Raw genomic sequence first — 72,089 nt, forward strand, 5'->3', positions numbered from 1 at the left:
GCGCATAATAAGGAGGCATTTCCTTGTGTGCGGCCATGGACCCAGCTGTCAGCCTCTCCACGTACGGTCCATGTCTGATGGATGTCATTCGTTGACCACGTTGACCACGGCGCGCCGAGAGCACCAGGGCGGTGGACGACGGCGAGGCCTAGGAAGGGAACGACACAGAGCCGGGGAAGACTCGGCAGTGGTTGCCATGTGGTGGGGAGTACGAGGGTTTACTAGTCTAGTTGCCGTCGCCGAAAAATAACATGACGTGTGGGTGAGTACAGGAATGGCCTGGCAAGCAATGGAGTAGGGTGGGGCGGTGCGGCCTGTGTGGCAGCACAACCGGTCACGGGAGGCGGGAGCAGGCAGTCCCACCGATGCTGGTTTGGGCGGCTGGAGCAAGAAGATTAGATATTGAAGAAGTAGCACGGCCGTTGGATTAATATCCAACGGTCACTTCTGCTAGAATCATTTGTGGACTAAGTTGACAAAGCCTTTCGTACACGTCAACCTAGTAGACCCCAAGTCAGCCTCCAAATATGTCACAAACAGCATACAGCCCGAAATTTCTAGCCAGATTCAAATTAATTTAAAAACTAAACATACCTTAATTTAAATCCAATGAAATTTTACCCGCACAAAAACAATGAAATTTAAAATATCAAAATCCTAAAGAAAAAAGTATTTTGGAACTAATTGCCAGTTTGCTCTATTTTTTCATTTTACAGCCCATTTAATATTACTTATAGCCTATTTTTTATTACTTATAGCCCATTTTCTGGGCAAAATGCATCCCTCCTCGTCTTGAAAGATTTCTGGCCTAGCAGGGCGTAGAAAAACAAGTAGGCCTACATTGGTTATTCTGCAAAAAACAAAATAGTTGGGCTAGCCATTTTCAGGAAGGAAAAAAACAAACTGGGCTAGTCATGTGCTAGACGGGCCACAGCTCCCGAACAACCCAGTTGATACCCTTCTCCGTCCCGAAAAAACAAAATTACTGTGCACGCTGCTGGGTCCCGCTGTCATCCTCACCATGTACAGTCATCTCCTTATTCCTCTCGGTTGTTGACCATATTGACAACACCGGAGGGCGGCACCGCGGCGAGCAAACCAAGGCGGAGGACGATGGTGAGGACTCGGACGGGAACGAACAGGAGCCGGGGAAGATGCACAGAGTTTTAGGTTGCGATGTGGCCATGATGCGTGCCCGGCAGCACAGCCAGCCGTGGGAGGCTGGAGCAGGCGGTCCCGCCGGCGCTGGTTTGGCTTTGGCGACTGGAGGAAAAAGAGAATGAAGAAACACGACAGACGTTGAATGTCAATCCAACGGTCAAGGTTGGCACAATCGTTTGTTAACTAAGCTGACACCAAGTAGCATAATTTTTTATATATAGGAAGAAAAGAAAATCTGGGCTCGTTCGCCTAATAACATTCCCAAAACTACGACCGTTCGATCTTGCGTCGCAACTAAAACTGCGAGGAAAATACATTCGTCTATCGTCCTCCTCCCAGGGAACTCGCCACATAAGTGACTAGCACCCTTGGTTTTCAACCGAGAGGTTTGGGTTCGAGTCCCAGGAAATCTCAATTTTGTCCTCCTTCCTTCGTCGCAAAAAAGAAAGAAAGAAAGAAAATCAAAGACTTGAGAAGGCGTACAGAACAAGCTAGTGTACCCGTAAAGAGACATTGCTGAGTTTTATGAAAAAGAGAGACGTGCTCCTGTAGCTGGTTCGAATCCAAACCTAGACTATGACTATATATGGTGCTATGCTACTCTGCAAGTAATGAAACTGACATATCCAACGTTCGCTTCTCTTCTTCTCTACTTACTCTGCCTAGCATCAGAAGCTCTGGCCGCAGCAACCATGTCCGCTGGCTGCTCGTCCACCGGCTCTTCAGCAGGCAGCAACCAGATATGCACCAAGTCTCCACCCGTACCATCACCTGTGTGTCTCATCACACCCACGCCGGCACACGCACCACAGCTGGCTGCTCATCGCAGCCCACTGCCATTGGTGTGGTGCCACTGCTGCAAATCACACAGAGTCATCCGTCGCGTCTCAACCACAATCCTCAACCCTGGGCGAGTCTTCTACAAATGCCCGAATCACGGGGTAATAATATGTTTAAGTGTTGTTCTGCTGCTTTTAGTTGCTGATATTTTTAATAGTTTGGTTGATGATATTCCAATTTGATTCGTGCAGAAAAGGGAAGATTCGTGTGATTTGTATTTCTGGGAAATTGCTGATGTGGGGGAACACAACTACGCTGATTATTTGGTTAGCCGAGGAATCCCAATACCAGCAGGTTGGGGTGTTGGACAAGTAACTAAAGGAACGGCAGAAGAGGAAGATGCAGAGCAAAAGGTTAAAGATAGAGTTCCTCTGATCATGGCCAAGCAACAGCTGCTGAACGGCCTTGACAGCAATGAGGAGATGAAAGAGCTTGTGAAGATAATGGGAAAAATCGATGTGCTCTGTAGGATGATTGTCTCTATTTGCAGTGTATGTAGCACTCGTGATGTATTCAATGGCTATGACATGAGCACTTTGCTGAAACTACTAATGAATGAAACATGTGTAGCAGGTTGGGCGTAGTGTTGTGAACATATAATGATTTCTATTAACAGAAATCGGGGGTATCCCCTTTTGCTCATAAATAAATAAATAGCATAGGCCCTTTTGGTAATAAATAAATAAATTAGCAGAGGCCCTGTCGGGTCAGCTTTGTTCCCATTCGAAGACGTCGAGCAAATTGCAGTCCAACAACAAACTATGTCATCAAATTTAAGTTTCACAGCCAAATATGAGTACAACTAAACAACAATGCCATCATATTTTAGTCATCATGCAATCACCAAACACAAATGAACATACGTAACAAGTGATGTTCTCACAGCAAAATACTAAACAACACATTCATCAGGTTTCAGTTGTCATAGCAAACACAATTTCACATAGTAGATAAAACGTCTTCTGACAGGCAAATACGACAAAAGCAATCTAATCATCATCCCCAGCAGCAGCGTCAACATCTTCGCCATGTGTATCAGTCTGAATCGTAATTCCCTAGAGTGTCATCTTCTTCTTCATCCTTAATGTCCTCGAACGTTGGCTTCTTCTTGATCAACTCTTGTATGTCCACAGCATGACAGGCAATATTTTCGCCAGCGTCATTGATGTGATGATTCTCAAAGATATTAGGAACATCTTTGGAATCTTGTACATCAGGAGCAGTGTAAGCATCATCTTGTTGTGCAACTTCATTAAACGAATTCCTCTTCTCAAACCTTTGCAATACTCTTCAGTCATCTCTACGTGCAAATGTGTCTTCCAGAAAAATATCTGTGTTGCTTGATTTGCCAAAATAAAAGGCTCGTTGGTCTGGTACGCTGCCTTGACATTGATGGATTTGAAATAATCATCAGCTCTGGGTTTTGCTATCCTAGAAAACAGGTTATACCAACGACAGCACAACAGAACCACACATCGATGATCCTCGAAACTAGAGATATACTACAGCTGAACAATGTCTGTTATGTTAGTATACATTTCAATTGTCTCTATGCCATACGTATTTGTGCTCATGATGGCACCGTTTTGTGTCTTCCTGCCTTCATCGTGTGCAAGGGTGTTGTAGCGCACATCTCCAACAATGCAAGATTCATAATGTCTTACCCGAGTATCAGGACCCATTGCTAGTGTGTAAAGGGCGTCATCAACTGCCTGCCCATCCCCCCGCATCTTCTTAACCTATGGTTACAAAATAGACAAGCTGGTCATCTTATGTACTCAATATATTAAAAAAACCGATAGTGCAATTCAAAAGCTTACATGGCTCTTGAACCATTTCGCAAATCCTGCCATAACCAGTTTGTCAATGTTTCTTGGATTTTGCGGCAGTAACTCCTTTTTGTAGATGCTGCACAACATAGTACATGGTCATATGTTTGGAACCTGGTTTTATTATGTACTTTGCAGTAAAATACAACTAATATTTTACATGGGTTCACCATAATAAGTTCTGTATATAGACCAAAACTATTTTGTTTGGTTTTGCCGCCTCCTTAATATCTTCTGTTCTGGTACTAATGTAAAAAACTCAACTTTTCAGCAAGCTATGGAAAAACGGTGGAACCGCCACCTTTTGAAGGTGGCGAGGCAACTATAACCGCAATGTCAGCTCTTGCTGCAGTGGGTCAGTACCTGTCCACTAACAGTGCCAAAAGCACGTTCCTGCGTAATATTGGGTTGGTTGTTAAGGAAATCTCGCCCAAACTGCCTCATGATCAAGATACGCAAGCTCAAAACAATGTTATATCTGCGCTCCAGACACAAGTCCGTTCCCTAACAGAGACCCTTTGTGAAACAAGGACAGACATTATTCAATGTCATCAAGATATGCATGGTTTTGAAACCAGACTATCAGACATTTCCTATGTTGTTCAGGAGCCTAGGAGAAATGAAGGCGAAGGTTATGGTGCTCCATCGGACAATACAACATGAAAACATAACAGTCAGGTCAAATGAACTGAGCTTCTGGTGGTGCACTTATCTTCCAGACTGTTAAATTTTATGCCAACCTTCCTTTTGTTTAATAGTTGTAATTTGTTTTGTTGCGATACAAAATTTGTTCTTAACGTGCAGCCACCGGCTGAAGAAAACAGCAAGCCTTTTTTGTATAGTGTAGGGTGTTCCCTATATTTGCAATGGTGGCGATCTTTGATGCCCAATGGATGTAATCTGTGCAATCGCCTTAATAATCTAGCGATAGTTTCGGGCTTATTTATTTCCTAGTCTTCGTTTTCCTTGGTTTGGTAGTGGCCGCAACAACCATGGGCCATATACGGACCGTGGTAACCATGACCCTGCTACGGGTCGTAGGATCCATGGGCCTCCTACGAGCCGTCTTTAAATGGGCCTCCAACACGGCCGTAGAATTGGTGGGCCTCAGGCTGTCGGATAAAAATGGGTCTACATGGGCCGTAAACGGGCGTAATTGGTACCGGCCGAGCACGGTAACGGGCCGTTAACAGGCCGGAGGACAGCAAAGGCTTAATTCTGTCACAGGCATAATGGGTCGTTAATGGGCCAGAATATAGGACGGGTTGGAAACGGCACAACGGGTTAACAAGCCAGGAACGGGCCGACTCTTGCCACGGGGCGAATTTGGCCCATTAGGGGAACAGTCCAGTAACGGGCCGGAAGTAATCGAGGGCCGGAAAGGAGCCCAAAAACGTATGGGCCGTCAGTAGGCCGAAAGCTAACACGGGCTGGAAATGGCCCATGTGAATCATGGGCCGTTAATGGGTACCAAGAAATTTACTGTTCATTCTGGGCTAGAGTCACTGTGGGCCTTTAAAGGGCCTAAAGAAATGAAGGCCTCATATGGGCCAAAAGACGTCGTGGGCCATACATGGGCTGAAAGTGAAATGGGCTGGTGTTATATTCGACGGCCCACATGACGTTGTTGGGCCGATTTCGGGTAGGCCATAATGGGCCATGAGTTACCAGGCCGTAAAATGGGCTATTTGCGAAGGGACCGTTAACAAGCTTTTCATGGGCCAGCCCGCCAACTTTTGACCAAGTCAAATGGGCCGGCCTTTGTAAGCTAAATGGGCCGATGGTGGGCCGCCGCACGTGTCGACATATCATAGGCGCCTATCTGACCTGCTGACGAGTTGACACGTGTTTCCTCCGGCCAATCAGAATTTTACACGTGGAAATTTCCCATTGGTCCGGGCTGTTAACGGGTTATCGGATCCAAAACTGGACCCGATAGCTTAACGGTAACCCATTACGGTGGATGCCACGTGTCGGTCACCCTTGACTAAAGCACTTCTGTGACGCGCGATTTATTGTCATGGAAGTGGACACGTCCGTGATGAAAATTTTGGTAATGTCATGGAACACTTCTACAACAGCACATGTATGACTATCTTGATTCTGTCATAAAATCATCATGGATGTACATGCATGACAGAAAACGTGACCTACTATGACAAACACGTATCATCACGGAAGTGTATTTTTTTGTAGTGCACCCTCTCCAGCTCTTCCAAGGGGAAAGATCCCATCTGCTCTTCCAAGGGGAAAGCGCCCGTCTGCGACATCAGGGAGGGCACCCTATACCCGTTCTCTTCCAAGGGGGAGGAGCCCATCTGCGACAACATGGAGCGCATCCAGGGCCCGTGCTCTTCCCACGAGAACGAGCCCATCTGTGACAAGTGAAGAAACCAATGATTTATTTTGCCATGCCTCTTCACAGGGGGAAACCCATGATTTGTTTTGTCGAGTCCCTTTTGTAGTGTAGTGAGAATATGTCCAGTTTTAATTGCTATATCTGGTCGTTTGTAGTATGCCTTGTTTATTTCAGTTGTTCACAATATGATGCTCTATATGTGCAATTATTTATTGTGCAGTACATTTCATCAATCCAGTTTTAAACATGCCGATAGGAATGCATATATTTGCTTGCTGTTAAGCCTGTCATAGCTAGCATATGCCTCTTTTAAAGTTTTTTGATTGTTCGGTTGTTTGTAGTTAGCATATGTCCAGTTTCAAATGCTATCTTTGGTTATTCGTAGTATGCCTTGTTTATTCCAGTTATTCACAACATGATGTTCTATATGTGCAAGTATGAACTGTGTAGTTCAATTTCATCAGTACCAGTTTCAACAATAATATGAATGACTACATTTGGTTGTTGCATCTTGTAGTTAACACGCCTTGCCATTTTTATTTAACAATAACCAGTGTACTTAAACCGGCACAATACCAGTTTGAATGACTATGTTTTCTTGTTGTTAAATGTTAGGCCTGTTGCAGTTAGCACACCTTTCCACTTGTTTTGCTTTACTAGCATGCTTAAACCTGCACACTGAAGCTATCTTTTGGAGATTATTTTGTCTGCCATGTATAATTTTGGTTGATGTTTAGCCTGTTGTGCTTAGCATGCTTCTCGATGTACCTACACAGGACAATTTTGGGAATGACTGTTGTTTTCTATCGAGGTTAGTTTCATCCCATGGCTTATATCTACTCACTGTTTAGGATATCGGTAGCTGGTACCATATAGGCCGGCGGCTGATAAGGGACTAATCGGTGAATCGGACTTTTAACTGAATATATCTGCAACCCATTTTTCATTAGGTTAACTAGGGACATATGTAATATATCTGAGGCTACATAGCAACATGCACTGTACTTAATGTCTAAATATGAAATCCTAGGCTACATAGCAACAAGTAAGAGTGTTACATTAATGTTCTAATGATGTCTAGATATACATAGAAGAGCAGCAGAAGCAACAACAACAACAACAACAACAACAACAACAACAACAACAACAACAACAACACAACCCTGTTTGTTTGGATACTCAACTTAGCTAGAGGTTAGAGTTAGTTTCTAGCTCATTACTAACCCTGAACTAACTCCATCCAAAGAGTTGTTTGGATGGCAGGGTTAGATTGACAATAAATGCACTAGGAGAACTAGCTCCAATTAGCACCTCTTAGGTTGGATAGTTTTTTTTGAGTGGGTTATAGATGCAACTAGCTCAAACTAGCCCTCATGTTTAGATATATTTTAGGGCTATTTGAGCCTGAACTAGCTCAAACTATCTGTAACCCATGGATACAACAATAGTTAATTAGCTGATAATTTGTAAGAATGCACTAAACTCCTTCCGGCCCATAATATAAGATGTTAGTTCATCTAATATGTGAGTATATTGGATGTTATAAGATACTCCCTCCGTTCCTAAATATTTTTCTTTTTAGAGATTTCAAATGAACTCCCACATACGGATGTATATAGACATATTATAAAAGAGTGTTATACTAAATCATTGTGCAATTGCCGTTTAGCTTCTAATATTAACTTGGTGCTTTTAGGTCCATATGTCATTGGTAAAGATCAGTGCTTCGACCCTTTCTGCGTATGGGGCAATGAGATATCGATGAACCAGCATCAAGTGAGGAAGCTGATAAAGATTGTTAGTAAAATGGGTCCAAAGATGGCAATTAAACTATTTGTTTACACTTTATCCAAGACAACAATGAACTACATGATGGTGAGTAAAAAATCTGCAGCCTTCTTTTTACTGCCCATAATGAGTTGTGTTAGACGACAATGTCTGAATCTTTTTCCTTTGTAGTGGTTGCCAAAGCAGTTTACTTAAGATTACCTCCCAAACTACATGATTGGTGGGCATGCAAAGGTTAAAGTATTTCTACCAGAACACGATGATTATCTAGATGTTTTCATGAAGATCGTGAAGGATGGGCGGTCGGCCATCACAAGGGGTTGGACTAGAGTTATGCGTGCCTTCTGCATGGAGGAGGGCACAATATGGGCATTCCGCTTCACCTTGTTCAACAACCAGAATATATTTCGCCTCTTTCTTTACCGTCTTTAATAGTACAAGTATACAAATCTGGTTCATCATTCTTTATTTGGTTCTTATGTAATTCTTGAACATATGTACCTACGAATCGAATAATGCATTGGTTGTTTGAACCTGATGGATATGACTAAAGCTATAGCATACATTCAAATTCAAATCCAAATCCAAATCCGGTACAATTTGGAAAAGCAACAATTAAATTACGGTGAAATTACGCTCTCTGGGTTGTTATGGCACACACACGGTTGGTAAAACACAAATGTTTGCGATATGCACCATAATCCGAGACGGTTCACGGAGAGGAAATGTGTGCAAGCATGCACACATTTGCCGTTTGCAAAGCGTGTGCGACATCAAACAATGTCACAAACGGTGCGGGCAAACTAAACGTTTGTGTTAGTTGCTGCTATGTCTTGAGCTTGCATTGGTTTTCCCCGAAGAGGAAGGGATGATGCAGCAGAGTAGCGTAAGTATTTCCCTCAGTTTTTGAGAACCAAGGTATCAATCCAGTAGGAGGCCACGCTCAAGTCCCTCGTACCTGCACAAAACGATAGCTACTCGCAACCAACACGATTAGGGGTTGTCAATCCCTTCACGGTCACTTACGAGAGTGAGATCTGATAGATATAATATTTTTGGTATTTTTGATATAAAGATGCAAAGTAAAAAGTAAAAGCAAAGCAAGATTAAAGTAATGGAGATTGATATGATGAGAATAGACCCGGGGGCCATAGGTTTCACTAGTGGCTTCTCTCAAGAGCATAAGTATTCTACGGTGGGTGAACAAATTACTGTTGAGCAATTGACAGAATTGAGCATAGTTATGAGAATATCTAGGCATGATCATGTATATAGGCATCACGTCTGTAACAAGTAGGCCGAAACGATTCTGCATCTACTACTATTACTCCACTCATCGACTGCTATCCAGCATGCATCTAGAGTATTAAGTTAAAAACAGAGTAACGCCTTAAGCAAGATGACATGATGTAGAGAGATAAATTCATGCAATATGAAATAAACCCCATCTTGTTATCCTCGATGGCAACGATGCAATACGTGCCTTGCTGCCCCTTCTGTCACTGGGAAAGGACACTGCAAGATCAAACCGAAAGCTAAGCACTTCTCCCATGGCAAGAACTACCAATCTAGTTGGCCAAACCAAACGGATAATTCGAAGAGACTTGCAAAGATAACCAATCATACATAAAAGAATTCAGAGAAGATTCAAATATTATTCATAGATAGACTTGATCGTAAACCCACAATTCATCGATCTCAACAAACACACCGCAGAAAGAAGATTACATCGAATAGATCTCCACAAGAGAGGGGGAGAACTTTGTATTGAGATTCAGAGAGAGAGAAGAAGCCATCTAGCTACTAACTATGGACCCGAAGGTCTGAGGTAAACTACTCACACTTCATCGGAGGGGCTAGGATGATGTAGAAGCCCTCCGTGATGATGGCCCTCTTCCGGCGGAGCTCCGGAACAGGCCCCAAGATGGGATCTCGTGGATACAGAAAGTTGCGGCGGTGGAATTAGGTTTTTGGCTCCTGTTCTGATTGTTTGGGGTACGTGTGTATATATAGGAGGAAGAAGTACGCCGGAGGAGCACCGAGGGGCCCACGAGGCAGGGGGCGCGCCCCCCACCCTCGTGACCGCCTCTTTTGTTCCTTGGAGCAGGGTTCAAGTCTCCTGGATCACGTTCGGTGAGAAAATCACGTTCCCGAAGATTTTATTCCGTTTGGACTCCGTTTGATATTCCGTTTCTTCGAAACACTGAAATAGGCAAAAACCATCAATTCTGGGCTGGGCCTCCGGTTAATAGGTTAGTCCCAAAAATAATATAAAAGTGGAAAATAAAGCCCAATATAGTCCAAAACAGTAGATAATATAGTATGGAGCAATCAAAAATTATAGATACGTTGGAGACGTATCAGTTGCCTTATCTTACACGATTCGCAACCATGAACTGTTTCTGATGAAGTATGCATCGTAAACATTGCACCACAGAATAGCGTGTGCGATAGTTGTCGTGTACGACGATGTTACAACGGTCCGACATTTCATAATCTTGTCCGACACTCGTACGACGATTAGCTAATCTTCTTAATGGTGAACCGTTTGTCATGGGTCGCGCATCATACACGTTCTATAATAGTGAACCGTTTGTGATGGGCCGCACATCATAAACGTAGCACCACAGAATACTGACTGCGATGGCAATGCGAGCAGAAACGAGTAGGAGTACTGTAGGGGCCCTATCCCCGACGGTTTCTGGGTCGTGTGGGAAGGACCCCCCTATCGCCCACACACTTGGCGACGGCTCCAAATTCCATCGCGAAAAGGGGTTAAAAACCGTTTGTTTAGGACCGACGCGTACTAGTGAGTGGCAACAATAGCAGTAACGGTAACAGTGATAGCAATGATTTTGTAGCAAGTGTAACAGTAGCAACAACAATTGTAAATTAGCAAGAACAATATGTGGAAAATTCGTAGGCATTGGATCGATGAATTCGTTGGATGATATTCATCATATAACAGTCATAACCTAGGGCGATATTAAACTAGCTCCAGTTCATAAATATAATGTAGGCATGTATTCCGTAAATAGTCATACGTGCTTATGGAAAGAACTTGCATACCATCTTTTGTCCTACCCTCCCATGGCAGCGGGGTCCATAAGAAAACTAAGGGATATTAATGCCTCCTTTTAATGAAGAACCGAAACAAAGCATTAACACATAGTGAATACATGAACTCCTCAAACTACGATCATCACCGGAAAGTATTCCGACTATTGTCACCCCGGGGTTTACGGACCATAACACGTAATAGGTGAATATGACTTGCAAGATTGGATCTAGAACATTGATATAATGGAGAAAATATGCCACTCGGGCCCTAGTGACAAGCATTAAGCATGGCAAAGTCATAACAATATCAACTAGGGATCAAGCCCTATCCAAACCAACTCGATTACATGATGAATCTCATCCAACTCCTCACCGACCAGTGAGCCTATGAGAGAATTACTCACTCCCGGTGGGGAGCATCATGGAATTGGCGATGGAGAAGGGTTGATGATGATGAAGACCGAAGATCCCCCTCTCCGGAGCCCCAAACAGGCTCCAGATCTGGCCTCCCGATAAAGAACAGGAGGTGGCGGCGGCTCCGTATCGTGAAACGCGATGAAACTTTCTCCCTGATTGTTTTCTCCAAAAATAGGATTTTATGGAGTCGTAATTAGGGTCTGCGGGGCCACCAGGTGGGCACAACCCACCTGGGCGCGCCTGGAGGGGTGGGCGCGCCCTGGTGGGTTGTGTTCGCACAAGGGCCCCCTCCGATGGTTCTTGGTTCCGGTATTTTTTTATATTTTTTGTAATAATTCTCCAAAAAGTTTAGTTTCATTCCGAGAACTTTTATTTCTACACAAAAACAACACCATGATAGTTCTGCTGAAAACAAACGTCATTCCGGGTTAGGGTTAGTTTCATTCAAATCATGTAAATTAGAGTCCCAAACAAGAGCAAAAGCGTTAGGAAAAGTAGATACGACGGAGACATATCATCCCCTGATTCCCCATGATAGATCCACCTCGTATAGGTCCTGGGCATTCTAGTGACGTTTACGTGAAACCTCGTATAAACCCGATTCATGCCAACCATGTATGGTCGCGTCAGCTTCATTCCATGAGTAATCCATCCACGATCCATTGAATGCACAACATGAAAATTGAATAGAATGCACCTAAAATTTGCTACGATGTTTTTCAGTAAACAGATCTCACCTGAAATCACCCATGGTTCACACTACCGCAATAGCGCGTGACTTCTCCCTTCAACAAGGCGTGTGGCCTCGCCATACCGTCGCAGCCACGTTCACCTCCGTGGTGGCCTCTCGACTCGTCGGGGGGGCGTGGTATGAAAGGAGGGCCCTACGCCGACATTCCCAATTCCCTTTGTTAGGAGGGAACTGGACGATCCCAATTTCAAGTTCCGGCTATTATGAAAAGAAATGCCGCTAAATCAGTTAGCCGAAAAACAATTAATTGTTATTTTTCTATTTACGTTTACAACAAAGGACCCACCTGCTAGACACCAAATAGCACATGTCAAGAGAGACGAGGAGAAGGCTGCGAGTGTGGGGCAAGGATCTGTGTAGTTGTAGTATTTGTAAAAATTCGATTTGTATTTTCTTTATCCTTTTGTAATTCTATAGCATGGCTTGCACTCTTTTACTTCTCAAGGTTTTAATGAGACAGAAGCAAATAAAACTCTATATTTATCCCAAAGAAGGCCATTTTGCTCAAAATAAAACAAGGCCAGCTTTGGCCTGATATACTGCTAGAAAGCTAGGTAGTTCTCAAAAAAAGCTAGGTTTCCTAAACAAAGAGAATCTGCGCGGCTCCAGACTAGGTAGTTCTCAAAAAAAGCTAGGTTTCCTAAACAAAGAGAATCTGCGCGGCTCCAGACGTGGTGTCTCTTCTTCCTCATTCCACAAGATCTCCTCACACCACCCGCCTCCGTCCCCCTTCCTCGACGGCTCGCTTTCGTGGCTGCCGCCCCCTATTAGCGTCGTCTCCCTCGCCCCGCTACATCGACCTCAAGCCGTTTGCTGCCGCGAGGAAGGGAGGATTTGGCCGCCGAGGAATTCGACAAGGAGCCGCTTTCTGCCCCTCTACAGCGAGCCCACGGCGGTTGCAGCCGAGAAAGCGTAGGTGAGGAAGGGAGGAGTTTGCCGCCGGCGGAGGACCGAAACGGCGCGATTGCCGGCGTTGATTCTGCTGTCCAACGGCGTGGATCCATCTTCATTTCAGATTTTCAGAGCCGGAGAGGAACTGTTTCCACCAGCCACCAGGAGTCCAGGATTCAGGAATCCGAGACCAAGCGAGAGTCCAAGGGGAAAGTACCCTTTTTTTAGGGTCCCGATAACTGCCACACGTGTGGTGTATCGGCTAGTTGTGCCACACGTCTCGTGTGGCATGGACAACAACCAGCCCACATACCTACGTGTGGGCAAAACAACTAATGCCCACACACATCTTTTTTTTCCTCCTGAACCCTCTCACACGCGTGCGTGTGGGCGAAGTTGATAACGCCCACACGCCCGTATGTTAGGCCTCGTACCCTTCTGGTCCCGCACGCGACGCGTGACGCCCACCGCGCGCCCGCAGTTGCCATGGTCTAGACCCTCGTCCATGTTCGTTTATCTGCAGTTGCCATGTCGCTGAACTACTGTTGCCATGTCGGACAACTTCAGTTGCCATGGTTGCTCAACTGCAGTTGCCATGTATGGTCTGATCTAATGTAGTTGACATGATTTCATAACTTTAGGAGTTGCCACATACTAACACTAGGCACTTGAGAGAGTTGCCATGTGCTCACAAGCATGCTAGGGCAGTTGCCATGTAAAAAGGAAGAGTTGCCATCTGCTTACGTGCATGTTAGGGCAGTTGCCATGTACGTGCACGTTGGGGCAGTTGCCATATACCATGCAAAAACACATGGCAACTCGGTAAAAAACAGTTACCATCTGCTTACGTGCACACTAGGCAGTTGTCGTGTACCCTACAAAAACACATGGCAACTCGGGTAAAAAAAAAGAGTTGCCACCTGCTTATAAAGCACACTAGAGGCAGTTGCCATGTGCGCTGCAAAAACACATGGCAACTAGCAGCTTACGTGTGGGAGAGGAGACAGGCGAGTGGGCGAGATGGCAAATGCCCACACACCAGCGCTTGTGCGTGACTGAAAACTGGTGTGTGGGTGAACTGCTAAACGCCCACACACCGGCCGCTCCGTGTGGTAAAACGGATGTGTGGGCGAACTATGTCACACACCACACACACGCCTTGTCCTACGTGGCACAAAAAATCAGCCAGATTGTGTCAAGATTCGTGCATATAATACTGGATGGTGATGGATGCGTGTGATCGAGATGGTCAACGCCCACACGTGTGGCGTTAACATTTCCGTTTTTTTATTCTTCTTTCGATTCGATTCGGACTGAGGAGCTGAAACCGTCCTTGGACAACCCCATTATTAAAGTCCAACAAGGGGCTCGGGCAACCAGCTCCGCCGGTCCGGACGGAGAAATTTGCCGGCAGAACAGAGATCGCTGGAGGATGGCCGCCGGCAACCAGCGGAAGTGCCTCTTTGTGGTGATCAAGGATAAAAAGCCTGATTATTTTGTGTGCAGCATGAACATCGAGCATATGTTCCAGTCCGGCCCCTCCAGAGGGGCTGCGGTAGAGATCCGCAGCCTCCCCAGCCCCATGGGGCAGATCCCCAAGCCCCTCGCCAACCCCGAGCGCATCGACTTCGCCCTCGCCGGCGACGGCGCCACTTTGGTGGGCGTCAGCAACCTCAAGCGCACCGTCTTGTACGACACGAGGTCAGGAGCCACGTCAACGGGGCCGGAGCTCCAGCACGACAACACCGGCGGCACCTTCGTCATCCCGCTGGGGCGCAGGCTCTACGCGCTCAAATGCCGTCTCAACAGGTCTGACCAAGGGAAGCCCTCCGGCGAGGACTGCGCCCTCCTCATCCAGGACGCCGGCGGCACCCGCCTCAGGCTAGACTGCTCCTCTAGCTCATGGCGCACCCTCCCAGAGCCACCGCCCGACTTCCGCTGCCTCAACGGCTTCCAGATAAAATGCCAGCTCGCCGCCTACTTCACCGCCGGCGCGCGCATCTGGGTCTCGGCGGAGGAGAGGGGCACCTACTCTTTCCACACCGTCCGCCGCGAGTGGCGCAAGGAGGGCGACTGGCAGCTGCCCTTCCACCACCGCGCCGTGTTCGTCCCTGAGCTCCACAACCTCTGCTTCGGCCTCTGCTCCAAGGACCGCTGCCTCGTGGCGGTCGACGTCCAGCAATCGCCGCCGGTCGTCTGGTACAAGTGGGAGGACACATTCCCAAGCTGGGCCCGTGAGAACGGCAACGTCTGCGGCCTCATGCCGGAAGGCAGCCTGGTCTACCTCGGGGACGGCAGGTTCTGCATTGCTTGGACTGTCTTGATGATTGACAGGGTCGATGGCCGCCCGCACTACTTCATCCACTTGATGGCCGTGCAAATCATCAAGACTTCTACCGGCTCCGGCAAGAAGCAGCTGAGGATGGTCAAGCGCGGAGTTTGCTGCTACGAAATGCCAAGCCATGGCCTCATGGCTCATGTTTTTTAACCAAACTTGTATCCTTTGCACGAGGAACTGACTGGTTATTGGAGGTCGCTCAGCAAATCCTTGATGAAGCAGCTGCAGATGGTCAAGAGGGGATGAGTTCAGGTTCAGGCTATTAATGGTGTTGTAGTACGTGTGATATACCAACCATGGACTCTGAATGTTCAATCTTCCCTCAAACTTGAGAGGTTGTTAGTTTCCAAACTTTCAATTTTTTGTATGCTGTTGTTGCCTTGTTGGGCAGTGAAATCTGTTGAAGGTAGGTTCATTGGTCGGTTAGGTTTTAGTTCTTTTTTTGGACTTATTATTAGGTTATCTGAGATATATTCAGTGAAATATGGTATCACACGAAAATCATTGGCAGCTTATTCATATGCAGTGTTCAGCTAATGCATTGACTCTTTGGGTTATTTCAAGAATCTAATTCCTGAACGCTGAAGCCGATAGGAATTTCTATATATTTATAAAACGAAAAACATATATCGGAGACCATACAATGTCCAACCACAAAAGACTTGTGAACAGAGGAAATGTTGATAAAGTTTTCTCCAGACTTCTACTTCATTAATAAATATCGAATTCTTTCATGGTCTTTATGTGTTGGCACTCTCTTTTTATGAGGTTTTTCCGAAGAAAGTGTTGCGGATCTTTGATTGAGAAATATCTTCATATCAATTGTTGATTCTCTCCTGCCCCCTCGAGGGTCAAATTCTTCGGATGGCTGCTCACTATGGCTCGCATCAACACAAGGGATGTCCTGCTCCGCAAAACTATCCTCGCTGGGTGTCCCTGCTGTCCTGCTATCCTGGAAACGGCTGATCACCTCATGTTTGAATGCCCGTTCGCTGTGCGGTTCTGGCGCTGCATCGGCGTGTCGCGGACCGGTGCCTCGGTCAAAGCGCTTCACCTGCTGGATGCCTCCACCGCCGTTGGCGCGGCCTCCCCGTCGGCCTTCATCCTTCTTTGCTGCTGGCGCCTGTGGCAAGGAAGGAACGATGTGGTCTTTAGACACGGATGCCCGACCCTTGCAGCAACCCTCAGATGCTGCAGGGATGATGATGATGATATGAAATAGATTCAGGTGGTTGAGGGGCTCTCCCCTCCTCCCCTGGTGAAAATTCAAAAAAAAAATGTTGATTCTAAGCAATGTCAATCTTGGCTGCTGAAGTTCATTAGATGATATTTAGGCCCCCTTTGTTTAGTCTATAGATTCTTGAGAATTCCTCTTGGAGTATGATGTTTATATTGTACGTATATGGCGGCTAAGCGCATATTAGCTGTGTTTGTCTGAGTTAGACTGAAATGGCATGAATGTACAGTAATTAAGCTTAAATTAACTGGTTTTAACTTGAATGATTGGAAGCTCTGCCACAGTCTGGTTTCCTCTGAATTTTCTGCATTTTACTTCTGCCCTGTACGTCGAAAGCACAGTTTCAAAAAAAAACTGTTTATTACGTACATCAGACAGTAACACAATGCTTATTGGTCACACCAGCTTTTTGTTAATACTGTACTATACAACATCATCATCGCGATCTCTCGAAATGAAAGAAGAAAAGATAATGCACCCAAGAAGAATAGGGTCGCCAGGATGGCCTGATGGCGCACACGGGAAGGGACGGCGTGTACAGCTTGACATGCGTGATCCAGTCGCCTCCAATAATTTGGCTCGCCAGAAGCCCAGCCAGCTTTCCCGTGCAATCCGTAGCCAATTCATTGGCGATGCGCAGGCGGCCGATTTGTCCCTCAAATAATTGGCGCGTGGTTCAAACAGCTCCTAAAAGCCCTTCTTCTTAGGGCATGGCCAACCCGCAAACCTCCCGCGAACCTTCGAACAGTGCTGTCCGAATCGTGGAAGTCATCCAACACCGATTTATATCTGTTCGTGGGGCGATTCTGACACGATTTTTCCCGCAAATTGGAAACAAAGTGTGGGAGGTTTGTGGGAGTCCGGACACCCGAAACGTAGGACTCCGACGCCCCCGTCTCACCCAATCCCCCCTCTCGGTTCAATTTCCTTCCACTTCGCCCATTCTCCCCCTTACTTTGCATCAGCACCCTCCACCTCCGCCGCCGCTGTAGTTCGTCTTCGACGGTCACAGAGGCACTGTCAGACGTCCGCAACCAGCACCGACGCGCCTGCTTACCGTTTCGACGGAGCTTTTCACCCTGGAGTCGTTTGTACCCACTTACAGGCCGCCCCCGGTCGGCGACCTCCATTACGGACACCACGCCCGACAGGTGTTCGGTCAAATGCCATTGAGCTTATTTTCAAATGCTATGTCCTTTTTTAGAGTATGAAGGATGGTGAGCTACTCGACCATGGGGATGAGTTGTTGTATGATGCGTGGCAGGAGCAGAGTGGAGCCCTTCTGGGAGCAAGTGCATGAAAACTTTCATGCACGAAAGCACGTTGCGCCCTACGACATCTACATCATTCAACCACGTAAAGTGAGGTCGTTGTCGTGTCGCTGAAGCGCTATCCGGATCAGCATCATCAAGTTTTGCAACTTGGTTAGTCAGCTCGAGGCAAGGTGGCCATTGCACGCGGACATGGACGAGATCGTAAGTTTTACTTCCTCTTGCTCAACTTGTTGATTGATTCATTCACTCGATGTTAGTTTACGCGTTATATGTAGCCCCCGCGCGCCGACGTGGTGTACCATAGGACAGAGGGATGGCCATTTACGTGCACACACTGCTAGATGAAGCTGAAGGGGGAGTTTAATTATGTGGAATGACATGATCCGTTCAAGTAAAACTTGCTGGAGATCCGGGATCTAGTCGAATTTAAGACATTGTTGTACTAGACTTAATTTGTACGCTACATATGGATGATTTGTACTATTTTCTATCCGAACTTTGATGAATATCGGCCAGTTTGCATAAATGTCGTCCGGTTAGTTAAAATGCGGTTTGAAATATATGTGGCTAGCGTTGGACATCGTACTCCCGCATTCGTGTCTGCGGACTGATCTCCCATGTCCGGGGACGAAAGCGAGGGGATTTTTGCGGGTTGCCGTTGGAGATGCTCTTATTCAATGAAAATGGCAAACATATTGCCTTGTTTAAAAAAAATGAAAGAACGAGAAAATCAGAAAATGTCGTTTTTTTACATACTCCCCAGCCCTGGAGGCTACCCAGTGGCGGAGACAGGGGGACCAGCAAGGGCCCTGGCCTCCCCTAATAACAGAGATATAGTGCTAATTTGCTGATGAATAGTGCTAAAATTAGTGATTAATTCCTGTCAAATGCATGTTTTCCATTGGCATGGCCCTGTCCAAACAGTTTTAACATCTTTCGATCCCGTTGATACAATTTTTCTGGCTCCGCCATTAAAGCTACCCTCATACAGTCATACTTGAAGGCGCCCGGGAAGTTGACCTCCGCCTTTTTCCCTTGGTGCTCAATCGCCATACAATTGTACGCGCGTGCCACCTCACTCCTCAGCCGTGGCGAACGAGCCGAGCCATTGCTTTTTGTCTATTACCTGGTTGTTTATCTATAGGTATATCTGGCCATGGGCCGGGCGGGGCCGGGCTTGGGCCGGGCCTAAAAAAGCCCATGGCAGAAAACTAAAGCCCAGGCCCTACCAGCGAGCCTACTTTCAAGCCCAAGCCCGACACATCTCGTAAAAAGCCCTGAAAAGCCCTTAGGGCTTAGGGCCGTGGGCCGGGCCTCTTCCTTAAAATGCCAATATGCCAAGCCCAAGCCCGTCCAGACCCTGCTGATGGGCTCAAAACTCAGGCCCAAGCTTGGCCCATGGATAAGCCCATCGGGCCTAGGCCTTGGATTTTAGGGCCGGGCCTGAGATGGCCAGGACTATCTATAGGTTGTCCACTTGCCCACGGCCGTTGAAAAACACCACGGAACTTTACGTATGGAGTCGGCCCTAGCATGTACAATGGGAGAGAACTCTAAAATAAATATAAAAAGTTAAAAATCAACAGAAAAAATTGGCATGACCTTTGTTAAATTTAGACATATTGAGTGACAAAACTTTGGCAAAATGGAACTTAATCAAATGCAAAGATGGTGACACTCATTATGAATACCTGTATCATGAATAAAATATGGTACACTTAAAAACATCTTTAAACAATCATAGAATGTGCGAACCAACCTGTGGTTGGATGGTTAGAGGGACTGTGGTATCCCAGCTCACCAGGATTGAAGTCCTGGTACTCGCATTTATTCCTGGATTTATTTCAGGATTTCCGGCGATGCGCATTTAGTGGGAGGAGACGTTCCCGTCGATGACGAGGTGCCTACGGTGACTTCGTAAATTTCAAGATGATATGCCGGCTCAGTCTTTCAGAGTTTATAGGAATGAGTGTATGCGCGGGTATATGAGCGCTTGCGTTTGTATTGTGTTAAAAAAACTGCAGAATGTTATTAGAAAAAATATGCTACACTACATGTTATAACTACTACAAACTTTTACTAGAAGAAATATGCCACCCTACATCTTATAACAACTACAAAATATTATTGGAACAAATATGGTACTATTCCCAATCCCAAATTACTAGAAGAATATGTATTATAATTAATAAAAACCGTGGTTTTGGTGTGCGGCGGTTGCGAGTGGCCGTAGTGGCGCCCTGCCCCTGGCGACGCCGGCACTTGTGTGTCCATATCTACCATGGCGACAGGGGCAGAGAGAATGGTGCTTACTATGGTAGACAGCGAGGGTGGGTGCTGGCAACGGGGACGTCAAGTGTGGGCGGTGGCGACTGGTACGACGAGGATGATGGAGACGGGGAATGTGATGGCAACGGAGACGGCGAGGACAATGGCGACATCGGACAACATGGGCGACGGTATATTGGGGGGAAAAGAGGATAGGGTTTGTGGGGATTAGGTAACTCCCATGCGGGTGTGAGCGGTTTTGTGTAGGGACGGAAATCCGATGACGGCGGCACAAAATGCCCGCCACAGCTAATAATCTACCAGTGGTGGGCACCTCTTTGTGCCCGCCGTGTCTCAATTTTTTACAAATCTATTATATCGTACAGTTTTGTTCTTTTCATCATTTTAGCTTCAAACTTTTTGTATGAATAATACACACCATTGGAAGTCCCATGCTCAAACTTGGCCACTTTTTAAAGTTGGTTTGCTATTTTCGAATCATTAACAGATTTTTCGGCCACTAAAAGCTCTTCGGTTCAACAAAGCATGCAAACAAGCTCCAAATTGTATCAAACCTGACATGATGTCTTCATTGGATCAATGTAGTGTGTGGTAAATTTTTGATAGCATTACGAAGAAAACTTGATGCACTTCATGTACAAACCGAACACTCTCCTATGAAGTGTCAAGGTTTCGAATAGAAACTGCCGCCTTCGACACACAACTCCTTTTTTCTTCATCATTTTAACTTCAAACTTTTCTATGAATACTACTCACCTTTAGAAGTCTCATGCTCAAATTTGGCCACTTTTTGTGTTGGGTTGCCATTTTCAAACTATTAACTGATTTTTCGGCCACTAAAAAGCTCTTCGGTTCAACAAAGCGTGCAAACAAGCTCCAAATTGGATCAAACCTAGCATGGTGTCTGATTGTACCCTATAGGGTGTGGTGAAATTTTGAGAGCATTACAGAAAAAACTTGATGTACTTCATGTACATACCGAACATTCTTCGGCGAATTGTCACGGTTTCAACAGAAACTGCCGCCTTCCACACACAACTCAATTTTTCTTCATAATTTTGACTTCAAACTTTTTCTATGAACAATACACACCATTGGAAGTTGCATGCTCAATTTGGCCACCTTGATGGTTTACTATAGATTTTACGGCCACTGAAAAGGGCAAATTGCTCTTCAGTTCAACAAAGCTTGTAAACAAGCTCTGAAAGGGATCAAATCTCGCATGTTGTCTTCACCGGATCCCTCTAGGGTGTGGTAAAAATTAAGAGTTTTATGGCAAAAACTTGATGCACTTTGTGTATAACTTGAAAGTCTAATGCTTGAATTTGTTCACTTTTGAGTTGGTTTGCTACTTTTGAAGTATTATCTTATTTTTATTTTTCAGCCATCAAAAAGGGCAAAAAGCTCCTCGGTTCAGCAAAGCGTGCAAACAAGCTCTAAAAGGGATCACACCTGGCATGGTGTCATCATTGGACCCCTGCAAGATGTGGTAAAATTTGAGTGTTACGGCAAAAACTTGATGCACTTCGTGTACAAAACTGGACACTCTCCGGCGAAGTGTCAGGTTTCGAATGGAAGCAGCCGCCTTCCACACACAACTAATTTTTTTCTTTATCGTTTTAAATTCAAATTTTCCTGTGAATAATACACATAATTGGAAGTTCCATGCTCAAATTGACCACTTTTTGAGTTGGTTTGTTATTTTCGAAGCATTAACTGAATTTCGACCACCGAAAAGGGAAAAACCTTCGGTTCAACAAAGCATGCAAACAAGCTCCGAAATGGATCAAACATTTTTATGTTTAATACACATCTTTGGAAGTCGCGTGGTCAAATTTTTTTTTTGAAAAAACCCATCATGTATTAATTAACTTAAAATGTTCGTACAATCATTCATTACAGAATTAGCCACACAAGGCAGAACAGAATTAAAAATAATTCCATCAGACCTATTATCAAAACTGAACTTAGCAATCTCATGAGCCACCGTATTAGCCCTCCTATTGATCTTGGATATCTGACACTTCACCAGTAGCTTCGAGACATTGACCGCCTCCTTCTTTAGGTCGACAAGGGATGACCTGTCAAAGCAATCTCTTCCAAAAACAGAAGCCACAAAATCTATTCTGGGTTTATTAAATATGATTTTTCAAGGATTCTCCTGACTAAAGATACATGTAATGGGCGGTACATTATACTCGCCACTGCTAACATTTGGAAATTTTGGTACGGATTGCCGAACTACTGCTGTAGCGGACAATTTTTTCGCCTGCCACTGGTGCATGATAAACAAGTGGCGAGCGCTTGTTTGTAGCCCGCCACTGCTGCTTTTATCCCATTGGAAATTTTGTACAAGTTTGTGAGTGGCGGGTGGTTATTTTTTTCCTGACACTATTGGCAGCATAGCAGTGGCCAGCAAACTTTTGTACCCGCCATTAAAATGAGCCCACCTACAAGCTTTTTCCCAGTAGTGATGGTTGTGGAAGTTATAAATGGAAGAGGGGCTTTGGCAAAACAATCTTAGGAATAAGTATGTTAAAAATGAGTGCCTCTATGTTGTAAAACAGAATGTGGGTGATTCCCAATTTTGTGGTTGGCCTATGTCAGTTAGAGATTTATTTTTAGTTATGTGAAGAAAAAAATGGGTAGAGGGAGCACATTAGATTTTGGGAAGATTGGTGGGTGGATGATAAACCACTCAAGCAGTCTTGCACCGGCCTTTATGATTTGTGTTTTACCAAAAATATCAATCTATCTGATGTTTTCACTAAAGGATGGGAACAATATAAATTCAGGAGAACTCTGTGGGGGGATACTATGACTCAACGGAATTCCAAGGTTGTTGTACTAATATAGATTTGGAAGATCAAAAATATACTCTAGGTTGATCTTTACTGCTGATGGTAAATACTTTGTTAAATCTATTTATAACTGGTTGGTAATTAGGGAAACTCTCCTTTTAAATTCTTTGGAAGATCAAAATTGCCCCATAAATCTAAGTTTTCATGTGGCTTGTGGTTAGAAATAGTGTGATCACTAAAGATAATTTGCCCAAAGGAGGGTGCAATGGAGACTCCAAGTGTAGTTTTCGTGGGGCTGAAAAATTCGATTGATCATCTGTTTTTACACTGCTCTGTTGCTATTTTTTGGAGTGTATTGAAGTGTTGTTTTTGTTTGAGTTATGTTCCTACGGATATTAAGAGCCTTTTCATCACTTGGTTCTGTCTATTTGACAATATTAGAAAAAAGGAAGATATGTGTTGCTATTTGTACTTTGTTGTGGTCAATTTCGACTTGTAGTAATCATACTTTTTATATCAAAATGGCTGCTAATCTTTGTGTGTCTGTATAAAACATGCCATCTTATTAACTATTGGCTAATTTTACAAAAAAGAAAGGAAATAAAGGTGAGCTGGATTGGGGGTAAGGTTTCTAGAGCGAGTAGTAGGTAAAATGTAGAACACTGTGCGAGGATGGAACCCGTGGGGAGTGAATTGTAAAAAACATCGACACTTCAGGCAAGGTTTGCAGGAACCACACATTTACGGAATTGTGCCAAAAAGCATTAATTTTTTTCATAATTTTTTGCAAAAAACACTAGTTGGCGGCTTTGGTCGTTTTGATGACGATTATGACAGGTGGGTCTCGGAAATGATGATGTGGCGTAACTGTTCATCTTGGACGTCGTTATAGATAATTTTTTACCAAAAACTCCCTACCTTCCTACAAAAAGAAAAATGGCCATGGGCAGAGGAGACGCCTCCGCCGTGTCCTCCTTGCGCCTCCCGTCCCTCGCCGGGCCGCCTCCCCATGCCCTCCACCGCTCCGACCTTCGAGCTGACCCGCAGCATGCCGCATGGCCGGCGCCGCCGCAGCTCGCGGCCGGTGCGGCTGCTGCTCGCGCCCGTCGCGGCCAGCGCATCTGCTGCTCGCGCCCGTCGCGGCCGGCGCATCTGCTGCTCGCGCCCTTCGTGTCCGGCGCCGCTCCTGCACGTACGCACCTCGGCCTCCACCGCGTATGCTCGTGCCCGTCGTGTCCGGCGCCGCTGCTGCCCGTGCGCACCTCGGCCTCCACTCCTCCGAGCTCCGAACTCACCCGCCGCATGCTAGCAGGGCCGGCGTGCTGCTGCTCTGCTCGCCGGGCAGCCCAAATCCAAATCTTGGACTTGATTGCTTTTTTGTTTTTTGATTAAAGGGCTTCCATGTAAAATTACAGGGAGTGCTTCGTATATCTGTAAATCCCTCGTCTAACGTCGTCTATCACGAACCGTTACGCCACATCAGCAAATGCGGGACCCAGGTGTCATAATCATCATCAAAACGACCAAAGTCGCCAACTAGTGCTTTTTGCAAAAAATTATGAAAAAAATTAGTGCTTTTTGACACAATTCCATAAATGTGTGGTTCCTGCAAACCTTGTCTGAAGTGTCGATATTTTTTGCAATTCACTCAACCCGTGGGTGATAGATTTACTGGTGGCTGGTTGTGCACATGTTGCTCTTGAAGACGGCATCGTTTCCATTGTGGATGTCTGGCTCTAGACCTAGTCTTCCTTTTACTCCACTAGATGACCCGGTTGCATCGATGGCGCAAGAAGCCAGTTAGAAGTGATGTTAGTAGTGAGTAAGTAGGGGATGTAGTTGGAAATATAATGTAATGTGGATTGTATTACAGAAACACATATATAGGCAAAGTGACAACTTATTTAGGTTAGCATTGTAAACACAAGTAAAATATACTTGGACATAAAGATTACAAATACATACATAATTTACATAGGGTTTACAGTGGTAACACATTATCATACATAATGTAGCATGACATAAAGTCAAGGGATTAGCTAATAATGAAAGAAGGTGTGGAATTAGTTCAATACAACTTATTTACACTGCTTCGATGAAGCACAGGACTAAACCATTTATAGGTAGCTATACTAAACAGCGTTCCTTGTCCAAATGGCGTCTGGTTTGGCTCAGTTTGTTGTTGTAATGCGTGGATCTGTTGAAATACAGTACCTAGGATCATTATCTTCAGTGAACTTGTATGTAGAAAAGAGATCTCTCAAGATGGCATAACCTGAATAGAAAAGCAGGATAAAAAGGCAAGTGATCTGTTATGGGTATAACCATTGGCAAGAAGGCACAACCATAAGTGAGCAAATCTTGGGGACAAGCGGGAGCATACAGACATAATCTTCAGAACAGCTAACATTGCACTGGTAGTAATAGATATATTAGGTAGCATGGCCGAACGAATATTTACAATGGATAGAAATAGTCATTGAGGAGGCAGGGGATAGCAGGAAAGGCCAACAACGATATTAAATAGGGAAGTGTATCAACAGAACTTTGACATGGCTCTATGAGCGCCAAAGACTGGGTTTGCAAACACGCTAGAAACGTAGTAGAAGCGTGTTCAAAAGGGTGCAAAGACAGGTGCATGAAGACAGCAACGGCGAACCAGTCTTCACTTCTCCTTGTGGCCGGAGGCTTTAGTAGCAAGGGCCAAAGCAGCGAGGGCTAAAGTGGCGAGCTTCTATATACAAAACAACCTGATGCAAAAGAGAGGACATTTCGTAAGACAAGGCATCAACAAGTTTATAAGGTTTAACTAACCACGTAGGTCTAGTTAGAGCATCTCTAGTGGATGGTGTATATGGAGGTGGATGCTAAATATACACGATCAAAATCAAAAAAGCTTTCCCAGTGGATCGTGTATCAGGTCGTGCACCTATACACGTCGCTCCCACGAGCGTACCTGGCGTGGGACTAAAAACGACCGAGCCACGCTCGTGGGCTCGCGCTCCCGCTCCCACGACCGAAAAAAGCCTCCCGCTCCCGCTCCCGTTCCTCTCCGGCCGCCTCCCCAAGGTCGTCGTCGCCCCTCTCCGGCCGCCGCCCAAGGTCGCCGTCGCGTCTCCTCTCCGGCCGCTGCCCAAGGTAACCGTTTTTTCCTTTCTCGCGAGCGGGAGCAGAGGGGCGGCGGCAGCACGCCCTGCAGCCCGATCTGGCGGCGGCGCCGGTGCCGGCGCGCGCCCTGGTGAGAATAGAGGGCGGGGACGGGGGGCTGGGCGACAAGTGGGGGCTGGGCGGCGAAGCGGTGGGGGGGAGGGGGGAGATGCAGGGGCGGCGGCCGGGCGCGCCTGTCTGCTGGGGCGGAGGGACGAGCGGCGCCGTGGGGAGATGCAGGGGCGGCGGCCGGGCGCGCCTGTCTGCTGGGGCGGAGGGACGAGCGGCGCAGTGGGGAGATGCAGGGGCGGCGGCCGGGCGCGCCTGTCTGCTGGGGCGGCGGGACGAGTGGCGCCGTGGGGAGATGCAGGGACGAGCGGGGCGCCATGGGGAGATGCAGGGACGAGCGGCGCCGGGAGGAGATGCAGGGGAGATGCATAGCTCTTTGGAAGGAGAAGAAAATAATTTTTGCTTGTCAATTTGATGCCAGATTGTGGTCTAAAATAGTTGTGCATTGGTTGCTTGCAGATGGATACTGACCAAAGCTTCTTGGACACCCTTGGTTTTGGTTACACGCAAACACAACTAGAAAGTCCAATTGGAGAGCAGGCAACTCCATCAACTCAGCATCGTTCTGCAATAACAGAGAAAGGAAAATCCAACAAAGGCAAAAATTGGTCTAGTGATGAGGACAAGGTTCTCATAGCAGCATGGGCAAATACAAGTTTGGATATTGTTGGGACAGATCAAAACCGGGATGCTTATTGGGATAGAATTTCAGAGTACTACAACACACACAAGGAATCATCATGGCCGAAGCGTAATGCTAATGCAATCAATTGCCGTTACACAACGATTAACAAAGAGACCTCTAAATTTTGTGGTTGCGTTCAGCAGATTTTAAATAGGCAAGAAAGTGGAAGGACTATACAAGAAAAGGTATGCGCCTTTCTTGTAATTCTATATGTGATGTGCAATATTCTATATGTGTTGTGCTTATTTTAACAACATATTTATATGTGCAGACAAACGATGCACACATTTTGTTCAAGGAAATGGATCTTAAAAAAGAAGAAGCCTTTCACACTGATGCATTGCTATGTAGAGTTTTCGAAGTATCCAAAGTGGCAGACAAGAGAAGTTGAAACTTCTCTTAAGAAACAAAAAAAGACCATTGATGCAAGTCCGGGCACAGCCACCAATGATCCGGCTGATGCATCCTCGGTACGTACTGATGCTACCTCGATACACACTGATGCTCTTGAACATGAGAAAAGACCTGATGGTGTGAAGAGGGACAAGAGAGGTAAAGCTGATGACAGTGCTTGCAAGCTGTCATTAGAAACTGTGTGGGCAGTAAAGCTAGAGAAGGATGAGATCAAAGAGGCGGCAAGAAATGCTCGCTATGCACAGCAATTGGAATTGCGAAAAGAGGAGATTGCACTCAAAAAGAATGAGGATGCACGAAACGAGAGGGAGGATGCACGGAGACAGTTTGAATTAGATGAGAGGGTCATGCTCATCGACACAAGTGGTATGACTGATGTTCAAAAGTAGTTCTACCAAGCTAAGCAAAAGGAGATCCTTGCTCGCGGCCTAGGGTAATGTGAGCTATATGTTGTAGTTGTAAGAACTATTTACTGCTTTCTGCTAGTTGAGGACATGGATTACATCACTCATTGCATAAATATTTTTATTGATAGCTGCATTACAAAGACATGGATTACTCGTTTCCAAACTTTTGCCACACATGGTCAATTAGATCAAGTTTAAGCTGATCATGTTCATCGAAATTTCTAATCCGATGAGTCATCTGAATAAAAGAGCTCAGTTCTTCCGCATGAGTATGAGAGACTGTGACTCTTTCTCCCATTGCCTCAAAAGTGCAGCTTTGCCGACCAGTTTGTCGCTCCTCTTCAACTATCATATTGTGCATTATGACACAAGCTTTCATGACATCAGTGATTTCTTTACGTTTCCATCCTTTAGCAGGTCCACGAACAATGGCAAAACGGAATTGCAGAACTCCAAAGGCTCGTTCCACATCTTTCCTAGCCCCCTCTTGTTTCTTGGCAAAAGTTTTATGCTTTCTGCTAGTTGGAGCTGGTATGCTCTTCACAAATGTTGCCCATCGTGGATATATACCATCTGCAAGGTAATACCTCATTGTGTACTGATGGCCATTGATGCTATAATTCACTGGAGGAGTTTGGCCTTCGGCTAGCTTTGTAAAAACAGGAGAACGTTGAAGAACATTTATATCATTCAGAGACCCTGGTAAACCAAAATAAGCATGCCAAATCCAAAGATCTTGTGAAGCAACTGCTTCCAAGATCATAGTGGGCTCGCTCACATGGCCTTTAAACATGCCATGCCATTTTTGGGGGCAATTTTTCCACCCCCAGTGCATGCAATCTATGCTCCCTAACATACCGGGAAATCCTCTTTCCTCCCCTATTGCAAGTAACCTAGCAATGTCTTCTTCATTTGGAGATCTCAGGTACTTTTCCCTAAAAACTTCACAAATTTTGATCACAAATTTCTTACAAGACTCTAAATTAGTAGACTCAGCGGACTGGATGTACTCATCAACATGATCAGCTGCTACTCCATATGTTAGTATCCGCATCGCCGCGGTCATCTTTTGCAAAGGATGTAACCCAAGAGCTCCAGAAGCACTTCTTTTTTGCGTAAAATAATCATCATAGTCATGCTCAAGTATACCATCAGCTATGCGGTTGAACAAAGTACGCGACATCCTAAATCTGTGCATAAAAATTAAATGAGACAGGGAAATGAAAAAAGGACCAAAGCAGAGAAGTGTACTAATTACGAACCTTCGTCGAAACAAATGTTCGGGAAAGCGAGGAACTTCTTTGAAGTAGTCGTCCCACAGAAGAAGAAATCCGGCATCTCTTCCTCGATCGATTGACTGACGTCCATGCTTGGAACCGCCATGGCGTCGAACGTTCTTCCTCTCTTCCTCCTCGCGCTCGGCGAATGCTGCAAGTATGAGTTCATCGTCGCCAGATGAAGATGACGAAGAACTCATGTCCCAAGTGGATGTGTTCATTGTGTTGCGTGAGAAATGATAGAAAAATCTAGGTGAGGAGAGAAGTGTGCTGGAAGAGGTGGTAGGAATGGTTTATATAGATCGGAAATATGACCGTTGCAAATATAGCCGTTGGAATATACACGTCCTAATTTACACGTTTCACTGAAAAACTGAAAGGTGTATAATTTAGTAAGGTATATATGGCGTGTATATGGAGATATACACGTTCAAATTTACACGTTCCACTAGAGATGCTCTTATGATTTATGAAACCAAGGAACATATATCTTCCCAGGTCACTTATACATATGGTTAAGGCGAGACAATCCAAGAAGAGAAATAAGAGGCAAAACCGCATATTTTCACAGCAAGGGAAGCCACCAAATAGACCGACCTTGAGATTAAAACATCATGTTTGCTAAATAACACAGCCTATAGCAAATCTTCCGACAAACCTTCTATGAATAAGCATCATACTTGGCATGGCTCGAAAGTTACAATTCTACTAGAAACAAGAATGGAATACCTAAAAAAACCAACCGGATCAGATTATTGCTTTTTCTGTGGAGCCCCTATTAGCTGGCAATGCATGGACGTTTCCAGACTAATCTGCTTGCACGCGAGCCCATGCATATAATTGCAAAAGAAAGGGTGCGCCATGCCGACATGGTCTCAGCAGGCAAGAACAGTAGGCAAGGCATGGAACAAGGTAAAGAAGGACACAGTTTTTCACAGGTTAATAGAGCATGCACCAACGGACAATCAAGTACAGCAATGGAAACACGTCTAACCTTGCCAGAGAACCACACCCAAGGAACAAGGGAAAGAAGCAAGAAAGAACGTGTGAGCTCAGAGGCATTTTATCGAACAGGAGAGGAGCAAGAAAGACCTTACCTTGCCAAGCAGCAAGCCGAGCGGCAAGCAACGAGCTGTATAACCCTGCAAGGCTGCAACATGAAGACGAAGAGAAGTGAGAACAAGGAAATGTAAGAGCAGGAGGAAAGAGGAAGGAAAACCGGCGCAAGGCGACATTGGGACGGAGAAGAAGCGAAAGACGAAGGAAGCAGGGCCATGACAAAGATGGAACTAAAGATCGATGCGCCCTGGAAGGAGACGGGTGGAACGAGAGCGAGGCGGGAAGAGACGGGAGTGGGAGTGAAAGTGAAAGGAGGATGGGGAAGGGAAGGACGACCAACTCGTCTTGGTAAGATAAGGGGCAAGGAGGAAGAAACAGTAATATTATTTTAGACACAGAGCAAGCCACGAGCCCACCATACAAATATAGACACGCATGCACAAACATGAAAGGAGAGCGGAATCCTAGGCGACTCAAGCCCAGCCCGTCGCGCAACCAATACAACAAGAAGCGCATAGCCGGACCATACGGCGTCAGAACAGCAACGCACCGAGCCGCTGTAAATACTAAAACAACCCACACAAACACTCACCCGCTCGCCGACAAACGGGAACCACCGCACGCAGGGCCCATGCGCAGCGACGCAACACAGAAAACAAATGAATTGGTCTCTGCAATCAACACCAGCGACGGACCCTCTCTTTTACCCAATGGGAGCTCCAGTCACACCGCTTTACCCATTGGCCAAGACAACAAACCACATCCCTCACCCCTTCAAAAAAAAAAAAAAACCCACATCCCTCACACACACCCAAGGAACTGCCAGGGGCTACCAACACAGCTGAGCAGCCAAAGCGCGAGTAGAAATAGAAAGAGTATCACACCACTCGACTACCCCACGGGCCCCAGCCTGCCCAGCCCACGCCGCGCCCCAAGCAACACAACGGCAACACCCACGTCGCATCATCACTCTTTGTCTCAAAAAAAAAAAACCCCACGTCGCATCACTCGGTCAGCTCGCACGCGCGCGACACACCAATCATCACCCAATCGGCCTGCGCGAAAGCTTTGGCCAGTCAGTGGCCGACGCGGAGACGCGCACTGCAATTAGCGACGCGGACAGGAGCTCCTGTCGGTCACTGCAGATCAGCCCCACCCACGCGCGGGCCCACTGGTCATTACACAGAGATAACAAGCACGCGGGTGAGAAACTTTTGGACGGCCGGCAGTCAAAGCCATGAACAGTAGATTCATCAAACGGCCAGTAATCACTGCGCGGTCGAAGGGCCTTCCTTTTTTTGCGGGTGAAACTTTTGGTCGAAGGGCCTTCCTATGGCCGAGTTGCCTAGACTCTTTTACTAGTAGTTAGATTTCTATTTCCATTCGTGCACTTTTCTTCTCTTTTGGTGAGCCTACCTGATGTTTATTGTTACCGGTAATAGACTTCTAGTGGGATTATTGATATGTTACCTTGCTGGTAGTTTTAGTTGGGGTTGTGGAGCTTAGTTTCGTAACGGGAATGTGTCCTCTTCACTAATACAAGCGTCGTTGATGGGTGTCCTTTTTACTACTTTGGTTTCGTTCATGTTTTGTGTTTTCATAACTACATATCGTTGGGCAGCTGGCCCATATATATTTTTCTACTGCTAGCCCATTTACAAAACATATGACCATGTGTCTATGATTAGCACCCCTAAAAAAATTGTGTCTATGATTAGCCCAATTTTATATCGAGCTATTTAAGAAGAAATATTGCTCAAGTGGTGTAGATGGACTACCGCTTCGCCGTACACGTGTTGTGTTACGTGTATTTTGGGCACGCGTCTAGCCGCGCCAGCAACTATTTATTCTCCTGACATAAAATGTTTCACCCTTACTAATTATTAATTTTTAAAAGTTAAAATTTGTCCAGGCCTTAAAAAATATATTTATTAATAAAAATGTTTACATCTATTAAAAAATATACTATGCGCTCTATTTTAATTGAATAACAGTTTCTAGGAAATTCGTAAACAAATGCTTGCAGGTAAAAGAAATGGACCAGCACCTAACTCAATTGAGTAACACCTTTCACGAGTGAGAAAAAATCATTTACCAATGAATGGAGAAGAAAATAGAATCATGACCATTTTATTTAATAACAACTTGGCCTGCCAGAAATCCTTACAAGGTTAAAACACTCTTTTCTGCTTTAATTTTCTCTCTCTGATGGTTAATAAAAAAACCTAATCCTATTTAGGGCTTCGGCACCGGTTAACCTGAAGGCGTTCAGAAATGGGTCGGCCCATCTAAAATTGCAGTGGGAGGAGCTGGTCCAGTCTTGTGAAGCTTCTCAGCCGTTTTTCTTTCTTTTTTCTCGTTTTATGTTTTTCGGGACAATGACTGTTCCGTTTTCCTTTATTTTTTTAAATGTGCGAAACATATCAATTCGAAAAAGTTTTGTGAATTCACAACAGTTTTTCAAATACCCATGATCTGTTTTTTCAAATTCATGAACCTTTTCCAGATTATCATGAACTTCTTCAAATTTTGTGAACCATTTTTCAAAACTTTGTTTTTTTTCATTTTTTGCATACTTTGTTGTGCAAACCTATGAACTTTTTCAAACTCAATGAACTTTTTTCAATTCACATTCTTTTCTCAATATATTGACATTTTTTAAAAATTTCATTATTTTTTTAAAAATAAATGTTTCCATTTTCCGTGATTTATTTTTGAAAATATATGAAGTTTTTAAAATTTTATGAGTTTTTTAGCTTTCATGAACTTTTTCAAAATTTCATGATTTTGGTTTTGAAATCTATGAATCTTTTCAAAATATGTTTTTTTTGGAGTTGATGAGCATTTTTTGGTTTCGTATACTTTTTTATTTTTTAATGCATGATTTTTTTTCAAATTATCCTAACATCCTCACTTGATAAATAAATGTGGCGTTGTTGGTAAAATAAAACAAAAAAGACTTGAGAACCACCCAACATGTCCATCATGTTGATCAATTTAAGATTCACATCTCTTGTGGTGGGATGTGTGTCTCTTGATGCATCCGACGTTCCAAGATTCACATCTCTTGTGGTGGGCGGCGCGTGTGGCTCTTTAAAACTTCCCGGGTTTTGAAAGAGCTCAACCTGCTGAGCAACTTGGTGATGCTCACAAGGTGGAGATTGGCGGAGCTAGTTAGTGTGTTTTATGGAGTGTGAAGTTATGGGGCACGGGTACCATGGTGCCCTTAATTTTGAGAAGAAAAACATATTTATAAGTTTCAAAAAGAAATAAAAATTATGTGGAAACTTGTATGTGTTCACTACGGATCCATGAAATTTTGTTTTGAAAAAAATGTAATTTGTAAGCTACACACAAAAAAGTCTGGCCCAAAAACAAAAAAGCGGTCCATTTGAAAATACATATTTTTCTTTTCTTTGTACGCCACGTGTGAAAGTAAAATGTTGTGGAATTTTAACATACGTGGTATACATGTGTGTGCATGTTTACAAAAAGTTTCATTTCCCTTTTGCGCTGTAGAAAATTGTTTCTTTGAACGGCACCATGGTGCCCGTGCACAACTAGTTATTTTCGGTTTTGATGCAACTTTTGAGTTTGACATTGTTCTTTATGAGTCATGTTTCTTTCAATTTTATCCAAATATCCTCACATGTTTAATAAATTTAGATTGATGATAACAAAAAAAAAAGGTTCGGAACCACCCAACATGTCCACCATATCCAACCTGGTGATCATCGAACACTGTAGGTCACATTTCAAATTCGATAGGTTGACATGATGAAGGAAAAGTGCGCAAGTTTAGAACATTATACCAAAAGCAAAGAAGAATCACATCACACAATACTCATTTACAATGCACTGACATTATATCCAACTTGGCAGAACACGATTCATATTCGATTCAGGCTGTTACACGAAATAGCAAAGCATGATGGCAGCACCAACCCAGTCCACTATTGGTTACACTATATATATTCCACAAATTAAAGGAAATATAAACCATTGATTCCATCATTTGAATTTCTCAAACATATAGGAGGAACTAAGCACCAAGAACAGTAATGGTTTGCTTAATAACTATACTTTGAATCAACATAGGCATCATGGTTTCTATTCTTTCTGCCGCCTCTTCCAAAAGCAATCCGACCAATTGTCCTCTCAATCCTTACGGACATCACGTAGACCTGAAACATAAATGGGGATCAGTGAGCCTTCCTATGAAGTGCATATAACCACATACAAATATTAGATGTTTACATGAAAAAAATATCCCACCGAGGGTTGGCATCAGCAAGAACAAATGCTCATGAAACTGTACCAGAATACTTAAGAAACTGTATAATCATACTCAGTGGCGGAGCTAGCAAATTGTCGAAGCCTGGGCATGACGCAAGATAAAATTTACTTTGGTCTATCAACACTAGAAGTATCATATATTTAGGTAAACATCATGTGTAATACGCACACTAATATTTCATGCATCATATAAGTAAATTAAAACATGAGATACAATTTACCAAATAAAATTCCAATCTCCGATGTTCATCCTTGTGCCCAGATGAGAATCTACAAGATACAACACATTATCAAATAATTGAATTTCCATTGAATTGAAGTGCAAAAAAAGGAGAGAATCTAGAAGATACAACACATTACCGGATTATACAATTTTCATTGAATTGAAGTGCCGACGGTGACGAATACGAGCACCATCCGCCGGAGCCGAAGTGGAATTTACACAAGGGGCTGCCCCTTTGACTTTCGCGCTTCCGCTTCCGATCCCGGTTGTCGCTTGCTGGAGTCGTAGCCTGCTTAGGCCCAGGTGTGCATCATCTCTTGCGGTCTGGCCGACCGCCGGTGCTCCGTCAGTCCACCTTGCCGGTCGCCGCCTCCAACCGCCAGAGTTGCTAGGGCACGTCGTGCGGCACGGCGCACAGATGAATAGGCGGGCAAGGGATGCAGCCACCGGCCTCCTGATCGATGGCACGATCTGATTAGCACATGTAAGGAAATTAATGAATGAGTCTTTGACGTGAGTAAGCCCAAAAGGCAAAAATGACACCCAAAGTAGCCCAATTCGTGAACCAGATGTATTTTGAACATATATTGTACGTATTTACAGATTGTGACTCCGGCGCTTGGAAAATTGGCAGCGCTCGAGCCCGGGCACGTGCCCGGGGTGACCGGACGGTAGAATCGCCCCTGATCATACTTACCTTCCTAAATAGCCTTATATAGTTATTCTACCCATTATGATTATGAATAGCTTACTGAGGGTATGAAAGATTTGTTCTACATGTTTTCCTGTCTACTGATTATGAATAGAAAATGTAGCATTAACCTAAATCCGTCCTCTGATTACACACATATCATGCCAGTTTATAAATACACAAGTATAAGTAGCTATAGCCTTACAATCATTTGCCAGGGTAGCCTGCAGAAGAAGCGTTGAGCTTGTCCACCCTGAATAAATCAAATCAGACGGTAACATTCAGTTATGTAATACTGCAATAAGCATCACTAAAAATTCGATAAAAAGGAAATACATAAATATATACATGCATATGAACCTATTGTAAATCAAACTGATGCTGGCATGGCAATCCGTTAACTTTACATCATTCAAGAGAACAAATCAATATTACCAGTTTGAGATAACAATAGTTTTCTCACCAATGCACTGAGTAATAAAGTTCATCGTTGATTGTCAAACAACATGGACATTATTAATACTCTCCCAAGCAACCAAAGCTTCCTCATTTCCCCCCAATAAAGTTCATCATTTTCTAATAAAGTTCATCGTTGTTTTAACCAACGAGACAGGAGCCGCTCACCCGGGCGACATAGCTACGTGTGGTTGTGTAGCTAGCCGGCCAACATGTAAAGCTAGCTTATGTGTGTATGTGCTTCTAGGAACTAAAGTACTATGGGAGCAGGGCAGTGCAGAGTACTCTACACTATTAATCAGCGTGAGAAAGTCTAAGTCATCTAAGCGTGAAAAAAAGGTGTGGGCCAGTTATTAGCTTGGAGGTTCCAAGTTGGGGCTTTCATTTGCTCTCGACGCGATAAGTGCAGCTGTATGCGGTCAGCGCAGTTGACAAAATTTAGGCCGTAGGGTGACATGCGACGCGCATATGCATGAGTAGGAAGCTCGATAAGTGCACTGTGCACACGTCGTTGCCGGTAAGATCGACTGAAACAAGTTTTGGTCAGGCGACTGACCCAAATTTTATTTTGAGTCTAACTGACATCAAGATCATGGTGTTCTCTCTCATGTTGACCTACCAAGATCATGGTCTTCTCTTGGTTCGATGCAACTTTTGAGTTTCACAATGTTCTTTGCCAGCCCTTTCTTTCATTTTTTCCGAATTTATCCCCACTGGGTTGGTAAATTTTGATCGTTGGAAAACTAAAACAAAAAGGAGTTCAGAGATCAGAAGCACCCAACAAGTCCATGATGTCCATCATTGCACACTTGTCATGTTCTGATCAATGTACTACTACTCTGAACCTGTTCTTCACTCCGAAGCGGCATGCAGGCCCCCATGCTCTGCACCCCCCACACAGAACCAATCTCTCTGCCTTGGGCCTTGGCGATGCGACGTCCTGGAGCTGGAAGCGAAGGAAATGCGTACAAGAGGATCAGACAGGCGGTCGGGGCCGTGTTGGCAGCTACAGTTGGCACTCTGAATCCTGGCGTGCCGGCACGGCGGCAGGCCCGGCGACGCACGGCCGCTTTGCCCCAAAACGGCACGGCCCTTAACTCCGGCCACGGGCCCCCCGGAAGCGTGGGAGGATAAAAGGCGCGCAGGGGTTGCAGGTTGCAGTTTTGGAGCACTGTAGCTACCCGTCCTCGCGAAATCGGACGCTATCACCCCTCGGTGTATCTTGTACCCGCACCAAAGCATGGCCCCCCTGTGCCTGCGTACGTATCATCATCAAAGTTTTTCCCGCACGCCCACGATCGAGAGCGGAGTGAATTCTCGCTGCACGCTTTGATCTCTTGCAGCTTGCAGGGGGGCAGTGAGCCTGACGGATGTGGGAGTGAATTTCTGGCCATTTTTCACGGTTTTGGTTGCGAGGAGAGAAAGCTCTCCAGCTTTTACTGGGCGCACGCGTGTCACCCGTCCCGTCCAACTGTGTACCCGAACCCCACCTACAATCTACAAAGTGCGCGCTCTCGTGTGCCATTTCGGCCGCTGCGCAGCGGTTCCCCAGGCTAGCTACCACCTACTGGCTGATCGCAAACACCTTTGCTTGGTTCCGTCTGACCGTCTGCCTGCGGTCGATGATTGGCGGGGCGGGGCGGCAGCGGCAGCGGCAGCGGCATGACGGTGCGGTGGCGCGGCCGCGACGCAGGTTTGAAGCCGCTGGTGGCGAGGAGGAGGGAGGGGAGGCCACGATGGCGAGCGCGGGGTGCATGTGCCGGTCGTGCGCGGCGGCGGCCGTGGCGGACTGCGTGGCGCTGGCGTGCTGCCCCTGCGCGGTCGTCAGCCTGCTCGGCCTGGCGCTCGTCAGGGCGCCCCTCGCCGTCGGCAGGCTGGTGATCAGGGCCAGGCGGAGGCGGCGGGCGCTGCTGCGCGGCAAGCGGGTGCGCGACGTGGCCGCCGCCGCGGCTCTCCCGGCGCCGGGCGACGACGACCGCGAGAAGGGCGCGGTGAAGGAGGGCGGCGTCGGCGGCGTGCAGACCACGGCGACGAGTACGGGCGGCGAGGTGGGAGTCGGCGATGATCACGAGGCGGAGCTGGCGTGGCTGGAGGAGATGTACCGGACGGGGCGCTGGGGCTTCGGCCGCGTCTCCTTCTCGGCCAAAACCCCGTGAGCCGCGCGCGCCGCCCGATCCAGCGCCTGCATGTCAGCCGGCCGGCGCGTGCACGGCGGCGGGTCAACTTCAGAGGTCTTGTCGTAGCGCAGTAGTAGTGACTAGTGAGTACGTACGATCAGCCGGGTGCATGCACCGGGCCGGCGTGGAGTGAGATGCGCGTCGCGGTCTTTTCTCGCGCACGTTCGAATCTCGATTTTATTCAGAGCTGATTAGAATTGACATGTTCCCTTCATTTGCCTACTGATTAGAAGCGTGCGAATCTGAACTGCGAGCACGTGTTGGCTTCGTTTATCATGGAATCGACATCACGTTCCATATCTATACTTCTTACATCTTCCTTTGGCCTTTTGCCAATCTATACTTCTCGTTTTATTTCCACTTGTTTTTTTTCTTTTTTGCTACCAGTTATGGTTCTCTTACTTTCTATCTGGAGAAAAAGTATTGATATGGTCCTTCGCGAAAATAGAAAAAGGAAATGTTGATGATAACTCGTAAAAGGAAGAATACAAATTGCTTTGTTTTTGCTAAATTTATACATCTAACGTTAGGTTTTAAGCAATTCGGAGCGAACGCCGCGTTGGCCGTCAGATGGAGCACACGTCTAAATGTGTTATAAATATTGCACATCAAAGTCCCAAGTCATTAATCGTACACGGAGATTCGTGTGGATATTTTCTTTTTTCCTTCTTCTTTTTCTTCTTACGCTTGATTAAATGACTTGGATGTGTAATAAGTAGAAAACCCTTACTTAATTCCTCTTATCCTATTGGGACTTTCCCCACTCGCCCATTCACTCAACCCACTGTCACCCGACTGGTCGCCACTCCGACCCAGCCTGGCTGCCGCCACCGGCGGGCATCCGCCATGGCCTCCCCCTACTCCCCTTCTCCTAGCCAGATTGATCAATGGCATTCTTTTTAGGGCAAAATTATCTCTGTAACATGGCAAGTTTGAAAAAAAGATATTGATCACACGGTGAACTAACAAACATTATGTTTCCAAAACACATGGTAATTTGAAGTATGTAATTGCCAGACGACATTTTTACGATTACAATTGTCTCATGTGTCCACGGCTAATTCCTAAATTTGTGATCCTTTCAAAGGATAAAGTCCCTAATATTGTGATCTTTTTTTAAAGAACACGATTTGTAAATCTGCCTTGTCCCAGTACAAACATTCAAAAGTTGAAATGTTTTAAAAAACAATTTTCTTATTTCTTTCATGTGCAATTTTATTATAGGTACCATGGCAAATTCACTAATTATACCATGACAACTTTTCCAATTAAACTATGGCAGTTTTGTGGCAACTACCATGGCAGTTTTACTATTTACATCATGACAATTTTATCAATTAGACTATGTCAGTTTACTATTTACATCATGACAACTTTATTAATTAAATAATGGAAAATTGTATTGTCTTATAAACCTTTTTCTCCTATATATATGGTAATTCTAGATATGTCGTAGCTTACCCATTTTATAGAAGGATGAATCATGCCATCTTTTAGGGGTTATGTATAGTACACTTGAACTGTTCAAAAATATATTCTAGTGTTAGTGTCAGAGCATGGCAAACTTTTTGTGTGTAGCAATACATATAAATTTGTTGTTCTATTTTTTGTGTTTTTTCGCATTTTGCCATGTCACCATAGACCATGTTTTATCGTGCCAGCAAATTTCAGCGTATGCTTCTGTATCGTGCTATGACAAATTTGTTTTATACACTATGTCAAATGTATTTTTGTCTGTATTACTTTATCTGTATCCTGAATTATCTATTTTTTGTTGATGGCAATTTTATTTTTTTTGAAAAACAGCTAATTGGCCAACCCCTTTTTCCTCGCGTGATCCCTATTTTCCGGGCCAGCTTGGTCACGTTAAAAACTCCCTGCAGCGATGTCTGAGGGGTCAATATTGGTTCCATCGTTCTTACCCTCCCAGCGTGAACCAATCGTTCTTGCCCGTAACAGCGAAGGCAGACTACTAGTGTCGCGGTGCACTGGCTACCAAGGGGTGGATGATTCCCTAACAGTGGAGATTTTGGCTTGCAGAGATGCTACCTTGCTTGCGAGGGAGAAGTACTATCAGAATGTGATAGTCGAGACAGATTGCCTCAATGTTGTTCAGCTATGGGAAGGTAGGCTGGGAGGCAAATCGAAGGGGTTCCATATCTTCCAAGAGATGCAGGAGGAGTTGCCGTTTTTCAGGGATTTCAGCTTCGCTATGCTAGCCGTCTAGTGAACTCTGTTGCTCATACTTGTGCCAAGGAAGCTTTAGTTGTACAGAATGTTTCTACATACTCTAATGTAATCCCTGGCTTTCTGAGATGCACCGTGCACTCAGATTTGCTACCGCTGAATGAATAAAATCCGGAGAGCGGAGGTTTCAAAAAAAAAGCATGAACCAATCGTTTGCTGAGGCATCCCTCTCACCTGACGTTCACCATGTATTGGCGTGCTTGTTTTTTAGGACAAAATGCAGCTAGTATACAAAACCAGGATTTCCTTTTATTCTCAAAAAACCCAGAACTAATTTTGTATACACTAGACAAAACCAGAATGCCGAAATTGTATGATAACCCGCCTTATGATGCATGAACCCAGCTAGTATACACATTTCACATTTTTAAAATATGCTGTGAACATTTCTGCAAATATATGTTTTGTTGAGACACATTGTATAATTTTCATATACATCTAACACATTATTAATTACATGATTATTATTTTCCAAACACATGCTTTGAACTTTTTTTAGTACATGTTGAAATATTTTTCAATGGTTTGAAACCTTTTTTGAACTGACCATAATATTTTCCGTTTTATGAAATATCTGCTGAGAAAGCAAAAGAAAAAAAAGAGAGACAGGTGGTTTATCTATCACCAAATAGAGATGAATATTATATGATAGCAGCAGGAAATTCTTTGTCCTTGAATCAAGGTATTCAGGAAGAACAGGTTGTTCCGGCTAGATACCGTCTTCATTGTCTTAACATCTTTTCAAACACGCGAACAATTTTGGAAATATAACATATTTTGAATTACATGAAATAAAATTACATTGTAAAGCATTTTCTAAAAATGCCATGTACTTTTTTTTAAACATGTGAGCATTTTTTATATGTCACAAACATTTATTTGAAAGCTATTAACATGTTTCTACAATTATGTTAACAAGACAGTTACACTGCATTAGCACTTTTCAAGTCTGCGTTATTCAATTTTTATAAGGACATTCAGTTTTGGATATGTCTTTGGAGTTTTTCAAAAATATAAATAAAATAAAACAAATAAATGAAGAAACATAAATGAAAAACAAACTATAGAAAGTTGGTCCAGCCTAATACGAGTGACTGAGAGGGCACTCCTTCAGGCGAGACCTAGTTCGTCTAGTATGAAACGAGACATAGGTGCGCCCGGCACACTTAGCATAAAGTTGTTGAGGTAACGCACAGAGTGTCTGCCCTCTCGTTAGGTTTTCTTTCACGGTGATTTCCTTGGCTCAGTTTTCTCCCCCCTAGAAAACCAGCCGTTAGCTTTTACATCGATAAAAATGCAAAATTAAAATTAATGATGATTATTTTACAAACATATTTTGTAAATTATACTCCCTCTGTTTCTAAATATAAGTATTTTTAGAGATTTTAATATGGACTACATACGGAGCACAATGAGTGATCTACACTCTAAAGTATGTCTATATACATCCCTATATAGTCCATATTGAAATCTCTAAAAAAACTTATATTTACGAATGGAGGGAGTAGAAAACTATTCTGAAATTTTAGAAAATCTTCATGAATTTTAAAATTGAACCAACATTTTAATTAAATTTTTAAAAATATTCTTGAATTTCAAAAAATATTGATAAACGTAAGATAACTATATTCTTAAAAATATTCATGTAATTGTTTAATATAAAATATTCATATATTTTACTTAATATTCAAAAATTTAATAAAATCGAAACAAGAAAATGTTCATAAATTTGAAAATGGAACATGAATTTAAAAGGGGTAAAAAGGAATAAGAATCAAAAAGAAAATAAGAAGAGAGAGAAATTGGAAGAAACCAAATAAAAGCTGGCAGAAAAGGAACATATAAAGGAAAGAACTACAAAAAAGTCGCCTGCTAATAACAAAACAAACTGCTTGAATGTAAGTAGCCCCCTGTTGGGCCTGGTACATGTCGGATCTCCCAGTGTGTTTCCTCGAAGTGAATGTCTCAGAGTTGGGAGTCGGCACAAGCACCAAAACATTATCGAAGTAGCTAATACCCCACCCGTTGCTACGGGAATTGGTTGCAATATATTATTTTGATGAGATTTGGATGTCTGAAATTTGAATATGGGAATGAAGATAAAGATATATATATGTTTTTTATTTAATTATCATATAGATGTAAAATATTTATAAAATAGAAGCAATATTTCTCATGCATGTTGACAGAAATAAAAGTAATGTGGTTGATGTAGTGAAATGTGTGCTTGTTGAAAAAAGCAGTATAACTAGCATTTCTGATGCATGAAGTTTCTCATACATGTTCAGAGAAAGAAATGTAGTGGGATTGATGACGTGAGATGCATGAAGTTTCTCATACATGTTCAGAGAAAGAAATGTAGTGGGATCGATGATGTGGCAGATGCGATTAGATGGTATGTATGCATGTTGTGATAAATGAAAATAGTAAAAAGCATGATGGACAGAAGCATTTGGTTTTGTCGACACAGATTAGCCGTTTGCACTTGTACGAGCAATTGTTTCGTGTTATTGCCCAACAACTTTCTTTTAGTTCTCATTTGTTTTCCTTGACAGTGTACACTTGTACCAGCATTATTAGTACCAATACACACGCAATATCTTACGGACGAAGCAACAAGTTTGTTTTATTTGAGAATTACCAATACTTTAGTCTTGGTGAACACACATCCCACATCTTAAGTAAGCTATACTTTACTTAGAACCGGAGCAATACAGCAGGGAAACATCAAACAAACATGGCGCCAGTGAGTAGTGACACGCCATACCTTTATAGGCAACCACTACAAAAACAAAGACGATCCGCTAGTCCTCCAGTGTCATTTCACTCTCACCTTCTTGCTTGGGCGCATGGCAAACCGGACAAGTCATCTCATCCGAATCTCTGATCACCGTGGTAGGTAGGACACACCAATGTACAGTGTAAATGCACCAAGGATGATGATGCACGTGCAAAAGCATAAGAGAAAACATAATTATCTCCACAAAATAAATCTGCAGGAACATGATTCATACGATATTTGCTTATTGGGGCCCACGGTAGATAAGTTGTCTCAACTTTTTTGGGTGTAATGTCAACTGTTTGACCCATTAGATTTGAACTCAAGGGCTCTCGTATGCTCTTCCTCCTCTAGCTCTCCTTCCACCCGCTTGATCCAGCGCCGACCAAACCGCTTGTTGCCGCCATTACCGTCCGGCGGTGCTCTAACACGCGCCTGGCCGCCCCCTTCCCGCTCTTTTCCGCCGTGCTGCTGCCGCTGCAACCTTTCTTATGTGCCCTGACCGGCCTTCTTCTCTGGTGTCGGCAGCCCATCCCGCACCCCGAGTCCCCCTCGGCCCTAGGTCGCTTTCGGCTCGGCTTTCCCGACGACCGCGCACTTCACCTATCTTTCTTCTTCCTCCTCCTCCAGAAATTGGCTTACACCAGTTTATTTTTCAGACAACTTACAAATAGCAAATTACTTTTTTTTACCGATGTTTGATAGGGTACGTACTTTTATGAAAAATATAATTTTTTTATAAAACTATAGGAGTGAGTGACAGGGGCTCTCGAGAAAAGTTCAAAAGAGGAGAAAAGCCGCACATGGTTGGATCGGATCAGATCCAGCAACGCTGTAGTCCACTCCACTGGGATTCTCGCCGCCGCCGCTGCTGTCCAGCTTGCATTCTCCCGTTCCGTTGAGGCTCAACGGCCGGCTCCCATCACCGGCCACGTGTCGCGCATGGGCCCGGCCCACCCACCAACCGAACAACCAGCTCCCTCGAATCACTGACGAGGCAACAACGGCAGTGCGTGTCCGGGCCCACCCGTCGGCCACGGAGAGGGCCTCGATGGCCCACGCCTTGCGTGCCAGGCGCAGCTCGCAGCGGCAACCGCCTGCGTCTCCCGGCCCTTTTATCCCCGCCGCTCCCCCCCGCACACGGCACCGGGGAACGGAGCGGAGCCATGGCGGATCACAGCGACGGCCCGGTTGTCGACATCGTTCGAGAAGATCCAGACGAGGAGGAGGAGGAGGAGGAGGAGGGGGAGGGGTTCACGTTCGCGGCGGCCGCGCGTGTGGGCGACGGGTGCGCGATCGGGCCCGTGTACCTGGTCTTCGGCCGCCCGCGTTCGCCGGCGGAGGAGGAGGTGGAGGAGGATGCCGGCACGGCGACCGTGCGGGTGCCGCTGAGGCAGCTCCTCCTGGAGGAGCGAGGGTCCTCGTCGTCGTCGGGGAAACGGCCGGACGACGACGGAGGAGAAGACGACGAGCTCGACGGGGTGCCGGTGGAGACCTACTGCCTGTGGTCGCCCGGGACCTCGCCGTCCCCGTCCCCGTCGCCGTCGCGGTGCCAGAAGAGCGGGTCGACCGGGTCGGTCCTGCGGTGGCGCCAGCGGCTGCAGGTGGGGCGGAGCCAAAGCGACGGCAAGGAGAAGTTCGTGTTCCTGCAGGCACAACAGGACGCCGCCGGCTCCCCCGGCAGCAGGGGAGGGACGGGGACCGGCGAGCCGCGCGGCCGGGGAGGAGTCCACGGCTGGAGCCACCGCGGCAGAGGGGGCAGCGGCAGGGGGAGCCCTGGGCGCAGGGCGTCGACGTTCCTCCCGTACAAGCAGGACCTCCTCGGGCTCTTCGCCAACGCCGGCGCCTTCCGCCGGAGCTACCACCCCTTCTGACCAACTGACCAACGTCAGCCGTCAGCGTCCATCGATCTCTCGCCGATCGGGTGGTTGCCCTGCATTCTTTCTTTCTTTCTTTCTTTCTTTCTTTCAGATTGTGATCCCTGATGAGTACACGGCGTGTAGAATTTCTTGGGTTCTTTTCGTACATATACAGTGACAGTAGCTGGTACGTAGATCAGATCAAATCCAACATTGTGAGTAGTTTGTACAGCAATTTCTTCAGTTGCAAATTGAGTTGCGGTGACAAGAAATTCTTTGCAGTTAAGCAAACGTTCCCAAGAAATTGTTCACGGCACATCATCTCCCATGATTTGTGTCTAAATTATGCATGAGCCAAAGTCTTAATTAGGAGTAGTACGTATTAGGTAAGCAGCGCAACGAGCTGCAGTTGCCGCCGCGTACGAGCTGTCCATGAACGAATACGGTCGTGAGGCAGGAGGTTCAGGCGAGCGCGTCGATCGACCTTATCGGTGCTCACCTACTCAGACTGGCGCTATCGATGCTTCCTTCCCCAAACTTTACTCTTCGGATTAGTGGAGCTAATTGGGCAGCTCGCTGGGTTAGGCTAGCTCGTAGCTGGTCAAGATCGTGCTCAGCCTGGGCCCTGAACGTACGTAAGTGGCCGCCGGAGCCACACAAATGGAAACCGGATAATTATCCTCTGCCATCTAATTAAACTTTGCAGTTTTGAGACATGGCTAGCTAGAACGGTAGCTGGCCAACGCAGCTGGTGCAATGAGAGTCCATTTGGAACGCCATCGTTCATCAGAGAGGGGAAACTGTCCCAATTATACGGAGTTATTTATAGAATCCGAATATTTATGGTAAAACCGGCTGAATTGCTATAATATTTTAAAACTTTGCTTCGTTGTGTCTCCAATCACAGTGGGAAGTCATTTTGGTATAGTTTTGTCAATTTTATTAATTAAGGAGTAAGCATAGTTACGTACTTCCCACACACACACAAAAAAAAAACAAAGTTATGTACAACAAGGCTGAATTATTGATTGCAATTTTTTGTTAGTGGCTTAGAGCATCTACAGCCGTACGCCTCAAACCCACCTCATACACCCAGGCAAGCCGCTTGGTCACTATCTAGTCACGATTTTTTGACCCAGAAGAACATCTCAAACGGTCCTCAAACGGCCGGGCTGACCGGCACACTCCATATCCATCCAAATATGGGACGGATATGGGGCGCCCCCGGGCGCCTGCCACGTCGGACCCGGCCTACGCTGGTCCATCCGACCCCACATAAAATCCCCTTCATCCGCTCGTCGGACCAAACCCCCTCCCCTTCTCTCCCCTCTGCCACCTAAACTTGTCTCCGGCTCTTTCCGGTCGTCTCTGGCATGGCGGGCAACGGATCCGAGTCCTTGACCAACAGATCTGTCGATCCCGAGGAGGAGATGGCCGTCTGGCTTGCGCTTTGCAGCACCCGGGAGGAGGCCCGTGCACGGTTACGCTCGGACTCCATCCATCGGAAATACATTGCGTCTGCCCAAATGGTGCATGGATCCAGTGCTAGGCCAGCTGTAACTGCCTCACTAGAGGCCGTGCGGTCCGTCTAGCGTGCGAACGCGCTGGCGGACACGCAACCCCTCTGGTGGTGCGCCGATATTCGGGACGCACCATATTATCTACTATCGATATTCGGGACGCACCATCGTCCCACGAGGCCATGGCACGACGTGCCCACCGTGCAAGGCACCGGGCACGGGAGACGGCGGCGGACGTCGGCGAGGCGGAGTCGCATTCTCCTGCGCCCTGTATATATGGCACATTAGTCTGGGAGACGCAAACGCATCGTGCTGGACGTCGGCGGCTCGTCCCCGAACAAATTCGTCATTGATATGACGTCCACCAGCACCCAACGTGTTTCGGGCTTCGATGAGGAAGAGTAGGCCATGGGAGACGGTGGCGCCTTGAGTCCCGTGAGCCTGCTCGTGTCCAATGCCCTACCCTACCTTGCTGACGACCGGACCAACACTCTTAGGGGTGCATCCAGCCACCGGGCATGGCCGGGCGGGCGGGAGCGGAACCAGACGAAGCTTCCGTCAAAGATCGCCGCGGTACATGTAATAGTATGGATTTGAGGTATCCGGATGTGAAACGCATTTTTAAGGGGTGACCAGTCATTATCGACAAACGCACCAAGGCATTTGAGGGATCAAATTTACCATGTCCGGCTGTAGATGCTGTTACCAGGCTGACCGTTTTGGTAAGGCCGTGATGAAAAGCCCGGCCGTGACATATATTTTTTCCTTGCATGAATGTTAGAAGATTCACTCTTCGATTTGTTTGGCAAATAAAATGCTGCATTTATAATCAGTACACCGCAGATTAGGGGATCAAACAGGTCGTGTTGAGGAGTGACTTCTCACTATAGATGTGAGGGCGGCGGAGGAGATTGATATAAGCGTTTGCGCTCATACCGGGAGAATGTGACTACGTGAGACATTAAATTCAACCTTAAGAGAGATCGAACCTACTTTCTTTGTTCGAAATTACTCGTCGCAGAAATTGATGTATCTAGAACTAAAATACATTAGATACATCCATACCCGCAACAAGTAATTTGGAACAGAGGGAATAGGTCAGTGGGGCGACACCACTGCGCTCCCACCACTGAGCTTTTTTCTGAGAATACTCCCACCACTGAGCTATCAGCTCATCCACTCGTATTATCTTCTGATACACCAGCTGTAATTCTTCCAAAGAGGGAACTGTCCCTTGCTGCCCAAGTTGATCGGATCCGTCTTGCCTACTCCCTCTCCATGCTCCCATCCGTGCTCCCACTTTATTCTACGGCTGTCTTTTTCTCTTTTTTTTCCCAATCTAATCATTTCCCCCCCTGATTTTAAGGGGGTGGGACCGGGCCTTATTTTGTTCCAATCAAATTTTGCCACGTATGCGGGAGCACGGATGAATGCACGCTAAGGGAGCAGGCAAGTCTCGTTCAAGTTGACCAGGTATTGTCCCATTTCCTTCCAAAAGTATTTAGACATGTTCAACAAGGAAACAAGGTTTCTGTATTTCACAAAGTTTATTGTTAGTTGAAAGCGAAAACCAGCAAAATCCCTTCGATAAACAAAACAATGTACCCAATGAAAAGTGTCAAATTATAGAGCCATTAACACCCGTGCCACACTGGGCGAGGCAACACAGGGCCCAACCGCAAACTCTGCGTCGAGCACAAGGGTTACGAGGAAAGCCACTGTAATACTGTATTCCATCCATCCCATACGGGGTCGAAATGGGAGTGGCATTATCTTTGCTCGCAGCGAGCGCGAGCGTCCCCTAGCCTCAAGTGACGAGCTAATGGGTTGGTCTAGTAGCGTGCTCCTTCATTTGTTAGTTAGTTATTTTCTTGTTAATTTTTTGGTTAAACTTTGAGATAAGTATATATACATTTCAAACATTTATTTGAGCTATTTTTTCGAAATGTTCATGCAGTGTAAAAAAATTTAATGCAACTTTTAAAAAAATGTTGATAGCACAAAAAACATATTTCATGATATTAAAAAAATGTTGACCCGTTTCGGAAAAACTTCTTGTCATTTATTTTTTTAAAATAATATAATTTTGCTTACATTGTTTTGAAAATATTTCTTTTCATTTAATAAAATGCTCTCGTATTTCCAAAACATGTTAGTCATATTATACAAAAATGTTCACATAGTTTCTAAAATGTTTCCTACTATTTAGAAATTTTTTTGTGACATTTAAAAATAGTTCACTCATTGCAAGAATATGTTTGTGACATTTTAAAAAAAATATGCAGATGTAATTATTTTGCGTTGTTTAAAAAAGTTTCATTAATTCAAAAAAAATCAGTATGTATTTTAAAATGTTTAAAATTTATTTGAAAACTAATTCAAAAATGTATTTGAAGTAATATTCATCATATATTTGAGAAATGTGCATCCTAAAATCTTGTATAAGAAAAAGTACAACATGTATTGATAAAATTTGACATGAATTTGAAGAAAATAAAAATAAAAAAGAATACAATACAAAACTAATTATGAAAACCAATCAGAAAACATAAAGGAAAAAACTGCACAGGAGCTACTGGTCCGGGTCGGCTTTGTTAGGTGCCTACTGGTCCGGGTCCGTACGTGTCATATATGTGCATATGGAGCTATCTACCGTGAGTTGTGAGACATAGAAAGAAAAGAAAAAGGGTAATGTTTGTATCCAGTCATACGGCTACAGTGTGCCTCCCAGAGTTGCTACCACGGGCTGCTCTGGTCTCAGGATGCTACAACCGGCCACCGAGGTTGCCATGCCCATGCCCGGTGACACTACGATGGCCACATGATGATGGGGACGGCGACGACTCTCTGGTTCGTGCTGCACCGAACACAGCCAGGGTTGGTGGCGATGGTGATGCTCTTCTTGGAAGAGCGTGAATGGCCGGGGAGCGCGTGTGGCCGGGGGAGACCAGGAGACAAGCACGAGTGTCGTCGATGGCCAGCAAGCGCGGGTGGCAGTAAGCAGAGTCTCAGCCATGGTCACGAGCTATTTTTTTAGAACCGGGCTTTTTACCTCTTTCCATTGTAAAGAACGGAAATACAACCAGTTCAAGCTAGAAGAACGAAAATACAACCATGGTCACGAGCTATTGGTCAACGGGGACGCGAGATCTAGATGGAGGCATGAGGACCAAGCGTTTTCTGGGTAAAGGAACGTGGGGATATATATAGATCTAACGGGTATTATACGACGAATCCAACGGACGCGCGGTGACCGGCCGAAAGTTCGGCCAGTCCGCCGGCGCCTATCGTCCGACAGAGAAAGAAGATAGAGAGAGACCAGAGGCACGAGAGATTGATCGCCTTGAACAAAACGCAACAACGGGTGGAATGCATCCAGTTTATATTAGCCGTCTATATCGTGATCAACCTTTGAAGTCAGATGGGCGTGCCAGAGTGGAAGGCGAGGGCGATGGTTTCTCGTATAAAGCCGCTCATGGTTGGTTCCGGGCCGAGATGACGAGCAGAGGCTGAGCTCAATCAAATTTCCTTTTTTTTTGGGAAGACGGGCTGAGCTCAATCATGGGATGCGTGCGGGAGGAGCTCAAGTCCGAGCAACCAAATTTGCAACTAGCAAGAGTACGGAGGGAAACGGCGGTGACTTCACCTTCGCCATGGATGCGCCTCCGGCGAGCGGCGGCATCCACGGCTCCTTGCCGGAAGAGTGGCTCCACGCGGTCGATCCTCCGGTGGAGCCAGCGACTCTTCGGCCGGAGCCACACGGACGACGATCGATGAGAAGTTCGTGTTCTTGGATGCTGGTGGCGTTGGCGGCCACGCGCACGCCTGGAGCTATTATGCGAGGAAGGGTGGTGGCAATGACGGGCGCCGGAGGTCGTATCTCCCGTACACGCAGAACCTCGTCGGGCTCTTCGCCAGCACCACCGCGTTCCGGCGGAGCTATCACCCGTTTTGACTTATAAGATCCGTACAGTATTTGATCTACACGCGTGCTACCGTGTCAATGCATGATTGGAAAATTTTCCTTGTCTGTTTCTGAAGTATAGTGCGTAAACGAGCTTGCTGCAGCACAAAGCATACACTGAATCTATATGTTCATTCAATTCATTGATTTAAGAATTGGTTTCATATATTATCAAAGGGAAGTTTGTCAAGAATCATGATAGTAGGTGGATTTTTGGCCCTTGGTGCAACTACAATTGGTTGATTGTTTTATGCCCTTTGAAGGGAGATTAATATTTTGTTTATACACTCGTCCTTCCTCATTGTTTGTTTCTAAGTTGGTTCTCTGTTTTTAGGTGTTTTCTGAGTTTTGTTAGGGTTTGTACCATGATCAAGAAGATGAGGCGGCGCCGGCTTCTTGAAGATGAAATAAGATTCTCTCCGCCTAGATGCTTCAAGCGTCGTCGGAGGGCATGTGAAGGTGTGTCTCCGGCGGATCCCGTGAGATCCGGTTGGCGTTTGTGTTTGCTGGATCCTTCTGGATCCGGTCTTCGTTTGTCTACGTCCATGTGTCTGCAGGTTGGATCCTTTCGATCTATACTTCTCTTCATCGGCACAGTTGCTGTTCTGGTGCGCTGGTCCTATGAAGGCTTAGCACGACGATGTGACGCCCCAAGGGCGGAGTTTCAGATGCCTTCCAGGGTTTCCGGGTTTTCGTCGCGTGAGTTGTTGGTTTGTTGCATTCATCTTTGCATCATGTGCATTGCATCATGTCATAAATCTTTTGCATCTCAACTAAATAATTTGTGTGGATCTTCGATCCATTTAAATCGAGGGAAGGGTGACTTCTCTTTATAACATATCCTCCCGGTAGTAGGGAGCTATATTAAAATATTTCTTTAATTTGAAATTCACCATAACACACTTGTAAAAATCCCAATGTTGTAGTTATCACAACTCTTGGCCTCTATCTTTGCTATATATCTTTTCTCTATTTTCCAGAGCTCCACCAAGTATCCGAACATTTTTGGACCTCCTATCACCCACTTTCCATTCAAATCATTTGAATTTAAATCAAATGAGTTTGAATTTAAATCTTTCTATCATGGCCTTTTCTATTTTCTCGGAACGAGCATATTTTTGCGAGTCCGGGAAAATATTCCGCATGCCCAAATCCTTCCTCTAATCTTTCCTTTTCCTTTCCTTTCTTTCTTTGCGGTTTTCTGATTTCTAGAAGGTTTTTTTTAAAGACTTAAGGGAGAAGAGAGACCCAGGCCTCTCTAGGGCCCATCCACTTCCGGCCCAAACCTCCCTAGGCGCAGCCTTTCCTCTCCCTGGGTCGGCCTCCCTAAGGCCCAGTAAAGCTCCCCCCGTAACCCTAGCTCGATCCCCATCTCCCCTCTCCCTCGTTCCCTCCAGTGCGCCGCTACCTCATACGCACGCATCGAGCCAGGAGGCGTGCTCGATCCCATCTCTCCCTCCTGCGCCGCCTTGTCTCTCCCTTCGCCCGATCCCCTCTCCCTCCTCTCGCTCTTCCTTGAGCCGAACCCCATGGTCCTGCTGCAGCTGCTCTTCCCGGCTCCTCCCGTGGCGCCCGCGTCCCTGTTCACCTCCACTGCCTCCGTGACAGGGTCCCTCGCAGGCTCCTCCTCGTCGACTTGCCTCGCCGCCGCGCGTCCCTGCCCCGCCGCTTTCTCCTTGTCGGCGCCCAGGCCCCGCTGAGCTCACTGCTGCACATCATTGCGTCACTGCTGCATCCTCGCCGCCGGCCATCCTCGCCGCCGCTCGGGATCCTCCTTCCACCTTGCCTCTCTGAAACCCCCGCGGATGCCATCTTCCAGCCTCGCCGGATGCCGTCCAGGGAACCGCGCCGTCAAGGCCAACGTCGCCAGCACCGTCCTCCTCTGCCTGCACCCGCTCGTCATCCTTGGGATCTGCGAGAAGCAGCTCCGAAGTGCTCCAGCAGCCCGAGGTTGTAGCAGCATCGGTCCAGGCGTGTCGGGCTCCCGAGCGCCTCCTCCTACTGGCCTGGCATGCAGCAGCAGCGTACTACTTCGCCCTTCGTGCGTCTCCGCTTTTTGTTGATGTTAAGACCGTATCCGGATTCGCCAAGTACCACGACGCCCCCCGAAGAGTTCGGGTTCGACAAGTTCGATGACGCTATTGTACAACCACGTTACCGAGACCGGCAAGACCAACGGAATGAGAAAGCCAAGTACACCACCGACAAGACCTTGGATGTCCGAACGAGTACCGAATGAAACGCCAAGTACCACCACCGCCGAGTACGACCACTTCCATGATGATACGAGAACAACTTCCGTCGACCCTCGAAGCCTCCGTGGACGTCAAGTCCCTCGTCGTGATCCCGAACATCTACGAAAAATTGTGCAACTAAGAACGTGAACGACTACCATCGCCGTGAACCACTACCATCGCCGATGAACGATAGGACGACTACTTCGACTACCGTCTCGTGAACCACTACTTCCCTCGACGTCCGAGAACGTCTACTTCCACTACTTCCTCTACGCCAACTCGAACCGCTCCGATAATGCACGCTTCAAAGGTATAACCGCCGAGATGACCGCCCGCGAACTAATGCATGTGTGATGTATGAGATGCTCGTGTTTGCTCCGTGCTCGAATTGTCGATGCATGTTGCCCCCTCTTTTGCCTTGTTACCGTCTTCTCGTGGGACACCCGGAATCCGGGAGTGCCCCACCATCTTTTGCACGCATCTGCACACTTCTCTTTGCATCGGTATCTCAATCGAGTTACCGGAACCGGAACGCTGTCGTGGCACCGTTTTCGTTATCGTTGCCGTGGCACCCCTTCCTTTCCACCACGGTGACAAATGCTTCATAATGCTCTTATCAACATTTTCATAAAAATTGCATAAACTTGATTCATGTCATCTGCATCATGATAACAACAATTAGAATGTTTAAAATTGTTGTTTGCTTTAAATTGCTAATTGCATATGGGGTTTTACCGGAATTGTTGTTTGGCGTTCCGGCCTCATTTAAACTTGCCTAAATAGATGATTTCCTTATGCTCTCCTCTTGCCATGTTTAGCAACATTTAATATTGTTGAGTACCTAAACGAGATCGAACTAAATGAGCTCCACTTAATTTGTAGGATTGCTTGTGCACTTTGCCATGCCATGCATATTAAACCGGACATGCATCATACTTGGTTGTGTATCGTGCCATGCTTATGTGGTGGTTGTTTATTATGTTGTTTGCTCCTTTCCGGTGTTGCTTCTTCGGGCTAGTTCCGATAACGTCGCGTTTGTGAGGAACCGTTCGACTACGTCCGTTTGTCTTCTTCAGGGACTCATTCTTCTTCCTTGCGGGATCTCAGGCAAGATGACCATACCCTCGAAATCACTTCTATCTTTGCTTGCTAGTTGCTCGCTCTTTTGCTATGCCTATGCTGCGATACCGACCACTTGCTTATCATGCCTCCCATATTGTTAAACCAAGCCTCTAACCCACCTTGTCCTAGCAAACCGTTGTTTGGCTATGTTACCGCTTTGCTCAGCCCCTCTTATAGCGTTGTTAGTTGCAGGTGAAGATTGAAGCTTGTTCCATGTTGGAACATGGATATTTTGTTGGGATATCACGATATATCTTATTTAATTAATGCATCTATATACTTGGTAAAGGGTGGAAGGCTCGGCCTTATGCCTGGTGTTTTGTTCCACTCTTGCCGCCCTAGTTTCCATCATATCGGTGTTATGTTCCCGGATTTTGCGTTCCTTACGCGGTTGGGTTATAATGGGAACCCCTTGACAGTTCGCTTTGAATAAAACTCCTCCAGCAAAGCCCAACATTGGTTTTACCATTTGCCACCTAGCCTTTTTTCCCTTGGGTTAGGCCAGCCCAAGGGTCATCTTTATTTTAAACCCCCCGGGCCAGTGCTTGTCTAAGTGTTGGTCCAAACTAGAGCCCCTTGCAGCGCCACGTCGGGGAAACTCGAGGGCTGGTTTTAGTTGTATGGATTGCTTATCCGGTGTTGCCCTGAGAACGAGATATGTGCATCTCCCATCAGGATGTCGGCGCATCGGGCGGTCTTGCTGGACTTGTTTTACCATTGTCGAGGATGTCTTGTAACCGGGATTCTGAGTCTGATCGGGTCTTCCCGCTAGAAGGAATATCCTTCGTTGACCGTGAGAGCTTGTGATGGGCTAAGTTGGGACACCCCTGCAGGGTTTTGTACTTTCGAAAGCCGTGCCCGCGGTTATGGGCAGATGGGAATTTGTTAACGTCCGGTTGTAGAAAACCTGAAGTTGACCTTAATTAAAATACATCAACCGCGTGTGTTACCGTGATGGTCTCTTCTCGGCGGGGTCCGGGAAGTGAACACGGTGTTGTAGTTATGTTTGACGTAGGTTGTGCTAGGATCACTTCTTGATCATAGCTTCTCGAACGTGCTTTGCCTTCTCTTCTCGCTCTCATTTGCGTATGTTAGCCACCATATATGCTAGTCGCTTGCTGCAGCTCCACCTCATACCACTACCTTACCTTTAAGCTTAAATAGTCTTGATCGCGAGGGTGTGAGATTGCTGAGTCCCTGTGGCTCACAGATACTTCCAAAACCAGCTTGCAGGTGCCGAGGTTACCGTGCAGATGACGCAACCAAGCTCAAGGAGGAGCTCAATGAAGATCTTGTCCTTCATGTTGTTTTGTTTCCAGTTGATCAGTAGTGGAGCCCTGTCGGGACGATCGGGGATCTGTGTAGCTTTTGGGGTAGTCTTCTTTATTTTGGTTCCGTAGTCGGACCTTGATTGTATCTGGATGATGTAATGCTTTATTCATGTATTGTGTGAAGTGGCGATTGTAAGCCAACTATGTACCTCTGTCCCTTATGTATTACATGGGTTGTGTGAAGATTACCTCACTTGCGGCATTGCTTTCAATGCGGTTATGCCTCTAAGTCGTGCTTCGACACGTGGGAGATATAGCCGCATCGACGACGTTACAAGTTGGTAATCAGAGCCTTCCCCGACCTTAGGAGCCCCACTGCTTGATCGAATTAGCTGCCGTTGTTGAGTCTAGAAAAATGTTTTGAGTCATTAGGAATTATATATCGGAGAGTTTAGGAATTCTTTTTACTCCCCAATCCCTTCATCGCTCTGGTAAGGCATCCTGACGTAGAGTTTTGACACTTCTCTTCTCAAATTTTCACTAAATTTTTTTTTAGGATCACGCGGGTATTTTGGAATCGTTCCGATGGTTTTGTGACGAGAACATTGTTCTTGGTGCCTCCTGACATTTAGGGGTTGTGGCAGTGTCCCGGGGAGTTGAGCTCCGAGGTGTTGTCGTCACAATTTTATCGTTGCAGTTCTGGAATACCTGAGTTTAGTTTCGCCGACATCGAAAATCTCTTTTATGCAGTTGTTGGTGAGATAACCTCGACGCCACCCAGTACTGGGGCGGGAGTTCGGGAGTATCGCCATAACTCGTATAACAGATGCTTTTCGAAGGTTGAGGTAGATGATTTCCGAAGGTTTCTTGGTTATGTGTTGAAGGATGGATACAACTGGATGTAGGATTTGTTAGTTTTGGGTGAGATATTATGCTTCCCCTATATCCCCAACACCTGATTGCATAGCCGGAAAATTTTGGGAGTTTATAAGTGGGAATTCAAGTAGCTCTTAGGATATCTTTCCGACAGATGTATGATATGAAATTGGGGTTCGACGTCTAGTGGTCCGCCTATCCACAGTTGGTTTTACAGTGGTCTCGTTGTGTCTTAAAGAGTCCTTGGCTGTGCCGACTCGGGGACGCTTCGTATGTCATGTGCACTGCCTTATACATGATGGTGCTGTACGATCGAGCCCGTGTAGGCCCCACCACGAAAACTTCGGACGGAATCTCTATCATATGTTTGTTCTGGCTTATTCCGCAAGCCAATCCTTGTTTTGTTTTGAGATGTGGTATTCGAGTTGCTTCGAAGTCAAATGTTGATTCCATACCTTTCTCATAGTGGTGTTCTCATACTCCGATGTGAATACAAATCCTTCATGTTCATCAAGATTGTTTTTGTCAATCCTTTTTAACCGGTGTGCTTCTCTTCAAGTGGGTCCGATCATTTCAACATCCGCAAGATCAAGTATCAGTTTCTTCTGAACGGTGTTTGTTTCATCCGTCTCCAAGTTGCCTTTGTTTTTCCCGCCCACCCACCCTTTTCCTTCAAGGATTCAGATTTCTTAATCAAGTATCCATCTTATTGATGTGAAGTCTTTCCATTCTTTTCCGTCAATGTTCTTATCCGGTGATTCTCACGAAGATGCTAAGGGAGCTTCAAGTTCATCTTTCTTCATTCTTGTCTTCTCTGTGTTGGAAATATGCCCTAGAGGCAATAATAAAAGTATTATTATTATATTTCTTTGTTCATGATAATTGTCTTTATTCATGCTATAACTGTATTATCCGGAAATCGTAATACACGTGTGAATACATAGACCATAATATGTCCCTAGTAAGCCTCTAGTTGACTAGCTCGTTGATCAACAGATAGTCATGGTTTCCTGGCTATGGACATTGGATGTCATTGATAACGGGATCACATCATTAGGAGAATGATGTGATGGACAAGACCTAATCCTAAGCATAGCACAAGATCGTGTAGTTCGTTTGCTAGAGCTTTTCCAATGTCAAGTATCTTTTCCTTTGACCATGAGATCGTGTAACTCCCGGATACCGTAAGAGTGCTTTGGGTGTATCAAACATCACAACGTAACTGGGTGACTATAAAGGTGCACTACAGGTATTTCCGAAAGTGTCTGTTGGGTTGACACGGATCGAGACTGGGATTTGTCACTCCATATAACGGAGAGGTATCACTGGGCCCACTCGGTAATGCATCATCATTATGAGCTCAAGGTGACCAAGTGGTTGATCACGGGATCATGCATTACGGTACGAGTAAAGTGACTTGCCGGTAACGAGACTGAACAAGGTATTGGGATACCGACGATCGAGTCTCGGGCAAGTAACATACCGATTGACAAAGGGAATTGTATACGGGGTTGTTTAATCCTCGACATCGTGGTTCATCCGATGAGATCATCGTGGAGCATGTGGGAGCCAACATGGGTATCCAGATCCCGCTGTTGGTTATTGACCGGAGAGTCGTCCCGGTCATATCTGCATGTCTCCCGAACCCGTAGGGTCTACACACTTAAGGTTCAGTGACGCTAGGGTTATGAAGATATGTATATGCAGTAACCCGAATGTTTTTCGGAGTCCCGGATGAGATCCCGGACGTCACGAGGAGTTCCGGAATGGTCCGGAGGTAAAGAATTATATATAGGAAGTGCAGTATCGGCCATCGAGACAAGTTTCGGGGTTATCGGTATTGTACCGGGACCACCGGAAGGGTCCTGGGGGTCCACCGGCTGGGGCCACCTGTCCCTGGGGGGCCACATGGGCTGTAGGGGGTGCGCCTTGGCCTGCATGGGCCAAGGGCACCAGCCCCAAAAGCCCATGCGCCTAGGTTTCCACAAAAGGGAAGAGTCCCAATGGTGGAAGGCACCTCTAGGTGCCTTGGGGGGGAGGGAAACCTCCCCTTGGCCGCCGCACCTAGGAGATTGGATCTCCTAGGCTGGCGCACCCCCTTGACCCTCCTATATATAGTTGAGGAGAGGGAGGACTTCATACCTCAGCCTTTGGTGCTTCCCTCTCCCCTGTTACATCTCTCCCTCGTAGTACACGGCGAAGCCCTGCTACTGTGACGCCTTGCATCCACCACCACGCCGTCGTGCTGCTGGATCTTCATCAACCTCTCCTCCCCCCTTGCTGGATCAAGAAAGGAGGAGACGTCATCCGCTCCGTACGTGTGTTGAACGCGGAGGTGCCGTCCGTTCGGCGCTTGGTCATCGGTGAATTGGATCACGTCGTGTTCGACTACATCAACCCCGTTCTTTGAACGCTTTCGCTCGCGATCTACAAAGGTATGTAGATGCATCCAATCACTCGTTGCTAGATGAACTCCTAGATGGATCTTGGTGAAACGAGTAGGAAAATTTTTGTTTTCTGCAACGTTCCCCAACAGTGGTATCAGAGCTAGGTCTATGCGTAGTTCTCTTGCACGAGTAGAACACAATTTGTTGTGGGCGTTGATGTTGTCAACTTTCTTGCCGCTACTAGTCTTATCTTGCTTCAACGGAATTGTGGGCTGAAGCGGCCTGGACCAACCTTACACGTATGCTTACGTGAGACCGGTTCCACCGACAAACATGCACAAGTTGCATAAGGTGGCTGGCGGGTGTCTGTCTCTCCTACTTTAGTTGGAGCAGATTCGATGAACAGGGTCCTTATGAAGGGTAAATAGAAGTTGACAAATCACGTTCTGGCTTTCACGTAGGTAAGAAAACGTTCTTGTTAGAACCCTACTTCAGCCACGTAAAACCTGCAACAACAATTAGAGGACGTCTAACTTGTTTTTGCAGCAAGTGCTTTGTGATATGATATGGCCAAAGTTGTGATGAATGATGAATGATCTATATGTGATGTATAAGATGTTCATGCTATTGTACAAGGAATCACAACTTACATGTCGATGAGTATGACGGTGACAGGATGATCATGGAGCCCCAAGATGGAGATCAAAGGAGCTATGTGATATTGGCCATATCATGTCACTATTATTATTTGATTGCATGTGATGTTTATCATGTTTTGCATCTTGTTTACTTAGAACGACGGTAGTAAATAAGATGATCCCTTACAACAATTTCAAGAAGTGTTCTCCCCTAACTGTGCACCGTTGCTACAGTTCGTCATTTCGAAGCACCACGTGTTAATCGGGTGTGATAGATCCTTACGTTCACATACAACGGGTGTAAGACAGTTTTACACATGCAAAAAACACTTAGGGTTAACTTGACGAGCCTAGCATGTACAGACATGGCCTCGGAACACAGAGACCGAAAGGTCGAACACGAGTCGTATGGAAGATACGATCAACATGAAGATGTTCACCGACGATGACTAGTCCGTCTCACGTGTTAATCGGACACGGCCTAGTCGACTCGGATCGTGTAACACTTAGATGACTAGAGGGATGTCTAATCTGAGTGGGAGTTCATTAATAATTTGATTAGATGAACTTAATTATCATGAACTTAGTCTAAAATCTTTACAATATGTCTTGTAGATCAAATGGCCAATGTTGTATTCAATTTCAACGCGTTCCTAGAGAAAACCAAGCTGAAAGACGATGGCAGCAACTATACGGACTGGGTCCGGAACCTGAGGATCATCCTCATAGCTGCCAAGAAAGATTATGTCCTACAAGCACCGCTAGGTGATCCACCGTCCCACAGAACCAAGACGCTATGAACGCTTGGCAGACACGTACTGATGACTACTCCCTCGTTCAGTGGGGCATGCTTTACAGCTTAGAGCCGGGGCTCCAAAAGCGTTTTGAGAGAAATGGAGCATATGAGATGTTCGAAGAGCTAAAAATGGTTTTTCAAGCTCATTCCCGGATCGAGAGATATGAAGTCTTCGATAAGTTCTTTAGCTGTAAGATGGAGGAAAATAGTTCTGTCAGTGAGCACATACTCACTATGTCTGGGTTACATAACCGCTTGACTCAGCTGGGAGTTAATCTCCCGGATGACGCGGTCATTGACAGAATCCTCCAGTCGCTTCCACCAAGCTACAAGAGCTTTGTGATGAACTTCAATATGCAGGGGATGGTAAAGACCATTCCTGAAGTATTTGCTATGCTGAAATCAGCAGAGGTAGAAGTCAAGAAGGAACATCAAGTGTTGATGATGAATAAAACCACTAAGTTCAAGAAGGGCAAGGGTAAAAAGAACTTCAAGAAGGACGGCAAGGAAGTTGCTGCGCCCGGCAAGCAAGCTGTCGGGAAGAAGTCAAAGAATGGACCCAAGCCTGAGACAGAGTGCTTTTATTGCAAAGGGAAGGGTCACTGGAAGCGGAACTGCCCCAAATACTTAGCGGACAAGAAGGCCGGCAACACCAAAGGTATATTTGATATACATGTAATTGATGTGTACCTTACCAGTACTCGTAGTAACTCCTGGGTATTCGATACCGGTGCCGTTGCTCATATTTGTAACTCACAGCAGGAGCTGCGGAATAAACGGAAACTGGCGAAGGACGAGGTGACGATGCGCGTCGGGAATGGTTCCAAGGTCGATGTGATCGCCGTCGGCACGCTACCTCTACATTTACCTACGGGATTAGTTATAAACCTCAATAATTGTTATTTAGTGCCATGTTTGAGCATGAACATTGTATCAGGATCTCGTTTAATACGAGATGGCTACTCATTTAAATCCGAGAATAATGGTTGTTCTATTTATATGAGAGATATGCTTTATGGTCATGCTCCGATAGTCAATGGTTTATTCTTAATGAATCTCGAGCGTATTACTACACATATTCATAGTGTGACTACCAAAAGATGTAAGGTTGATAATGATAGTCCCACATACTTGTGGCACTGCCGCCTTGGTCACATAGGTGTCAAACGCATGAAGAATCTCCATGCAGATGGACTTTTAGAGTCTCTTGATTATGAATCATTTGACACGTGCGAACCATGCCTCATGGGAAAAATGACCAAGACTCCGTTCTCAGGAACAATGGAGCGAGCAACCAACTTATTGGAAATCATACATACTGATGTGTGCGGTCCAATGAGTGTTGAGGCTCGCGGTGGCTATCGTTATGTTCTCACCCTCACTGATGACTTGAGTAGATATGGGTATGTCTACTTAATGAAACACAAGTCTGAAACCTTTGAAAAGTTCAAGGAATTTCAGAGTGAGGTTGAGAATCAACGTGACAGGAAAATCAAGTTTCTACGATCAGATCATGGAGGAGAATACTTGAGTCACGAATTTGGCACACACTTAAGAAAATGTGGAATAGTTTCACAACTCACGCCGCCTGGAACACCTCAGCGTAATGGTGTGTCCGAACGTCGTAATCACACTCTATTAGATATGGTACGATCTATGATGTCTCTTACCGATTTACCGCTATCTTTTTGGGGCTATGCTTTAGAGACTGCCGCATTCACTTTAAATAGGGCTCCGTCGAAATCCGTTGAGACGACACCGTATGAATTATGGTTTGGGAAGAAACCTAAGCTGTCGTTTCTAAAAGTTTGGGGATGCGATGCTTATGTCAAGAAACTTCAACCTGAAAAGCTCGAACCCAAGTCGAAAAAATGCGTTTTCATAGGATACCCTAAAGAAACTGCTGGGTATACCTTCTACCTCAGATCCGAAGGCAAGATCTTTATTGCCAGGAATGGATCCTTTCTAGAGAAAGAGTTTCTCTCGAAAGAAGTAAGTGGGAGGAAAGTAGAACTTGATGAAGTATTGCCTCTTGAACCGGTAAATGGCGCAACTCAAGAAAATGTTCCTGAGGTGCCTGCACCGACTAGAGAGGAAGTTATTCATGATGATCATGATACTTCTGATCAAGCTCCTACTGAAATTCGAAGGTCCACAAGAACACGTTCCGCACCAGAGTGGTACGGCAACCCTGTCTTGGAAATCATGTTGTTAGACAACGGTGAACCTTCGAACTATGAAGAAGCGATGGCGGGACCGGATTCCGACAAATGGCTAGAAGCCATGAAATCCGAGATAGGATCCATGTATGAAAACGAAGTATGGACTTTGACTGACTTGCCTGTTGAACGGCGAGCCATAGAAAATAAATGGATATTTAAGAAGAAGACAGACGCGGATGGTAATGTGACCATCTATAAAGCTCAGCTTGTCGCTAAGGGTTATCGACAAGTTCAAGGGGTTGACTACGATGAGACTTTCTCACCGGTAGCGAAGCTAAAGTCCGCCCGAATCATGTTAGCAATTGCCGCATTCTACGATTATGAAATATGGCAAATGGACGTCAAAACGGCATTCCTTAATGGTTACCTTAAGGAAGAATTGTATATGATGCAGCCGGAAGGTTTTGTCGATCCTAAGAATGCTGACAAGGTGTGCAAGCTCCAACGCTCGATTTATGGGCTGGTGCAAGCATCTCGGAGTTGGAACATTCGCTTTGATGAGATGATCAAAGCGTTTGGGTTTACGCAGACTTATGGAGAAGCCTGCGTTTACAAGAAAGTGAGTGGGAGCTCTGTAGCATTCCTCATACTATATGTAGATGACATACTTTTGATGGGAAATGATATAGAACTCTTGGACAGCATCAAGGCCTACTTGAATAAGAGTTTTTCAATGAAGGACCTTGGAGAAGCTGCTTATATATTAGGCATCAAGATTTATAGGGATAGATCGAGACGCCTCATAGGTCTTTCACAAAGCACGTACCTTGATAAGATTTTGAAGAAGTTCAAAATGGATCAGTCCAAGAAAGGGTTCTTGCCTGTTTTGCAAGGTATGAAATTGAGCTTGGCTCAATGCCCGACCACGGCAGAAGATATAGAAGAGATGAGTGTCATCCCCTATGCCTCAGCCATAGGTTCTATTATGTATGCCATGCTGTGTACCAGACCTGATGTAAACCTTGCCGTAAGTTTGGTAGGAAGGTACCAAAGTAATCCCGGCAAGGAACACTAGACAGCGGTCAAGAATATGCTGAAGTACCTGAAAAGGACTAAGGAAATGTTTCTCATTTATGGAGGTGACGAAGAGCTCGTCGTAAAGGGTTACGTCGACGCTAGCTTCGACACAGATCTGGATGACTCTAAGTCACAAACCGGATACGTGTATATGTTGAATGGTGGAGCAGTGAGCTGGTGCAGCTGCAAGCAGAGCGTCGTGGTGGGATCTACATGTGAAGCGGAGTACATGGCAGCCTCGGAGGCAGCACATGAAGCAATATGGGTGAAGGAGTTCATCACCGACCTAGGAGTCATACCCAATGCGTCGGGGCCAATCAAACTCTTTTGTGACAACACTTGGGCTATTGCACTTGCCAAGGAGCCCAGGTTTCACAAGAAGACAAGGCACATCAAGCGTCGCTTCAACTCCATTCGTGAAAATGTTCAAGAGGGAGACATAGAGATTTGTAAAGTACATACGGACCTGAATATAGCAGATCCGTTGACTAAACCTCTCCCTAGGGCAAAACATGATCAACACCAGAATTCCATGGGTGTTCGATTCATCACAATGTAACTAGATTATTGACTCTAGTGCAAGTGGGAGACTGTTGGAAATATGCCCTAGAGGCAATAATAAAAGTATTATTATTATATTTCTTTGTTCATGATAATTGTCTTTATTCATGCTATAACTGTATTATCCGGAAATCGTAATACACGTGTGAATACATAGACCATAATATGTCCCTAGTAAGCCTCTAGTTGACTAGCTTGTTGATCAACAGATAGTCATGGTTTCCTGGCTATGGACATTGGATGTCATTGATAACGGGATCACATCATTAGGAGAATGATGTGATGGACAAGACCTAATCCTAAGCATAGCACAAGATCGTGTAGTTCGTTTGCTAGAGCTTTTCCAATGTCAAGTATCTTTTCCTTTGACCATGAGATCGTGTAACTCCCGGATACCGTAAGAGTGCTTTGGGTGTATCAAACGTCACAACGTAACTGGGTGACTATAAAGGTGCACTACAGGTATTTCCGAAAGTGTCTGTTGGGTTGACACGGATCGAGACTGAGATTTGTCACTCCATATAACGGAGAGGTATCACTGGGCTCACTCGGTAATGCATCATCATTATGAGCTCAAGGTGACCAAGTGGTTGATCACGGGATCATGCATTACGGTACGAGTAAAGTGACTTGCCGGTAACGAGACTGAACAAGGTATTGGGATACCGACGATCAAGTCTCGGCCAAGTAACATACCGATTGACAAAGGGAATTGTATATGGGGTTGTTTAATCCTCGACATCGTGGTTCATCCAATGAGATCATCGTGGAGCATGTGGGAGCCAACATGGGTATCCAGATCCCGCTGTTGGTTATTGACCGGAGAGTCGTCCCGGTCATGTCTGCATGTCTCCCGAACCCGTAGGGTCTACACACTTAATGTTCGGTGACGCTAGGGTTATGAAGATATGTATATGCAGTAACCCGAATGTTGTTCGGAGTCCCGGATGAGATCCCGGACATCACGAGGAGTTCCGGAATGGTCCGGAGGTAAAGAATTATATATAGGAAGTGCAGTATCGGCCATCGGGACAAGTTTCGGGGTTATCGGAAGGGTCCCGGGGGTCCACCGGGTGGGGCCACCTGTCCCTGGGGGGCCACATGGGCTGTAGGGGGTGCGCCTTGGCCTGCATGGGCCAAGGGCACCAGCCCTAAAACCCATGCGCCTAGGTTTCCACAAAAGGGAAGAGTCCCAATGGTGGAAGGCACCTCTAGGTGCCTTGGGGGGGAGGGAAACCTCCCCTTGGCCGCCGCACCTAGGAGATTGGATCTCCTAGGCTGGCGCACCCCCCCCTTGGCCCTCCTATATATAGTTTAGGAGAGGGAGGACTTCATACCTCAGCCTTTGGTGCTTCCCTCTCCCCTGTTACATCTCTCCCTCGTAGTACACGGCGAAGCCCTGCTACTGTGACGCCCTGCATCCACCACCACGCCGTCGTGCTGCTGGATCTTCATCAACCTATCCTCCCCCCTTGCTGGATCAAGAAAGGAGGAGACGTCATCCGCTCCGTACGTGTGTTGAACGCGGAGGTGCCGTCCGTTCGGCGCTTGGTCATCGGTGAATTGGATCACGTCGTGTTCGACTACATCAACCCCGTTCTTTGAACGCTTTCGCTCGCGATCTACAAAGGTATGTAGATGCATCCAATCACTCGTTGCTAGATGAACTCCTAGATGGATCTTGGTGAAACGAGTAGGAAAATTTTTGTTTTCTGCAACGTTCCCCAACACTCTGATGGATTCAAATCAAGCTTTTGGTGTTGATCATATCCGTTTTCCTCGTTTCAAATGCCTTCTCTTGCCAGTGCACCTCATAACCATTCATTTCTCGCTATTCATTTATTCCAGAGTGCTCAAGATATCTCGAAGATTCGTGCTTACACTCTGCTTTCGTTCAAGCTCTTTCGAGGATGTTCCCTCATTCAAGTCATTTAATTCAACCGGTGCTTTCTCTCTTTTGAATCGTTCAATGGTGTTTCTTTTGAGTGGGCCCTAACCCACAGGTCTTTTCCCAGGATCTTACCTGACTCTTCTTATTTTCCCGGAGCTAGCCTAAATTCTTTCGAAGTTTGACGTAAGAATGAATTATCATCAGTCTTATGTTTTCTCCAAGATCTGCCGAATTCTATTCATCATTGGCCCAACCTCTTTGTTTTGATTCTTCCGGAGTGTCTAAACAATTCATGGTGGTGTTCCTCATCGTCATTCTCTGCTTTTGAAGACCGAAGAAGATTTTTCTCTCAATCCTACTCCATTCTCTTCAATATTCGTGATTCTAGCTTGTTGCCATCCTCTTATAATTATTTTCGATTGTGGGAATTCTTTTCACCCATCCGGAGAATTTCATGAGTTTTTTTTTCCATTTCTTTTCCCCGAAGGCTATCTTTTCAAATATCACTCATTCCCAGCTTTCAGCTCTCATACTCTAAATCATACCGGTGCTTAAATCAAGGATTCTCTAATCAGCTCGTAATCTCTTCGTTCTCATGGATCTAAATTCTCTCAAGCATCTTCGTTTATTTGCTAATCCTTCCCGGTGTTTCTTCATGTTTTATTTGTTCTTTTTCAATTCTTACGGTGGTTTGTTCAAGAGTGCTTCTCTTTCGTTATCATACAAATTCATTCGTTGTTTCAATCCTACCGGTGTTTCGTTGAAGACCTTCCCAAGTCTGATGTTATACTCTCTTAATCTTTTCTACGAGAATAAGTAATATGCCAAATCCATTGATTGTCATCAATTTAATTTGGTGAAGGATAAGCATAATGTAATTCTTATTCTTGTTTCATCCAAGTGATTTAATTCCTTATTCCGGAGGCTCATCAAGCTCTCGGTTTTCAATTGTTTTCATCTCCTCTTTTTTCCCGGAGTTCCAAGCTCTAATTATCATGGAGATCCATCTAAATCATTACAAGGTTTCACCTTGTGTTTCCAACTTCTCTTCATTTTCGTTTACCGAAGTTCTTCATGAAGGTTCTTCATGATGGTTCATCAAGGATTTAATTCCTTCTCAAAGTGTTCGTCAAGATTCTTTTCAAGGGAACTCAAGTTTTCTTCTTCTTGCTATCCGGAGTGCAATTCTTTCGTCCGTATCATTGGAGGTGGTATTATGTCATTCTTGATAATTGAGTTCATGTTTCATGTTCCACATGTTGTTAAGAATGAGGTATTTTAAATCCATCAACCTCTTCTTTGGAGTTATCTTTGGATATATTTCACCTAAAGCCTTCCCTGAGGAGTGTTGCTATCCATGGTGCTTATAAGTGACCCAAGTTCTTCAGCTATCCTCCCGGTGAAATAAGTTTCTTGTCTCCTTGCTCATACCAATCCAATTCTTTTTCCCGTGAGTGGCGGGCTGTCACCTCATAATTTGAGATGTATTCCATAAGACCATATCAAGCTTATTATTTTCGTTGTTGGTTTTTTCCAACAACTCCGTTCGACCCTTCTCCTAAGGATACCTTTTCAAGCTCTTTTGTAGCAGAAGTTGGCATTTTCTTCTACATTCTTTTGTCTCAATTATCTTTATTCTATTCTTTCTCCCGAAGGTCTAGTGATGTTGTTTTTTTTCACTCCTCATCTCGGTTTGTCAAGATCATGTTCAATTTCTTCCATTTACAGTCGAAGTGCTGTCCAAATTATATCAGTCTTATTCCTTCTCTATCTTGTTTAACCGGAGTGTCATGTCCTCTGCTCAAGTTCTTTTCACCATATCAAGTCTTGCATAACTTCTCAACCGGAGTGCTGCTCGAAGTTGTTCTTCCTTGTCCCTCTTTTCTAACGGAGTGTTTTCAACTTCGTTCATCTCCGTTGTATTCTTTCTTTCAATCTGTTCAACTTTTCAAGGCTTCTTCGTTTCACTCGTTTGTCAAAGAAGCAACTTAGTTTTACCTCTTCTCTTTCTCTTCCGTTTTCCCTCCGGTGCCATTCTAGATCTCGGGACGAGATCCTCTCATAGTGGTGGAGTGTTGTGACGCCCCAAGGCCGGAGCTTCAGATGCCTTCCAGGGTTTCTGGGTTTTCGTCGTGTGAGTTGTTGGTTTGTTGCATTCATCTTTGCATCATGTGCATTGCATCATGTCATAAATCTTGTGCATCTCAACTAAATAATTTGTGTGGATCTTCGATCCATTTAAATCGAGGGAAGGGTGACTTCTCTTTATAACATATCCTCTCGGTAGTAGGGAGCTATATTAAAATATTTCTTTAATTTGAAATTCACCATAACACACTTGTAAAAATCCCAATGTTGTAGTTATCACAACTCTTGGCCTCTATCTTTGCTATATATCTTTTCTCTATTTTCCGGAGCTCCACCAAGTATCCGAACATTTTTGGACCTCCTATCACCCACTTCCCATTCAAATCATTTGAATTTAAATCAAATGAGTTTGAATTTAAATCTTTCTATCATGGCCTTTTCTATTTTCTCGGAACGAGCATATTTTTGCGAGTCCGGAAAAATATTCCGCATGCCCAAATCCTTCCTCTAATCCTTTCTTTCTTTGCGGTTTTCTGATTTCTAGAAGGTTTTTTTAAGACTTAAGGGAGAAGAGAGACCCAGGCCTCTCTAGGGCCCATCCACTTCCGGCCCAAACCTCCCTAGGCGCAGCCTTTCCTCTCCCTGGGTCGGCCTCCCTAAGGCCCAGTAAAGCTCCCCCCGTAACCCTAGCTCGATCCCCATCTCCCCTCTCCCTCGTTCCCTCCAGTGCGCCGCTACCTCATACGCACGCATCGAGCCAGGAGGCGTGCTCGATCCCATCTCTCCCTCCTGCGCCGCCTTGTCTCTCCCTTCGCCCGATCCCCTCTCCCTCCTCTCGCTCTTCCTTGCGCCGAACCCCATGGTCCTGCTGCAGCTGCTCTTCCCGGCTCCTCCCGTGGCGCCCGCGTCCCTGTTCACCTCCACTGCCTCCGTGACAGGGTCCCTCGTAGGCTCCTCCTCGTCGACTTGCCTCGCCGCCGCGCGTCCCTGCCCCGCCGCTTTCTCCTTGTCGGCGCCCAGGCCCTGCTGAGCTCACTGCTGCACATCGTCGCGTCACTGCTGCATCCTCGCCGCCGGCCATCCTCGCCGCCGCTCGGGAGCCCCCTTCCACCTTGCCTCTCTGAAACCCCCGCGGATGCCATCTTCCAGCCTCGCCGGATGCCGTCCAGGGAACCCATGGCGCCGTCAAGGCCAGCGTCGCCAGCACCGTCCTCCTCTGCCTGCACCTGCTCGTCATCCTTGGGATCTGCGAGAAGCAGCTCCGAAGTGCTCCAGCAGCCCGAGGTTGTAGTAGCATCGGTCCAGGCATGTCGGGCTCCCGAGCGCCTCCTCCTGCTGGCCTTGTTGGGGAACGTAGTAATTTCAAAAAAATTCCTACGCACACGCAAGATCATGGTGATGCATAGCAACGAGAGGGGAGAGTGTGATCTACGTACCCTCGTAGACTGACAGCGGAAGCGTTAGCACAACGCGGTTGATGTAGTCGTACGTCTTCACGGCCCGACCGATCAAGCACCGAAACTACGGCACCTCCGAGTTTTAGCACACGTTCAGCTCGATGACGATCCCCGGACTCCGATCCAGCAAAGTGTCGGGGAAGAGTTCCGTCAGCACGATGGCGTGGTGACGATCTTGATGTTCTACCGTCGCAGGGCTTCGCCTAAGCACCGCTACAATATTATCGAGGATTGTGGTGGAAGGGGGCACCGCACACGGCTAAGAATATGATCACGTGGATCAACTTGTGTCTATGGGGTGCCCCCTGCCTCCGTATATAAAGGATCAAAGGGGGGGTGTGGCCGGCCCGGAGGAGGGCGCGCCAGGAGGAGTCCTACTCCCACCGGGAGTAGGATTCCCCCCCTTTCCTAGTTGGAATAGGACTCGGGAAGTGGGGAAAGAGGAGAGAGAGAAGGAAGGGGGGGGGGCGCCTCCCCCTTCTCCTTGTCCTATTCGGACTAGGGGGGGGGGGAGGGGCGCGCGGCCCAGCCCTGACCACCTCTCCTCTCTTCCACTAAGGCCCACTAAGGCCCATATACTTCCCGGGGGGTTCCGGTAACCTCCCGGTACTCCGGTAAAATCCCGATTTCACCCGGAACACTTCCGATATCCAAATATAGGCTTCCAATATATCAATCTTTATGTCTCGACCATTTCGAGACTCCTCGTCATGTTCGTGATCACATCCGGGACTCCGAACAAACTTCGGTACATCAAAATGCATAAACTCATAATATAACTGTCATCAAAACCTTAAGCGTGCGGACCCTACGGGTTCGAGAACAATGTAGACATGACCAAGACACGTCTACGGTCAATAACCAATAGCGGAACCTGGATGCTCATATTGGCTCCTACACATTCTACGAAGATCTTTATCGGTCAGACCGCATAACAACATACGTTGTTCCCTTTGTCATCGGTATGTTACTTGCCCGAGATTCGATCATCGGTATCTCAATACCTAGTTCAATCTCGTTACCGGCAAGTCTCTTTACTCGTTCCGTAATACATCATCTTGCAACTAACTCATTAGTTTCAATGCTTGCAAGGCTTATGTGATGTGCATTACCGAGAGGGCCCAGAGATACCTCTCCGACAATCGGAGTGACAAATCCTAATCTCGAAATACGCCAACCCAACATGTACCTTTGGAGACACCTGTAGAGCTCCTTTATAATCACCCAGTTACGTTGTGACGTTTGGTAGCACACAAAGTGTTCCTCCGGCAAACGGGAGTTGCATAATCTCATAGTCATAGGAACATGCATAAGTCATGAAGAAAGCAATAGCAACATACTAAACGATCGGGTGCTAAGCTAATGGAATGGGTCATGTCAATCACATCATTCTCCTAATGATGTGATCCCGTTAATCAAATAACAACTCTTTTGTTTATGGTTAGGAAACATAACCATCTTCGATTAACGAGCTAGTCAAGTAGAGGCATACTAGTGACACTCTGCTTGTCTATGTATTCACACATGTATTATGTTTCCGGTTAATACAATTCTAGCATGAATAATAAACATTTATCATGATATAAGGAAATAAATAATAACTTTATTATTGCCTCTAGGGCATATTTCCTTCAGTCTCCCACTTGCACTAGAGTCAATAATCTAGTTCACATCGCCATGTGATTCAACACTAAGAGTTCACATCACCATGTGATTAACACCCATAGTTCACATCGTCATGTGACCTATACCCAAAGGGTTTACTAGAGTCAATAATCTAGTTCACATCATTTATGTGATTAACACCCAAAGAGTACTAAGGTGTGATCATGTTTTGCTTGTGAGATAATTTTAGTCAACGGGTCTATCACATACAGATCCGTAAGTATTTTGCGAATTCTATGTCTACAATGCTCTACACAGAGCTACTCTGGCTAATTGCTCCCACTTTCAATATGTATCTAGATCGAGACTTAGAGTCATCCAGATCTGTGTCAAAACTTGCATCGACGTAACTTTTTACGACGAACCTTTTGTCACCTCCATAATCGAGAAATATTTCCTTATTCCACTAAGGATAATTTTGATCAATGTCCAGTGATCTACTCTTAGATCACTATTGTACTCCCTTGCTTAAAACAGTGTAGGGTATAAAATAGATCTGGTACACATCATGGCATACTTTATAGAACCTATGGCTGAGGCATAGGGAATGACTTTCATTCTCTTTCTATCTTCTGCCGTGGTCGGGCTTTGAGTCTTACTCAATTTCATACCTTGTAACACAGCCAAGAACTCTTTCTTTGACTGTTCCATTTTGAACTACTTCAAAATATTGTCAAGGTATGTACTCATTGAAAAAACTTATCAAGCGTCTTGATCTATCTCTATAGATTTTGATGCTTAATATGTAAGCAGCTTCACCGAGGTCTTTCTTTGAAAAACTTCTTTAAAAACACTCCTTTATGCTTTGCAGAATAATTCTACATTATTTCCGATCAACAATATGTCATTCACATATACTTATCAGAAATGCTGTAGTGCTCCCACTCACTTTCTTGTAAATACAGGCTTCACCGCAAGTTTGTATAAAACTATATGCTTTGATCATACTATCAAAGCGTTTATTCCAACTCCGAGAGGCTTGCACCAGTCCATAAATGGATCGCTGGAGCTTGCACACTTTGTTAGCTCCTTTTTGGATCGACAAAACCTTCCGGCTGCATCATATACAACTCTTCTTCCAGAAATCCATTCAGGAATGCAGTTTTGACATCCATTTGCTGGATTTCATAAAATGCGGCAATTGCTAACATGATTCGGACATACTTAAGCATAGATACGAGTGAGAAACTCTCATCGTAGTCAACACCTTGAACTTGTTGAAAACCTTTTTGCGACAATTCTAGCTTTGTAGATAGTAACACTACTATCAGCGTCCGTCTTCCTCTTGAAGATCCATTTAATCTCAATGGCTCGCCGATCATTGGGCAAGTCAATCAAAGTCCATACTTTGTTCTCATACATGGATCTCATCTCAGATTTCATGGCCTCAAGCCATTTTGCGGAATCTGGGCTCATCATCGCTTCCTCATAGTTCGTAGGCTCGTCATGGTCAAGTAACATGACCTCCAGAACTTGATTACCGTACCACTCTGGTGCGGATCTCACTCTGGTTTACCTACGAGGTTCGGTAGTAACTTGATCTGAAGTTACATGAT

General features: G+C 45.6%; 3 protein-coding genes and 1 pseudogene across 3 annotated transcripts; all 4 read left to right on the forward strand.

The window, feature by feature from the left end:
• Positions 1-14,417: 14,417 nt before the first annotated feature.
• On the forward strand, positions 14,418-15,801 carry LOC125539369 (uncharacterized). Its single transcript, XM_048702812.2, has one exon. It carries the CDS (start codon positions 14,529-14,531, stop codon positions 15,582-15,584), a length of 1,056 nt encoding a protein of 351 aa, XP_048558769.1. The 5' UTR covers positions 14,418-14,528; the 3' UTR covers positions 15,585-15,801.
• An 8,176-nt stretch (positions 15,802-23,977) lies between these two features.
• LOC147992825 (uncharacterized) lies at positions 23,978-27,787 on the forward strand (annotated as a pseudogene).
• A 9,374-nt stretch (positions 27,788-37,161) lies between these two features.
• LOC125539394 (uncharacterized) lies at positions 37,162-38,278 on the forward strand. The gene has a single exon (XM_048702839.2). It carries the CDS (start codon positions 37,382-37,384, stop codon positions 37,913-37,915), a length of 534 nt encoding a protein of 177 aa, XP_048558796.2. The 5' UTR covers positions 37,162-37,381; the 3' UTR covers positions 37,916-38,278.
• A 5,715-nt stretch (positions 38,279-43,993) lies between these two features.
• Positions 43,994-45,137, forward strand: LOC125539402 (uncharacterized). The gene has a single exon (XM_048702848.2). It carries the CDS (start codon positions 44,129-44,131, stop codon positions 44,834-44,836), a length of 708 nt encoding a protein of 235 aa, XP_048558805.2. The 5' UTR covers positions 43,994-44,128; the 3' UTR covers positions 44,837-45,137.
• The last annotated feature ends 26,952 nt before the right edge of the window (positions 45,138-72,089 follow it).

Source organism: Triticum urartu, chromosome 1A (genome assembly GCF_056163025.1).
Source record: "Triticum urartu cultivar PI428250 chromosome 1A, HENAU_Tu73, whole genome shotgun sequence".
NCBI lineage: Eukaryota > Viridiplantae > Streptophyta > Magnoliopsida > Poales > Poaceae > Triticum > Triticum urartu.

What these genes read in the sequence shown, in the direction of transcription:
- LOC125539369 (XM_048702812.2), top strand. Translation starts at nt 14,529, where the DNA reads ATGGCCGCCGGCAACCAGCGGAAGTGCCTCTTTGTGGTGATCAAGGAT.
- LOC125539394 (XM_048702839.2), top strand. Translation starts at nt 37,382, where the DNA reads ATGATTGGCGGGGCGGGGCGGCAGCGGCAGCGGCAGCGGCATGACGGT.
- LOC125539402 (XM_048702848.2), top strand. Translation starts at nt 44,129, where the DNA reads ATGGCGGATCACAGCGACGGCCCGGTTGTCGACATCGTTCGAGAAGAT.